Here is a 72,089-nt window from a genome sequence, read left to right on the forward strand (position 1 = left end):
CATCTCCTCCACTGGACAGTCATAATGCTCCTACCCCTTCTTCACATCATATCCTACGTACTGTCCTTGGGTGATTAAAATTGCACACACTTCCTAAGTGTCTCTACACATCCCCCGCCTACCACATAAATTCTTACACATAAAATCACATCACTGTCTGCTGAACTCCACCACATCATTAATGGCAGCAAATGCCAGGTCAAGCCCACTACTCTGCTTCTCCATCCTTCGGATTTTATGCTGACAGACCACCACGCAATTGGACCACGGAGCTCAGGTCACGATCATCTCGATCCCTTAATTTCTGAGTGGTCCCCCAGAAAGCTCTCGGTACGGGCGGTTCTGCCATTTCTTTCTGAGAGTTTACATCTCCAGTCACAGTCTCCGAGATCACGGAAGGCAGCAAGTGTGAGGAAGGGGCAAGAGGGCTATTAACCACCCAGTGAGGCAACCGTGGTGACAGGCGCTGGCACTGGACCGTGCAGGGCTGCCGCAGCACAGAGGACTCCCCGATCTGGGGGGGCAACCCCGCACCGTCCCCGGCCCACCATCCCAGTCTCCGCCGGGACCCGCCGCGCTCTCCCTTACCGAGCTGGCGGCACTCAGGCACCCCGCAGTGCTGCCCCACCTCCAGCTCCGCCATGTCGGCGGCAGACAGGAGGCGGGGCGGAGGCGGGGCCGAGGCGGGGCCGAGGCGGGGCGGAGGCGGGGCCGAGGCGGGGCGGAGGCGGGGCGGAGGCGGGGCCGAGGCGGGGCCGAGGCGGGGCCGAGGCGGGGCCGAGGCGGGGCGGAGGCGGGGCGGAGGCGGGGCCGAGGCGGGGCCGAGGCGGGGCCGAGGCGGGGCCGAGGCGGGGCCGAGGCCGGTAGCGACCCGCGGGGACCCGCCCGCGCCGGGCTGATCCTGAGCCTGGCCCTCCCCGCGAGCTCGGAGCTGCGGGATGCCGGCAGGAGCGGCTGCGTCACCGGGCTCAGAGCAACCTGAGTAGCTCATGTCGGCGCAAGCCTCAGCCTTCAGTGGGCCCAGAGCCGCGGCTGGTGCTCCTCGGGCTGTTCCAGGGGGAAAAAAAGGCATAATTTGTGTCTTATTTGTGTCGCTATTTGTGACGTCCCGTGGGGCAGAGCCTTGTTGCCGGAGGCAGAGCGGAGGTAGCGCGACTTCCCGAAGCACTTCGTGCATTCTGCAGCCTGTTGATGCCACTGAGGTTTCCTTAGCGGCGCACCCACCACTTTTGTAAAAAAATGCATTCCTTCAGAATTCAGTGTTATTTTCCCAGCCCTGACCCGCCTGTGCCCGAGGGTGATGCTCTCCTAAAACGCCTTCTTGCGACATGTCTCCAATTCTGGGTTCCTCAGTAGGAGAGAGACATGGAGCTCCTGGAGAGGATCCAACAGAGAGCTACAACATTTTTCAAGGGACTTGATTATCTCCTTTCGAAGGAAAGACTGAGGGAGTTCAGCCTCTTCAGCCTTAAGAAGCAACTGGGAGGGGACATAACTAAAGCCTATAAACATCTTACGGGAGGGTGACAAGAGGCTGTGGCAGGTTCTTCTCCGTGGTGCCAAGCAATAGGACGAGGCAACAGGCAGAAACTTATGCACAGGAGTTTCCACCTGAATACGAGGAAGAACGTTTTTATTGTGTGGACGACCATGCAATCGAACAGGTTGCCCAGAGATGTGCAATCTCCCTCCCTGGACATACTGAGCCTCCTGGAAGCAATCTTGTGCCGTGTGCTCCAGGATCGCGAGCAGGGAGGATGGACCGGATGACCCGCCGTGCATTCTGCCATTCTGTGACACGGGAAAAAAAGTAGGGGGGAAGCACAAACTCGCAGCCGCCTTCGCAACGCCGGCCCGGCCCGGGACCCTGCGGCTGCCCCGCGGAGCTCTCCGGCTCCTCCCGCCGCCCTGCCCTGAGCTGGCTGAGGGCAGCAGCTGCTCGGCCTCCGCGGAGCCGCCCCCGGGCCCGCCCCGCCGGCAGGTGCGGTGCCGGTGCCGCCGCCGCCCGTGGGCTGAGGAAGTGCTGTCACGGCGTGTGCCGGGCGGGGAGGCTCCCGAGGACTGGGCAGGCCAGACCTTTCCGTCGGCGGGTGCCGAGCTGGGATCGCCACCATGAGCAAGATCTCCAAGTTTTTCAAGGGGGGCGGCTCATCCGGCTCCAAGGGCCGCAGGGGTCCGTCGCCGCAGGAGGCGCTGGCCCGGCTGCGGGAGACGGAGGAGATGCTCAGCAAGAAGCAGGAGTACCTGGAGACGCGGATCGAGCGGGAGCTGGCGATAGCCCGGCAGCACGGCACCAAGAACAAGCGAGGTGAGTGCGGGCCGGGCCCCGAGCGATTAAATCCCGGGGCTGGAGCGCCCTGGCTACGGGGGGCGCTCGGGTCTCGCCGGGGCTGTGCCTGGGCCGGGTCACCTGGCACCGCAGGTGTGCAGTGTGGTTCGGCTGTGGGCTCCGAGCAAGTATCACCACGCGCCAGGCGAGATGGTGGTTTTGGCATTAGTGTTTAATGAACTGTGGATTCATATAGCGGGATGGGAATTTGTTATTCCTCACTGTCAGTGGTTTCCTGTGCGATTCTCCTGTTCGTGCTTTGTACCGCAGTCGATGCAGGTGCTGGTTGGATACACGGAGGGCAAAGTACTGCTGCTCAACAGGGGAGGGAATCGCTGTTTGGGGGCTCAGCACTGGCTGGGCAGGTGGCAGATGAGATGAAGGATGGGCAGATCACCTGTATATTCACGAATCAATGCACATTATCCCCATTGCTGACAACCGAGCGACAAAGTGATGCAATGATTTGTCCAAATAATGTAAGAAGTATATGTGCAACCAAAAAAAGAATGATAGCTTAGAGCATTAGTGACGACTGCTCTGGGACACTGTTAGCTACAAAGGAGAGGATGCTAAGGGGTTAGAAAGCCTGGCTCCTATGTATACTGATGTTGTCACCCCTGGGAAGCACATGATGGTAGTCAGTGTCTTGGGAAATATACAGGCCTCAGAGAAACAAGTTAATTACTTCCTGAAGTCGCATGGAGGCCTATTTGCCTGAGCAGTATTTTAATTTAAATTATTAATAACAGAAGAAGAATATTTTTAATTAAAGATTTGGGATGTAACAAGAAAGTAGGTCTTTTGCCTGCTTGTTCTGTTACTCAGTAATTTAAAAAATAATGCCCTGTAACTTTGAACTTGTGTGGAGCTGTGTGTTAGAGGTGTCCTGGTTAGCCCTCTAATGTATTTGTAATACTTTAGCATTTAATAATTATTAGCAAAAGGCAGTTTAACTAAACTAACTTTTCGTTAAAATGGATTTAAAATTGTGGGTCAGGATGGGACAGATTTGAAGGCACAATCGAGGGAGTAAAGTCAGTTGAGAGCTTGCTGAGACAGCTGCTCAAGAGGATGGGAGCTATCACAATTGTCCCAGTCTCACACTTTCTACTCCCCTGGCTTCAGCTGGAGTGTCTCTTGGTCCTTTGTCCAGGTACTAGCATTTCTGTACTGTCACAGTGGGCTAGTTCAGGAAGGTGATCCAGCTGGAAGCTATGGGACAAAGTGACCAGGTGGCTCCTGGGGCTGAATTCATTGTGCAAAAAGCCTGAGCTGCAGGGCTGGTACAAGCAAACAGGTTGATTCCTATGACTGTAGCAATTCCTGGTTCAATCCAGACATGCTGCTCTGGAATTTCATCCCAAACCTGAAATATAAGCTGGCACATTTGCAGAAAGAATTAGCATTTCCTGCCTTGCTCCTGCCCTTGTGCTGCTCCTTTCCTTTCCCTTAGCAGAGCTCCCTGAAGGGTGTGTTTTAGAAAGCTGGATATTGTAAAAGATTGTGGTTTTCTTTGTCTGGGTTATTCTTTTTACCCAGGATGGTTTAAGTTCCACTTATCCAGTTGACCTGGTAGCTACATGTGTGCTTTTGCACCTAGGAAGGAAAGAGTGGGGTACAGACAGGAATGAGAATTTGTTGGGAAAAGTGGATCTGCTTCATCTTGAACTCAGCTGGTTGATGGTGGTTTCAGGTGTGTGTTGGCCTTTTGCTTCAGGCATGCAGCATTTGATATCTGAAGATTGTTGTTTCAATATGTAATTGCCCTAGTTTTTTATCTATTAAATTGTTCATGGAGTAGTATTACAAACTGCAGTGCTGAGCTGATTGTGGTTAGAAATAACTGCCTTTGATTTTGTCATTTACTCAGGGACCTACAGTTAAGAACAGTAAAGAGGCAAGAGTAGGGCTATAAGTGCAGTAGGGCAGTTTTTCTTCATGCCAAAAATGTTTCTAAAACCAAAATGTGATAATCTAAGTACAGTCAGAGGAGAAACAGTATGAACCATATACTGTTTAAAATATAACCTTGCTGTGTGCCAAAGTGCTTAAATTTAGCAGGATAGTCAGTGAACTTAAATCCCCAATAATATGTCTTCATTTGGTATGTCAATTGCCTTACAGTTTAATTACTGTTGATTTACATTGACATATTAGCTAGTGTGTAGAACTGTATAGCTCAGAGAAAATCTGTGCTGACCACTATCTATTGTAACATTATGTAAACATACATACAAATGAGAGAATCTACATTGCCTTGTTGAAGTGAGTGTTTTTGAGGGACATCACTGGTAATTTTAATGTAGTTTTTTTTCTTCATTGCATCTGTGTAGAAGCCTATGGAACCTAAAATAGGGCTGTCTGCAACTGGAGCAGGATGTATCCAGGGACAGAAAATTAGCAAATTAGCATGATGCCACTTGATTTTTTAGGTGCATGAGTCTGAGTCAGTTGCACCAACACAAGAGAGAGCAGATTCAAGCACCAGCAATTTCTCATGACTTCATATGACTCTTGAATGGGTTTCGTGTGACATCAGTAGGCTTAACTTGATTTAAAAGCTGTAATGCATTAGCTATGCCATAGATGTGAAACATCACTGAAATACTCCTGGCTTTTCCTTTATGAAGTATCTCTGAATCTGAAATTTGCTATACTTTTGATGTGATGCATTTCCAGCATTCTCCATTAATATCTGAGTATAGCTAGACTACTTCAGGGTTTTTTGTTTGCTGAAATTCCTCCTGAAGAGGTTATGTCATAAGAAGCAATAATTTTTTCTGTTAGCACTGAATTCTAATGTCTCTCCATTCCAGGAAGAAACTCTTTTAAAATCTCTTGCTGTGCTTTTTTTTGGGGTTTCTCAATTTCAGCCAATGCATAGCTACCAACTCCATCTACATACTGGCTTTTCTTATCCATTATTTTAAAGGACATAGGAGAAATTTTAAAGAACAGGAAGTGATACTGAATATATGAAAACTTTGTTTAAAAGGAAATGTGTTTTCTGAAGCATGCCTGTAATTGTGAAAACAACATACACATGAATGTGCTGTTTCAGCCCAATGTCCTTCACAGATCCTAAAAATATAAAAAGCTTAATAAAAAGAAAAAAGTTAAGATAACCCATCCAGAATAGGATTAAATCTTAACCATAAAGAACCACATAGTACTACTGAGGACAAAACCTATGAAGAAAGTGGGAGTAACACTTACACAAGTAAGGGAGGGTTTTACAAGTAGATGCTGCTAAATATGCTGTGTGTTAGGATTGGGCAGGGTTTATGTAGCCGTGTAGCATTCCTTTTCAATGAGCTGGGTGTAGCCAGGAGGCTGTGGAAGCCAAACAATGGTGTGGTAGGTGTGTGTTGTGGTGGACAGGGCAGTCACACCTATGGCAGGCTGTGGGACAGGTTGGGAAGGAGGGTTTCTGGCAGGGACTTAAAGGAAATCCCTTGGTGTGTCTTTGTTCTGTGAGTTACAGTGATTGTTCTCTTACTTTCATGATCACGTTTCAAGTGTCTTGCCATGAACTGGAATGCTTATAACTGGTCCAGCTCATTATTATTCTTGATTTAGCTCCTCACTTCTAAGTGCATGTGGCTTCCTCCACAAGGCTTTAAGGACTATGAGTGCTGATAATGAGCCTAATTAGGGTCCTATGATTTTTGTGGCCTCAGCAGCATTGCCTTTGGTTGTCCCTGGAGTGAAGGACATCAGAAGCTGCAGTCCATGAATTCCTTGCAGGACTGAGGTGGAAGTTTGTGAACTGTATCCAAGAGTGAGACCTGATATTTTCACAGTGGTGTTACACCTTCAGAAGAAACACTCTTTTCCTACTTCATGTTTCCTCATGGGAATTATAAGGATTATTAGATAATTGTTTTATTTCTGCTTCAGAAGATGATGAGATTGTTGGTGCTTTCTGTACTGATGGGTGTTGATGGTGTGCTTGACAGGTAAAGGTGGTATTACTGCACTCTTGCTTTTCAGACTGATCTGTCATAAAACCATGAGGAGGGTGCACAACTCTTCCTATGTCGTTACTTCTGTTTTTCCTTTTGAAATCTGGATATTCAGTGTGGCTAGGATTCTTATTGCCCAGCAGGCCACTTCTGCTTCCTTAATAAAGGGTCAGCATTGTAGTGATATTGGAAAAGTGCCCTTCTGTATGTCAATAAAAGGAGTTCATTAATATGCAAACTTAAACTGACATCATAGTCTTCTTCTGTTCCAGACACCTTGACTATAAAATAAAAACTCATATTAAAAACAGTAGTTCCTAATCTATGAGCTGTATCCTGCTTACTGGATTCAGTTCAGGAAATGTGCTAAAGCCCAGCCAAGTGCTGACATTAAAAAAAATTCAGGAGTTGAATTGGCCTTTTTGGAACACAAAAGAATAAGTGTGTGAGTCTGCTTTTGTGTTTTTTTTTTCCCGGAGAAGCCCTCCACCTCTTCCTGAATGAATTGGTGTTAATTACACTTGCTTCCTCAGACTCTACCTCTGCTCAAACTCATCCTCTCCAGGCTGTCTTCCTTCTTTGAGATCTTTGGAATGGAGAACACTATTTTTCAGTGCCAGTCTTAGACCTTCAGTGAAGTGAGTTTGTGTTCTCTGCTCAATTTCATTATACTTTAATAGATACATTCTTCTCCAGTTTGGTAATTAGACTGTGGTAGCATTAAAAAGCAGAAGCATTTCACTTCTGTAAGACTTGCACAAAAATTTAAAAATGCTTGTAATATGCAGGAGAAAAGCACTAAAATTCTAGGTACTTTGTAAATCATAGGAAAATATATTTCAAATAACAAGGAAATTCTCATAAATCAGTGATAGGAGCTACTGTAACAAAATACTCTGCAATAAAGGGCATTCATTTAACACAAATCACGAAAATCATATAGTGTGGTGTAAGAATTTATACTGCTTTGGTTAATGAGGAAGGAGTATGAATTTACTTCCTATGGACTGCTTTATTCTCTAAGTCACTGGTAAAACTAAAGAGAATGAAGATAATATCTTGTGCCACAATAATTAGAAAAAGCTGCTTATGAATAGCTGAAATTGCAGAGAGTTTAGGTTCTCCTGTGTTTTCTTGATTTGGGTGTGGTTTAATTAGATGATCTTTAGGATTTTGAAAACAACTGCTTTGTGTGACTGAGGAAATCCATTTTCTCTGTGAGCAGCCAATAATAACAGCACCATTGCAGAGTCCCATTTCTGGCAAACACTGACTAGAAAGACTGCTCCATGGTACATGCCTGCTCCAGCTGAGTGCTCTTCAGTCCACAGGGCCTCACAGTCCTCTCTGGCCCAGCTGTTTTATGCACAGTTTCAGACTGTTACATGTGTTTGGAACCTCTAGCTTCATGACCTAAGAATCCAGGATCAAATTTGATCCAATGGAAGCTAAGAAAGGAAGTGGAATAGGGAAATAATAAATAGGTAAAGATTGTTTGGGATTAAACAAAATTAAGTATTTTAGAATTGCCAGTGAGAATTGTACAATTCTTCTATTTACCGTGTGCATGACATCATCTGGTGTTTGTGCAATATCTTCAGAATATGCATGATCTTTGAACCATCCCCCAAAACCTGGGCAAATCTTGGATTTGAATGCTGTGATTAATCTCTTGGGATTGTGGTTTGCTGTCCTGAAGCATCTCACTGCAGGTGGTAGAAGGCATCTTAGCCTGTGTGAATGCTTATGATGAGCAGTGTTGATCATGTTGATTCAAACATTTGTAAACAAAGCAATATTTTTTTTAGTGTTCTGTTACACACTATAAATCTTTGTTCCCTCCTTGGGGGAACCCTAATTTCATTTGAAAAGTTGTGTACTCCAGTGTCGAGGTTCAGTGCTATTGCACATGGGCAATTTTTACAGGATCCCAACAGTAGCTGCTGCTGTTTGTTGAGTTTGGGGGGTTGCAGGGCTGCTGGGGCTGGCAGTGCTCTGGATCTGTTTAAAAAACTAAATGTATGAGACAAGGGAAGGAATGGGGGTGCTAATAGCATTGAAAGAAACCAAACAATGGGTTAACTTGGTCTCTTGTTTCATTTGGTGGAATTTTTTAGCCTGGCACATGTGTAGTTTGGAAAGGACTGTCATCAGGAAATGCTTGTGGCAAAGTTGTGTGTGTTCCACACCCTGAGGCCCAGAGAAAGTTCTTTTCTCCTCGTGCTTGTCACGTGTGTTTATTCTGGTAATGATTTACTCTGGTCAGAGTACGCTGCTTATAATTTAGGGAATATAAAACACTAATCTCAACAATTTACAAAGATAATGGTGTGTAGCTGGATTTGACTGTGCCCTGTGTCTGCAAAGTTCTTTGTGTTTTTAAATTCTAAGGTTTAAAGATCACGTTCCTAAGTGATTGTTAATAAATAGAGGAGATAAAAGCTGGAGAAATGCAAATCCTTCTCTGATCTAACCCGTCTGCCTAGCTGGGCCATTTGAGCCCTCCATTGCACTTCACAGTTACTGCTGCTGAGAAAAAGTTTAGAAAGCGCCATTGATGGAGTTGTGGTTATCATGGCAGATCTTCTTACACTGTCTTCCTTAGGTTTTACTTACATTTTGCAGCTCATTCTTTTATTCTCTATTCTGCTTCCTCCCTTCTGACTTCTCTCTGATGTTTTTTTTCCCTTCTCATCTTCCATGCTTTGCTTGTGTGCGCAGGATGGAGCTCAAGATCTCCCACAGTGGAGGAAGAAGCTGCTTTTCCTTGTGGTGCTAGAAGGAGTTAATCTAAAAGAGACTTTCCAGCATGTTCATGCAACAGCCTGTTGGTGATTAACAGGCTGCCGACCTGGTGTGGTCAAAGTTTGTCTCCCTCATAGTAAGGTAGGAGGGTGAGAATTATAAATTCTGCAGGTCAGCTTGGTGCTGAACTACTTGTTCTTGCATTTGCTATGAAAACACACAATGCACTTTGCCTCTTCCCATTCCAGCTGCCTTACAAGCACTGAAGAGAAAAAAGAGGTATGAGAAACAGTTGAATCAAATTGATGGGACACTTTCGACCATTGAGTTCCAGAGAGAGGCATTGGAAAATTCCCACACCAACACAGAAGTGCTCAAGAATATGGGTTATGCTGCACAAGCTATGAAAAAAGTACATGAAAATATGTAAGTGTTTTCTAGTAGCTTCCAAGTTGAATTTACTAACCACTTTCAAATTGTTCCATTACTACAGACTGTTGTATCAAGTTAGATAGTTTTGACTTCATTTTTGGTTCAGGCATTAAATGTCAGGAATGATATTAATGCTACAGTGTTATATTTGGCAGAAAAACATATTTTCCTAACAATAAATCTAGAAGGAAGTTCACTTAACTAGTAAGATCTGTTTTTTTCAGTCTGTCTTGGCAGTGGAGAGTGGCCTCTGCCCTTGGTTTGTCTAGAAGAAAATCTAGTCATAGAAACTACATGGGCACTTTTCCTCAGAATCCATAAGCTGGACTGTGGGATTTAAAGTACTAATTAAATGCACCCCCTTTCCCCACCCCCCCCCAAAAGAAAAGAATTACTTTTTTTTTTCATATGTACTATATTGTTGCAAGGGGTGTTTTTCTGCCTGAATAAACAGAGTTAAATCAGAAGGGTTGTTCTGGGAGAAATAAACAGGAACTGAAACAATAACGAAGGTAACAATAAGGGGAAATCTTTAAGTGGGGTACAATTCTGTTAAGTTCTCCCCAGTTCTGGTGAAAGCTTAACATCAAAAATGATCCATAAAATCATAGAATAGTTTGGGTTCAAAGAGATTATTTAAAGATAATCGTGTCCAAACACCCTGCAGTCAAGAGGAACATCTTCAACTAGATCAGGTTGCTCAGAGTCCATCCATCCTGAGCTTGGATGTTTCTAGTGATGGGGCATCCACCATTTCTGGGCAACCTGTGCTGGTGCTTCCCCCCCTCATAGTAAAAAGCTTCTTCCTTGAATCAAATCTAAATTGACCTTCTTTTGGATTAAAGCTGTTACCGTCTGCCCTTCACAACAAGCCATGTAAAAGTTTATCCCCATCTTTCTTATGAAGGCCCTTTAAGTACCAAAAGGCCTGTAAAGATGCTGACCTGGGGGATCTGCCCATGGGCTGTGACTGGCTGGCAGAGGTATGAGTGGCACAGAGAGGGAGACACGCATTCTGCTGCACTTTGGCTTTTGTTGTAATCCCAGCATGGAAGTAGCTGGACTGGGTGTGGGGGAGGAAAATTATTCCCTGTGAATGCTGCTGTTTATAGAGTCATGGGCATAAAAAGAAAACAGGGTCTGTTCAGGTGAGTGTGTTCTGTAGGATTTGAATGATACATCTTTTAAAAAATGTTTCCATGTTACCTTGCCAGGGATTTGAACAAAATCGATGATTTGATGCAAGATATCACTGAACAGCAAGATGTTGCCCAGGAAATTTCAGATGCTATCTCAAACCGAGCCACCTTTGGTGATGAGTTTGATGAGGTTAGTACTTCAGGCCTGTGAGCTTTAACTCCATAGTTATTCTGCTCCACAGTGCTTTGTGTCTCAAGAAGTGCAGATGTGAAATTCCTTGGTCCTAGCTTACCCTATCTAGGACAATTGTATAATTTTATAATAAATATAAAAATTAAATAAAACCATTATATATAAAACACATAAATAACTAAATAAAAGATCTGTAAATGTAAAAATAGAAAAATATTTTTATTTTTGTATCAATTTTAAGAAAAGCATTTTTAACTGCACTCCTGTAGTTATTATTCCCATTTGAGCCTTGGAAGAAGGTCACTAAAACATGTAATTTGTACTACTCCAAGTGGACACTGAAACATATAATTTTTATTGCTCAAAATAGACATTCATTTGACTTAAGTGCATGACCTATGTCATGGACAGGCTGCTGTTGATAATTCTGAATATTTGGACCATTTTTTTAAGGTAATTTTTAGTGCTTGGAGATTCAGGTCCTTTCTGCCCAGACCACAGAAGTAGCTCTGCTAGGTAGAACTAATACCTGTTGGAGGCAATAACTTTTCATTCTACAGCTCTTTTTTTCTGAAACCCCCACAAGGCATTTAGGACCTTCTCAAAATTTTTTGCAGTAGCTTTCATCCAGTGCCCCCAGATTTGATTTTGTACATCTAAACAGGATATAATTTGGTTCTGATCCAACCATGTTTGAGGACCCAAAGGTCAAGGATATTCAAAATTCTTGTTATCTGTGAAATGCAGAGATGGGTGTCAAGCTCAATATGACAACCACTTTTGGTTTGTTTTTCAGTTTTGTTTCAAAATGGCCAAGCACTAAGAATCATTTGAAGAATGTCCTGAATACTCAAATCATTCACTGTATTCCCAACTAATTTGTTCCTATGTTCTCAAATGGGCAACAAAGAAATATATAAATACTATATCGCACATATTTGCTTGACTGGGAGGAAGAGGAAGGTTCATTCAACAGCTCTAATTTGTTGAAAATAATTATGATTCTTTGTATTTTGTTCCCATTAACTGTTTTCCTGTATTTTCCCTTTGAATGTAAATAGACTTTCCAAGAAATATGTAGGCATTACTGGCACAAGGAATGAGATTTGGCCTGGGCTTCAAACAATTGAAAAACATTGTCCCATCCCAAACAGCTGTGTCTTGCTTTTCAACAGTGCTTAACTTTTTGGAGTCTAGGCTTAGTAAGCATGTTGTAGATTGACCTGGAAGTTTCTAAGGGATACCAGTTGAAGCTGATGTGCATTGTTCCTGTTTGGGAAATAAGCCCCTTTCACTTGGAGCATTGTTGTACCAGCTTTTGCATGGGAGCCAAATTCTTGGCAGTAACTGGGAAACCTGGTTTACAGGCTACTGTGCCTTAATAGTGCTAGAATCAATAACTTAATCACTGGGATATAAGCTGGTTAGTGTTGAAGGATAATATTTAATTTAATTTTTTTAAGGACGTTTTTTCCATGCATTTGGATGTATTTTCTCTTCTTGGGTGTGGTTGTAAGGAGACCATGGAAGCATGTGATTTCTCCTGCTCCAGACAGGCACAGAAGGAACATAAGAGTTCCTTCTCCCTTGGTTGGCACAGTGTATGTTTGCCTTAAATTATAAAACCATGAGAAAGTAAATGCAGGTATAAAGTCCGGTGGTGGCTATGCAACTATCATTTTAACTTCTACATTGGTGATAAACAAAGTATAAATGTATAAATGTAGGCAAAGCCCATTTCAGTACCTAATAGCTCTTACTTTACTACTTTTTTGACACGTACCTCACCCCTCTCCTGTTGTTTTTGCCCATTGCTTCTTTTAAATCATTTTATCAACGTCGCAAAGGTCCATTTCTCCACGTATATGTAGCATTTTGCTTCCTTTCTTTGGGGAACTTCAGCTCAGGAATAAGTTCCTTGCTTTTTAAAAAAGCATACTGGCTTTTTATTTTAAGCATTGTACAAGTGGATTAGATCATCTGTCCAAATCTGCCTCTGCACCTAAAAGCCCACGAGTGCTGCTTGCTTCAAGAGTGAATAACAGGACCCAGGAGGACAGTTTTGATTCCAGGGCTGCTTTGAAATCACTTATAATCCTGGACTTACGTGATAGGGCTTAAGCATAATGTTTAATGACAGTCTGCCTTATAACCAGTGGAAGGTGTTTGCCTTTTAAAATGGGAGAAATGGCACACTAAAGTTAGAATCCATTGAAGAGTACAGGCTCTAGATTTGGAGCAAACCTGAGGACAGCAGAGAGCAGAGGCTTTTTACTCCCGTATTTGCCTCTTTGGCATGTATTGTACTGCTGTTAGTTTTGCTTTTAAGTTTATTCCTTGTCCTGTTTCTAACTTTCATTGTCCTATTTTCAGTGTTCAGTTAAGGTTTACTTAAATGACCATACTTAGTAAAAATTGCACATTTAATATGCTGTTTCTTGATATGTTCTTTCAGGTGTAAACTGTTTTTTCAGTAGTACTTTGCTTCACGATGGTTTAATGTGCCCTTGTGTGTAATCACTGTCAGAATTTGTAAATAATGTTTTCCTTGAATTTAGGATGAATTGATGGCAGAATTAGAAGAGCTGGAGCAAGAAGAACTGAACAAGGGAATGAGAGATGTCAGGTTGCCAAGTGTTCCGTCCACATCGCTGCCTTCTCGCCCTGGTAAAGTGCCTGCTTGCCATTTTATGTTTCGCATGATTAAGACATGATGGGAGAAAGGGGAGAGGAAGAGAGGGTTTAAAATATGCATTCAACTCTGTTACAACTTTTAAAATGTTATAAATTCCTTTTCCAATTTTTGTATCTGCTTAACAGAAAAAGCAGAGTGGGATTCCATTTTGCTCTGTGAAAGCATTTAGAACCAAATTCTCTGTAAATTTGGGGTCACAAACTTGGGGAACTTGACCTTGCAGATATGCTGGTGAATTTCCTACTGAAATGTAGTGAGATCATTAAGGAATGATCTTTTTTGCCTTTTTTTTCTTCTTTTGGCAATTAAATCCTTAGTCTCTTTCTATTACAGTCTGACCTAGATTCCAAATGTTTATGTCATAAAGATCCAGCTTTACAGGGTAGTGGTTTGATATTTTCTACTGGTATTTTAATTAGAAATGAAGGAGGCATTGGGAAGTACATATTTAAAGACATATGTTCATTCCTTTGCTTTCTTTGTACTGAACAAGCTTATTCCTGGTATTAAGCTGTAGTTTTATTTTTCTATAGTTCCTCCCTGTTCATTTTGAATTCAGCCAGAGGCAGTCAACTTTTACTACACTTTGCACTGTCAGTTGAAAGACTTGCTATGTACTGACATAAGTAAAAGAATATAAATACTTGATGGTAATAACAGCACACGTGTGGCACAGGTGGCTTATGGTTTCTGCTACAGAACGGGTTACCTAGAACAGCTCAACTCAGGTACTATGATAGGTGTTTTGGCAGATGACACTTAAATCCTGAGAAGCAGTTTAAAATGGTCAAGCTGAGACTGTGGCCTCATCTACTGAACTCAGTTGCAAAACAGCTAGTAGAAAAAAAAAGGGATTTAGAAAAACAGTGAAAATTCAGTCTGGCCATTTATGATTTGTTCATACATTCTTTTCCAGATTCAGATCCAGCTGTGCCAGTTGACATTTTTATTAAACCCAACTATCTCCATGTGCTTCTCACTATTTTAATATTCTACATCCATCTGTATGGCTGCTTTAGGCAAGATGAGCTGGTTACAATTATATAGTTCAAGGCTGTGAAAAACTGGCTTATGTTTCCTGCTTACTGTTACACAGCAACAGTAGAGTCAGACCAGTTGATGGATTTATAATGTGTCTAATTGGAGATGCATGTTGCCCTCCTGATTTTGAAGATGAGGAAACTGCAATGAAGCAAGGCATAGTGACCTTCCCCAGTCACACAGTGAACCTGTGACACTTGCAGAAGAGGGACTGAAGCTGTGGTACCCCAGTGCTTCTCCCACCCCTAATCACTGAAGGTGGTAGTTGCAGTTTCCCTATAGACAGTAGCTCCTGGCCCCGTGGCTGCCTCAGGTAGGAGCCAGCTGGCTGCTGTAAAGGTGCACACACAGGTGTTGGACCCACACCAGTGTTCCACTGGTGGCTGCAGAGATGCCAGTCCTCATGTGCACAGCCCACAAATAGAGGAGGCAGCCTGAGACTGAACCTTGGCTCTTGGCTCTAGTTTGCAGGTCAGCAAATGAAGACAGTTTGGGTGAGGTTTTAGTTTAGTGAATGCAGATGATGTGGGTAGGAGATTTGGGTACAAAGTGTGTAGGACCTGAAACAGACCTGGGAATTGTTGTTGCAGTGACCACAGCAGTTAACTGATGTCACCTGAACAAAGCAAGTTCAGGAATGTCATTCTCCATTTAATAAATTACCCCACCCATTAAAATGGGGCGAGTTCATCCAGAGACTTGCATGTGCAGAACCTCTCAGCACTATTTGGAAAGGTTGCAGGATGTGCAGCTGACCAGGATAGGTCACTTTTCTCATTCACATGGTGGTGAGAGAACTGACAGCATTCTTGTGGGCCTTTTCTGGCTGTGACAACCTTTAGAAATTAAATATTTTTTCTGTGTGGGTCTTTCAGTAGGAATGACGTCAGACCTATATTGTAAACTTTAGAGTTCTATACAAAATAATGATGGGGCAAAATAGTCACATCTCTTATGAGCTTCATTCCTGCATTACTCATGTTCAGCTTGCTACTCAGTAAGTTGGTCTGAGATCTTAAAACAGAAAAGCAAGTCCTCATGCTAACAGATAGAATGGTTCTGACTGTTACATTAGTTGATGGTTATTGTCTCTTTATCTGCAGCATCGACCAGGAAAAGAGCAGAGGATGAAGATGAAATGAAGAAACTTGCTGCCTGGGCTTCATAAGAGCATGGTCTTTTTATAACACCAAGCATTATAGTAAAGAGCTGTACTGCTGTTTTATAACCACACTGTTTTACTGTGGTTGCATTTCATACAGGCTGGGGTTTTTTATGGCACATCTTGCTGAGACTAGTGTTACTGCCATATTACAAAACTAGCTTAAAAACCAGCAAACAAAAGAATTAAATAGTTGTCTAAACCTTCAGGCATAATTTTTTTTTAGCCTTGTCAATAAATTTGTTTTATTATTAGTATCAGTTTTTAATAGGCATTATCTTACCATATCTGTTGGTTTGTAAAACCTGCGTGCCTCACTTATGCTCAAAGCTGGATTTATTTTTGAAATGAGAAAGTTAAGTAAGTCATCAGGGCCCTATAACTAGAGGATTATTTGGTTCAGACTATTTAAATATTAGCAAAACAGCTTAATACATGTCCTCGCTTGCAAGTTCTTTGAGCCCAAGAACTAAAACCTATTCATTTGAACATGAAGATTCAAGCAGTCTGCCTGGAGCAACTTACGGTGTCCTAGATATAAAGAAGAAGCTCTTCTGTAGGCTTATTGAAGTGGGATGTGTTATTTGTTTTGATTTAACTGGCCAAAATGTCCCATGCACTTCTGCAGGTCAACTGAATTGTATTTTGGACTATGACTGACTAGGTTACAGAATTACAGTGATCGAGGAAAGCAACACTAGCAACATATTTTAGTTACACAATTTCAAAATGCTTATAATTTCTAAGCATTTGGTTCTTTTCTCTTAATCAGTTTGTGAATGGAAATAATACCAGTGTGTTGTATTTGCAGGGCCTTTTTAAACCCTGGTTAAAAGCTGATTCTGGGTTGCTTGTGAAGTTGGTGTGTTTCTGTCCAACTGACAGCGTTTTAGCCTAAGGAAAAAATGCCACTATTGAGTGCTAAACTACTACATATATGGAGAGATGGCTGTTCAAATACAACCCAAAAGTTAAATAGGCTGCTTTATATTAACAAAGTATTAAATTAGTCTTAAACTGTGTGCTTAGAACAGTGTGGAGTTCCTAGGGGTGTAGGAAGCAGAGTCCTTGATCTAGGTTTCTTGTTTTCAAATGAAAACTGGGTGTGTTAATTCTGTCCTAAAATTTGGAGGTACCAAGAAAATTGTCCCTTTTTGTTGAGAGTAGAGGAAGTCTGGAATTATTTAATTTTTGTTTTAAATACAAAATAAAACAAACAAAAAAAAGACACAGCTGCCTTGAATTTAAAAATACATTTTGAACTCTCAAGGAATAGGAAACCAGATACTATCAAAATGCTACTTGGTTTTAATGCTCACTGAAATTCAGCATGAGATGTTATCTGAAAGCAGGAATATTTAGTAAAATAGCAAATATTCAAAGTTATTTGAAATCCATTTACTAACCCTTTTGGCTTGACTCCTGTGTTCAGGGTGTGCAGTTTGTGCAGGTCTCTGAATTGTATACAGAACATATTAGCACACACTGGGATATGACTGTGCAAGGCCGGCAGTGTGCTTGTGGACACTTCTGGCATTTCTAAATACGACGCCATGCCAACACAGTCCCATAGTTAGTTTGGAAATGCTGGCTTCCAGCCTTTGTTCTTGTTTGAATTAGTAGTTTAACAATGCTTAGCTCTTCTGTAGGTAGCACTTGGCATATTTGAAGTGCTCTACAACCTAATGGGTCTACAACCTAAAGCTTCTGTTTTGAAACTAAAGCGATTTTCATTCTGCTTTGGAAAATGTAGGCCTGCTGTTTTTGAATAAGAACTTTCCTTGTGAACACCCCTCACTGAAGACAAAATAATGCTGTAGAGATCTTCTCCTTTGCAAACCAGCATTTGACTGCTGACCTCCAGCAATGTTTTGGCCAAGTGTTGATCCTGAAGAAGCTTCAGGTGTGTTCAGCTTATTAATGTTTCAGACCAAGCACTTTAAAAACAAAACTTTTAAATGGTGAAGAAATGAGACTGAATATTCAGGTGAGCTGCTCTGAAAGCTTATGTATAGTGGCTGGTGATCCTGAAAGACAGACTCATGTACCAGTTCATAGGCCAGGATGTGAGGTTGGTGAAATTATACTCAGAAACACTGTAGTGATGTACAGAAACGAAAATACACCCTGGACCTCCATAACTGTAGTGTTGCTTTTTTTTTTTTTTTTTTTTTTTTTGAACATGAGTTTTCTTTAAGGGAAAAGGGTTGTAGGGATTTAATTCAGCTGAGGGAGTGGCTCTTTCCTGTGTAAATTCAGATAACAGTGGGACAAATGGCTCTTTCTTATTTGAACATATGCCTCTCTTCATGCCAAGATGGTATTTGTTTAGTATGTAAGCAGTTGAGAGTGAATAGTGTCAATGTGTTACTGTAAATGTACCCTATTAACTGGAACATATTTTACAGGAGGACTGTGGCAGCAGATGGTGTACTATAAATTACTTCCTTTCTTGTTGCTTATTTATTCTGAGATTGGTTTTTTCCTCCTCTTAGGCTTAGACATTTTTAAACTGGATAACTTTAAAAAGGGGAAAAGATACTGATAAAAGTAAAACTAACTCATGTATGTATATATATACACACTGTAAATAAATATTTTGGTGTCATGTTTGTGTTACATGATTTTATTAAATTTCTTTTCCTATCAGGCAAAATTGTAAGTAGCCTCCTTATACTGTTATTAGCATATAGTGCTCTTTTAAAGGATGTGAGGATATTTTGAAACATTTTTTTTATGTATTAATCTTTCAGCAGCCAGTTGGAATTCAAGAATTCTTTGAAGTTGATTCAGTTTAAAAAAAAACCAACAAAAAACCCCACCCCACAGTGTAAGCTGTGGTGTTTGGGCTGCATTCCTTCACATTTAACCTTTGTGTTGTAAGAAATTCTTTTAATTTAATATATCCAAAATACGTCCCTCTCCTCCCCTCTGACCTGAAGATCTCATCATTGTTTCAGAAATATCTGTTTTTCACGTTCCAGGCCTTACTTGAAAGGAAGAATGCTCAGGTCTTTTAAAAATGAAAAAAGAAAAAAATATGATAGGCAAGGATGAAGTGAGACAAATACAAAGGGCATTTTTTTCATTCATCTTAGTAGAATCTCTTTAAAGTCTGTGTATAGTGTCTCACCTTTTATGTACACACACATATATTTACATGTATGTTTGAAATGCTGGAGCAGTGATTTAGGACCACCATTCATCATCTGGTGTGGAAAGGTTTCAATTGCTTGGGCAGCTTTTCTTTTCCCCTTTGTAAGTCCTAAGGGCTTTGTCACGAAATGCCAAGGAACTGCTGTGGTATGAGCACTGCTGTTTGTGTCTACACCTATGGAGGGGTGGAAGAACAGGATGAGTGTGCAGGGGGAATATTTAGAAAATCTCACTGTCTTTGATGATGTAGAGCTTATATCATTTTTATTATGTCATTTTTTTAGAAACATAAGGAGATAAAATTAGTCTCAAAATTATTTAGCAGCACATCTTAATAATTACAAGTGGTATAATTTCAGGTAGCTGTCATTTTCTCACATTTGTCCCCATTGCAGAGACCCACCTTCATAGCACTGTTGAGTCAGGTGTATATTGTAGGAAAAGTATAGCTGCTTTATCATAGTATCATAGACCTTGATCATAGTTTAAATGGTTTGTTTTGTTATCAGCATGTGATTACCTGGTCACCACTGAACTCTTAGGATCAATATCTGCAGATCTAACTAGATTATGTAGTTATGAAATGCTAATATGTGCCTAGAAATTTCTGAACAACCTTGTATACCTAGGATGACTGTGTCTGGCAGGGTCACAGAGCCCCTCTGCTGCCCTGCTCCCTCCTCTCCTGCACACTACACTTGTGTTTTCGTGTTTTGCTTGTATGTATGCTAGCTGACTTTTCCCCTTGCAGCTAGAAGTCTTCTGATAATTCCCTGGTTGCTGTTTACTACGGTTGACTGTCAAATTCCTCTTTACCAAGATAAACTTTGGGTAAATGCCATCTTGGGGACTTTGGGCTTGACACTTACACAGCCCCTTACAGTCTGTGCTGTCTCAGCTGCCACTGCTACCCAGGCTGTTTTTAGGGCAGCAGGGCAGTGTAGGTATCCCTCAGCTGGCTTTCTCAAAGGGCAGGCATCCAACTCTCCTAGGATTGAAAGGCAAGTTGAGGATCTGTGATTTGAGCTAAATTTAATCAAATAGGTGGTGGGCCAGTTGTCTGAGCTGGTGGTCTGCTCCCATGGAGGGGAAAAGTGTCAGTGCCTCCCATTCCCATTGCTGTGACATCAGCTTTCACCGTGTAAGTCTTATGGAGCAAGGAGTGTTTTGTGAGTTCAAACAGGATTTATATGGACACCCCAACTCTACTTCGCACCCTTTCCTCAAAAAATTAAACTTGCACTTTAGGAGTAAAGGGAGTGTTCAGATACATTTAATTTATAAATATATCCAGGTATCTTAGCTTTACTTTTGTACTCAGCTTACTAAAGGGACCTTGGTGCAGCTGCTGAACAAACTAAAGTCAGCTGAGACTCCAGATGTATAGGCATGTGTAGGGTTGTTGTGTTACCCCATGTCTACCTATTGTCTGTACCCTGTGTATTTATGGGGTGTTGGAGTGCCTGGTGTGGCTGCTTTGCTGCCCAGCAGCAGTGGTGAGTCCATCAGCGCCAAGGATGGAACTCTGTGGGCCTCCAGGAGGAGCTCTGGGTTCAGCATACAGCAAGAAACTCCAGCAGGCTGGAAAGCTGCAGTTTTCTCACAGGACATGATTTCAGTCTTACTGCTCATGCTGGAGGAAAAAGCCTGCCTGGAAGTGAAACCCTCCCACTCTTCTCACTCCTCTCACAAATCCCTACTTGTTCAGAGCTAAAATGCTCTTTTAAATACTAATCCACCTTCTTGGCTGCTTCTCTGGCTTCTTTTTTCTTCTCTTCCCCTGTCTATGGCCACGTTGGCGCCCAGCTTTGTTCTCTGCTCTGCACTAATGCAAGAGCTCAGAAGCAGATTGTCATGCAGCAGTTTACCAGCTCCCTCTCTACACACTCAGGCCAGGGAAAAGAGCTAAGACCAACCTCAAAGGTTTACATCTCTTAAAAATACTCATTTTGAAGAAGTTAAATACTGGCTCAGTGATTTGTGCCTTGCAGTAATCAGCTGCAAGCTGGATGTCATTGGAACACACTGAAAACACTGAACTGCAAGAGATTTCTTGGTCAAGTCTGTCTCTCAGACCCTGTGAGGGTTCAGAGCACATCAGTCATTGTGAGGTAATGTCAGTACTACTTTGGGTTGGGTGAGAGCAGGTAGGACATGCCTACAGGGAGGTATTGAAGCTGCTGGTTTTGAGGCTGTTGATGTTCATGTGTAAAAATAATCACTTTGATTTATTGAGGATTTGGATCTTAAAAGGTAGCTTTACCAAGGAGAGAGTTTATTTAGCACAGGAAAATCCATCTGAACTGACACCTTCTTACAGCTGTAATGCAGTTTCAGAAGTTCATAGATAAACATAGGTTGGAGATACCACCTTACACTTTTCAAATTAAAACATTCAGCTCCCAATGCTTTGCAAGCAGTTGGCAAAATATTTTAGTCAATTCAGTTCACTGAGCTAGAGAAAAAAAATCCCCTTGTGTGAACCAAGTAGTTCTGGAAAAGGTTTGTAACAGCACTAACCTGAGAACAGATCGTATCTGTATTGTGGCAGACACTTGTGGTTGGACACAAAGGATTTAATTTTATAAAGAAGACAATAGGAGAGAAAAAATGATGAGGGAAAATGATAACAAGTTGAGACACTAATTTATGTAGCCTGAGAATCTGTTTAGAGCCCATATTGTGTCTGAATAAACTGAAATCTGAGTCAACAGCTGCTTCACCAGAGCAGAGCATAGAAGCCTCTTTGTTGAGAGAAGAGATCTCGTCCTGTGACCTTTGGATAATCATGAGTCTTGTGTAACTCATGTCATTTGAAAAGTGAAATGAGTTGAGATGTTCTTTCTGCGGTTTTCTAGACTCAGATGTGAAACTGGTCTCACAGAGGATGCCAGTAGTGAACTACAGCATGTTGACAGCAAAAATAGATAAATGTAATTATTTGCACATTCTGTTTCTCATGTTAACTCTCAGCAAAGTTGAGCTGAATTTTTGATTGTTTAATGCTCTTTCATCATCCTTTACTTTGCACATTAATTTTGCAGCATTCTTAAATTATTCTTAATTGCCCATTTAGGTAGGAATAACTAAGATATGACTGGTCGTTCTCTGCAGTTATCTCTACAAGAAACTTATTTTTTGGGCTGCTTTTGTACACCTAAGCAGGAGCAATGTCTCCTTAGGCACACAAACATCTCACTGAATCTAAGTCATTCTTTTTGCAAAAGATTACACAGAGTGAGACAGTTTTCTCATCTGTTTTTTTCCAATGCAAATTATTCTCTCCTTACCAAATTAAAATCTAAGAGGAAGCTGCTGATGTTTTTGTTAGGTTTACAATTATCCTACAAGCTGTGCTGCAAGATTTCTAAATTCATACACATCCACACACAAAAAATAAACTTCTCAGGGCAAGACTTCTAAATGCACACAGCAGCTGCCATAATAGGGTAGAGCTCTTGCCTATTTCCTCTGCTTGTCCCTGTAACAGGTGTATTTATCATCCTGCAGAATGAGGGGGAAATGGAGACTCCATCACAATACAAACAATCCACCCCATAACCTGGTCACCAGAAATGCCTAGAAATACAGGAAATCTGGGAGGAGAAATCCTGTAGTTTTGCCACATGTTGCAGCTGTTTCCTATCTATCTAATATATCTATCTATTGATTTTTCAGAAAATGAAAAGCAATTTTGAAATCTTGAAAGGTCAATATGCAACCTTCTCCCAGTAGGTGCTTGCCAGATGAACAATGCTTGGCAAACCCACGTTAACTACCAAACAACAAACCAAGAAGTGTTTCATAGTCATCTTCAACGTTTCCATAAAACAGCTGTGGCAGCTGTGGTTTCTTCTTGATGAAAGGCATTAATCCACATAGGATTGAGAAAACAGAGGCCTGTTCCTCCACCACATGAAAGCATCCTAATGTGTTCAGTTTGAAAATGGAATGCGTTCAATTGTTCTACCAAAAAGAAAGGAATATTACAAATCTAGAAACAGCAATTAATTTATAAGCAAGGATATTTAAACCTACTTCAAATCCAGTTGAGATATGCCAAGACAAAATTCCTGTATTGTACAGGTAAAAGTCTCACTGCATCAGCAAATCATCTAATTTTAGCCTGCTGACAAGTCAAAGAGGTCAGCAGTAACCCTAGGACTGCACCAACTGACTTATTGTGCAATTAGGGTGAATCATGTAGTTGCTTTCTTCCTCAGGTTCCTTGTTTGCACAGCAGAGGGAAATACAATACCTATCTCTCAGATACAAAGTGGGGACAAACTTCGTTTGGGAAGTACTCTGGTGATCCTCAAGTCAAAAAAGTGCAGAGTATGAATCAGCAAGCCTTTAGGGTCGCTGTGAAGAGCTTGAAAGGGCTAAAAAGGGGAAAGGTTTCCATGAAGATTGTGCTGAAAACCAGGAAAACATAGGTTGGAGCACTGCTTTTGATGGCTTAGCAAAGGGTTAAGGTGCAGAACCTTTTAACTTCCCTAAAAATAGATGAGACTTGGCCACTGCTGAGACTTGATCCCAGAATCCCATTTATTAGGCCAGTGCTTTGATCAGCCTCTGCTAGAAGGAAGACCCATGCTGAGGGTTTCTGCACTGCGGGGAGTGATCTCTTCCTGACAGGTGATGCATGTGACAGGTGAGGTCCCTGTCTCCCAAAGCCAAAGGGTTCAGCTCTAGCTAGCAGGGACCTCTAAGGACTGAAATTATTACTCCAAGTTCAGCACTGCCACATCCATGCCTCCTCTTTCTCCAGAGCCATGCTGCCCTGCTTTGCATTTTGCAATATTTGCAAGCCATACCAAAATTCCAGCCTGGGCTGCATGCTCTGATGTGCTTAATGAGATAGAAAAGGCACAAGTCATACAAACAGGGACAGGAAAACAGTGAAGATCTGGGTTATACACAAGAGAAATGCACTGAAGACCATTTTTCTCAATGTCAGGAGGAGGTTAAGGGTATAAAAGGACAAAGAGAAGCTTTGCCAGTTGAATTAGAACATCACTACCTTTCCTGAATTTTAATTTCAGTGTCAAGCACTATTCTGTTGCAAAAAGGCTTCATGTAAAAAATTCTCATTTTCTTAAGTAAGAATAGCATACACATCAGGCTGATTTATCCAGCTAAGCAGAATTACATTTGAGAACTCAGCCAATTACAGAGCTCCTTCAGCCTTCCTGTTACATGACAGTGAAAAATGCTTGTCTTGGAAACATCCTGCTTGTGCACATCCTGTGCTCTGGGCAGCATCAGTGTAACTCTGCCTGACGCTTGTTAAACAGGATTCTTCAATCTGAATAGGATTCTTCAATCCTAATATCACTTTGTTTTGATGGTGGATAAACCTGCAGTTTGGGGCTTTTAAATATATCCACCAGAAGAAAAAAGATGCTTTGTATGTGACACAGAGTTATGCTTAGACATGTCTCATGACAACCTTTTCCTGACTCCAGAACAACCATCAGAACAGTTCTGAACTCATCAACCCAAGGAGAAATTGCAAGAGAAACATTTTGTATTCCAGTGTAACAGTCAAGATACCCAGCTGGAGAATAAGCTGTAAACTGACCAACAGTCACTATTACTCTGAGGATGACATGTTTGTCATTTATATCTACTACAAAATAAGGATATCTATAGATGCATTATTATTTTATTGTTTAGCAGAAAGCATGTTTATGCTAAGTGTTGAGCATTTTCCTTATTTTTCCACTCCTCTGAATCCACATAGTTGCATCAGAAACAAAAGGTAAATAAAATCTTGACAGATCAAAAAGACTGAACAGAAGCCCTGGGCTCAGTGTTTTCTTTGCAATGCACAACCTGAGGACTGAACACAAAAGGTTGTCCTCTGAAACAAGACTGGGATAAAGGCTAGCACAGTGAGGCTGTAAAGAAATGGCAGTGCTGTGGGAGAAGGTGATCCTGAATGGTTTAAAATTAACACACAGCCTAAACCACTCACAACACAGAAGCTAACAATTAGTAGAGAAGCAGCTCTGGTCAACAAATGAGTGAACAAATTTTTAATTTCCAAGGGGAAAAATGCTCAGGTGTAAACTATGGACAAGTTTCTTTTGTTCTCTTTCCTTTCTGTCTTTTCCATTCTCTCTCATCTTTCCTCTAGGAGGTTAAGATCTTATACATTAACAATGTGTTGAAGATCATAATAGTGTAGAACCACCAACTGCACTGGTCAGTACAAACTCTTAAGAGAGACATCTTTTGCAGTTGGATGCATTATCAGTTCCTAGATTCCTTATTAGATTCAAACAAAGGTGGATGTGAGGATACAGTTCAGTTGCCCAAGCATCCCTTAAAGGAAGTTCTGTATGTTGTAGGAAAAATATGTGTCTGGTTTGGAGTGTTGGAACTGCCTAGTAATCGGAATGTTCTGATCTCTTGCATGAAGACTTAATTGAAATATAGGAAGGAATGGTAGGAAGAAAGATCCCTAAGACCTGGCATTCTCTAGAGTATTTCCTATAGGATTCTTCCCTTCCTTTGTGATTTGTCACCTTGATCTATTGATTTGTGTTATCTGACATTTCTAAAAAAAAACCTGATTGTAGCAGCAACTTCAGGATGTAACTTTTTTGAATTCCACCCCACTCACCCAGCATGTATCAGAGCCTGCCACAGCTAGGATAGGAAAAACCCCTCTACAAACAAACCACATGAAATTTCCTACAGAACGTCCTACTCAAAATCAATTTATTTTCTAGTAGAATAAATGCTGTTCCTTCGTAGCTGCATTTCAAAAAAGGAATAGAAAGTGAAGAGAAAAAAAAATCAAATTGCTTAGTGTTCTAATGAGCTGCAGAGAGCAAAAGCCATCTGGGGCAGATACACCATCTGGACCAGGAGCTTTCCTGGCCCCTTTTTACTTCAACTGTAAGACTGTAAACTCTTGTGTTGTATGTTCTCCACCCAACTAATGGTTGTAAGTGGGAAAGATATGGAGTGGGAGTTTATAGGGACTCATTCTTGATTCAATACAAGTCAGCATTTTAATTGATTTAGCAGTACACAAATCAAAAGCAGAGAACTGGTGTGGGCAAACTGCATGGGCTTTGGAGGATGAAAAATCCTGCAGGATTAAAAGATGCAGTATTACAGAAAAGCAAGGCCCCAGTAAGATTAAATTATGCACTATGTAATAAAATCTAAAACTAAAGGGAAAACCCTGTTGTACATCAGTGGCTGAGCTATTAAGGCAATCACCTACAACAGAATAGAACAACCTGTTACTGGTTGTTATTCTTGTAACTAGCTCACTCTGCTACAATTCCAGTTTGAATATTTATCGGCACTTTCAGCAGGGCACAGAACTCCACTGTCAATTCTTTCAAATGAAATATTGGAAACTTGGCTTCTTCTGTACTGAAATTGCAGCAGTGAGTGAAAAAAGAAGGAAACACATGGAAAATAGTGCCAGAATGGATGCAAGTAGTGCAGCAGAAAAAAATTCACTATGGGATTGACTTGGAATAAACCTTGATCAAGATGTTCAAGGCCACAATGGGCTGTCCACCTCAAATTCTGCATGTCCTTTAGGGAAGATAACCATTCATTAACCAGTAACAGAGCTGAAGTGACACCACACTGCCGTTGAACAAATTCACTTTTTCCAGCTCAGTTTAGTTACAACGAAGTCCCCCTAAACCAAAATGTCTATTCATAGGATACTAAATACCTTGGGTTAGCAAAGTATCTTTTAAATCTTGAAGTTTTCATTCCTTTGCACTCTCATGACTAAACTGCAAATTATATTAATGCTTTCTTTAATGTCTAGATTTTCAGATTTACCTGCTGTACTTTAGAAATCCCAGGCATGTATGATCCAAGCACCTTTTCAATATTTTTATAATCTTTATAATTGTAAACCTAACAATATTTTAATAGACAAAGTTTGATCTTCCCAAATATTTAAGTGACATCTGACACAAGATTTAATGTATTTTCAATAATGGGCCAAAACTTAATATTGAGTTTGCTCAACATCTATGAGGAGTGATGTAGGGTATTAAAAAAAAAATACTTTTTTTACTTTTTTTTTTTACTTTTACCTTCAACAGAAGTACAGTAAGGTTTCTGGTGTCACAGCATTCTCATTCATTTTCATGCAGTTTTTGGTAAAAATAGGATTCAGACCAAGGCTGAGTAAGTGCAGGAAATCTCAGAGATAAGAAATATCTCATTCTAGCAGTATTTTATCCTTCTACTTGACAAGGCATTAAATCTTTGTTTTTTTCTACAATGCAAAAAAGAAGACAGGTGTTTTGTCCATAGATTTATTTCACCAGGAAGGTTTATACAGTTCTGCATAAAGGCCATTGTATGCATAGCCTGAAGTACAAAGCTCCCTTTGAAAACTCCAGCACAAAGACACTGCATATTGACAACATTAAACAACAATGTGGGTGGTACAGGGCAAAAAAAAAAAATTAAAACAAAACAATATTCTTTCGATTGGAAAAGCATAATAAAACAAGGCACTTTCAGTAAATAAGTGAAGAACAGAAAAATGCTGTATCAAAGATTCCATAGAACTGAGGCAGAGCACTGTAACAAAATTCTGCAGTAATGAACAAGTAAAATACAAAAAGGCACTACATAATCCTCTCCCTGCAACTCCCATTTCTCAACCAATTAGCCAACTGAACTTGGCACAATGGAGTCTTAATTATAAAGTGCATCTCCTGTCTTAATACATTTTGAAAAATAGGCTATACAACATAGGTACCAACATCCCCATGTGTACAATATATTGAAACAAAAATACACTGCGACTAGATTCAATCTAGTTATGAACTGTGCAGGAAAAAAATATGGCTTCTTTACAAGTCTTTCAACAGCCTCCATATAATCTGGAATATTTTTAAACAAACATAAATGCATTAGCAAGGTGGTAAGAGGTAGTGTTCTGAGTAAAAGGCAAATTTACAGATTTTGTTGCTACGTGTTACATGTATATACCAAAGGTATCCCAGATTTTTAAAGCAGCATTACTGAACAAAAAGTATTACAGCATGCTATCTTGGGATGAAAATACACAGTGTTTTGGGGGTCTCAGATCAGTTCTTTCAGCAAAAATGACCATTTTACAATGTCCAACTATGATCCCATTGTGTAATTACTTTGCTCTTGGCACTGGAAGTTTTCCTATTGCATTGCATAAAACTTCCAGAGAAACTTTCTTCAACTTTAGAATTTAAAACCAGCACATTCTCCATTCCTATACACAAATGAGTCCATTTTTACTTCAGCAAGCATTATTTTATGGCTATAAGAAAACACAAATACCAAACAGATGAACACATCAAATGTGCCACAACAGTGGTAATATATGACATATGAATGAGATGTGTTCCGTGATTTAATGTGAAACTTTTTTCATTCTGCTAGGAAAGTCAGCCAAATTGTGTATATACACTATCTAAACTTTAGCTGATTTTAGCCCTTATTAGACTTCAATATATTAAATATATAAAGGCTAGATAAAAACTGAAATCAAAGCAGCACTGGATATATTTCTTACATTAATAATTTGTAAGGATTTATGTAAACATTTGATATGTGCATTCTTGCTCTTTGCTGTGAATTCTTCACAGCTCCTCTATGATCCTACCCACAGATACACCCTTAACTGAACCTTTCCCAGGTAACAGCTGCTGCTGCTCAGCTATTCTTCATCCGTGGTATAGGCTACTTCAGCAACTTCAATTTCTGGGACAGAATTTCCAGCCAAAGAGCCACTCCAGCATGGCTCATGGTTCTCTTTGTCTGAGCTGCAAAGACAGATCAATAAATGGAAACTGGTATGATTTTCTACAGCCATTTTAGGGAGACAGTCCACAAAACATTGACAAAGCTTTTTTAACTTATTGCTTATTCCAGATCTAAAATTATCTATCCTGAGGGCCTTTATGCAGCAGAGAGGTGCAGTAAAATGCTGAATTTCTCAGCTGTGTACAATTAATACAAGACTAAACATTTCAAAACACATACTTTCAGAGTAACTAAAATACAAGTAAAATAATAGTATTTACCAGCTGTCCTCACCCAGGGTACCCTGGTCTGCTTCTACTGCAGAAGACTCCACCTCACCACTGCACTCACTTTCTTCTCCTGACATTTGACGAGTCATTTTTCCTAAAGATAAATCCCTACAACAGATAAGAACAGAGTACCACCAATCCATACAGCAAACATTTGTCACTGAAGAACTGTTTGTTTCATTTTAACCCTGGCAGATTCTGAAAAAAAGATTGGAAGTAACCTTTCAATCTCACTTCTGCATGCCCCATTTCTTTGACTAGTGCAGAGATGGGAGGGCTTGCACTGGATAGCTAGTTAAACTGTTTATTTACTCCAGCTGCTTATTCCTAAACTAAATTCCGTCCTCTAAATTTCTGAGCCACCAAGATGATTAGAGGGATGGAGCACCTTTCCTGTGAGGAAAGGCTCAGAGAATTTGCACTGTTCAGCCTGGAAAAGAGAAGGCTTTAGGGTGACCTAATTGCAGCCTTCCAGTACCTGAAGGGAACCTAAAAGAAAGATGCAGAGAGACTTTTTACAAGAGCCAGTAGTGACAGGATTGTTCCCCAGGAGAGCATGGCTCCAAACTGAAAGAAGGTAGGTTTAGATTGGATATTAGGCAAAAGAATCTTTATTGTGATGGTGCTGAGGCACTGGAATGGGTTGCCCAGAGAAGTTGTGGATGCCCCATCCCTTGAAGTGCTCAAGGCCAGGCTGGATGGAGCTCTGAGCAACCAGGTCTAGTGGAAGGTGTCCTTGGTCATGGCAGGGGGTTGGATATTAGATGATCTTTCAGGTCCCTTCCAACCCAGGCCATTTCATCATTCTCTGGTTTCATGACAATTTAGTAACTTCACAAAACTCAAGTCCCAGAGAAATGTGTATGACTTAAGGTAAAAAATTACATTACGACTAAGCCACACACATCTTGCCTAAACAGCAGAAGGATTATAACCCCAAAATATAGTACAAAAAAAAGACAGAAGGATGACAAGAAGATTTCTTCAACAGTTCTCCAATTTCTCACTGTAACTTTACAAAACCACACACTAAGTTTTAAAGCAATACATTTTTCCATTAGTGATAAAGACAATTTTTTTCTTAATGGCAACACAAGATAATGGTCCAGCTAGCTTAGTTACAAATGGGAATATGGTCACGTAGATTAACCAAAGAAATCCTTTTTTCCAAACCACTTCTCTATGTGGAAAACATACATCAATTAAGCACTGAATTGGAAACAAAAGCTTGTGATCCACTTTGTGTTTAAAGTGATCCTACTGTATTTCTTTCCCTTTTAAAATTGCTCCAACTACTGTTGTTATTTTTTTATTTTAATGCATGCATTTTACGTAAAGCCTTAACAGCATTCTGTAACATGACTACCAGCCTATGTTTGAGCCAAATCCAGCAATAATATAATAATAATAATCCTGCAGGTCTCAGGACTTGTCCACCTGTCCCCTTCTGCCTCACATCCATTGTAGGTACCTGGCCTTTAGAGCATGTAGGCATAGGATGCTAAATTCTTGCTGGGCCATCAAATAAAAATTCTACTTCAACAAGGCCAAAGACAGACACATTTCTTTTGGGTTCAATTACTATCAGAAAAGCTGAAGTTCTTTACTGAAAAAAACTTGTGATCTTGTTTATTTTTCCAGCCAGAAGCCACAGAAGTTATTTTTCCTCAAGATTTCAGACACTATGTGGCTGACTTTCACTAATTTTATATGTCTGGGAAACTAGCAGTGTGTTTGAGTATTTAAAAAAATGTAATCTATCTTCAGGGAAAACACTAAAATATCAAGTCCCTTTTTGCTATTCATGCCTTTTTATTCTCTGTCACACAGAATTTCCTATCATGTTTCAGCCAAATTCAAGTTACTTAACTTTTCCTGACTATTTCACTATTTAAGGCAGCAGCATGTCATAACTTTCTTATCAAACAGGGAAAGTATCTTCCAAATGTAATTACTTGTCTTCAGGAGTAAGCAACAAAGTGAATATGGTATTCTGATCAGAATTTTCAGTCAGCCACAATAATTGCATTTAAAGTCTTTTCCAAAGGTAATTCACTAGAACATTTTAAGGTGTGATTTATTAGTCAACCTGGTTATGCTGGACTCAGCAACCCATTCAGTATTAAAAGAAAAGTTATTTTAATTTTTTTTTTTTTTTAATTTCTTCATTGCCTCTGGTCTGACACACATGCAGAGGGAATGTTTTTTCATCTGATCTCATATTAGAGAGAGATTCTTTACTGTGAGGGTGGGAGGCACTGGAACAGGTTGCCCAGAGAAGTGACTGCTCTGTCCCTGAAAGTGTTAAAGGCTAGGCTGGGTGGAGCCTTGAACTACCTGGTCTAGAAAAAACTGGATGATCCTTAAGGTTCCTAAATAATTCTATGATTCTATGAAGTTCTAATGGGACCATAGGAATTCACTCTTTTTCTATGGAAATGCTGCAATACTGACTCAGCAGCTCTAATGGGACACGGGATAGCACAACATCAGTTCCTCAGCTCCTGCTACAGAATTTAGCAGACAGGTATTGTTTTTCCTTGGTTTTAAGTGGACAACCTCCCATGCTATTTAAATGGTACCTGCACCATCTCATTCCAAGCAATTCAGAACAAAATTAAACTATTACAGATATATAACTGCTTGATCACTATGCTCTGTCAAAGCTTTGAGTACAGACAGAATTTTATAAATCAAAGCAATTTTCCCACTCATCTCTAGCAGGGCATTTCAAATTTCCAACACTTCAAAAGCAGAACAAAATCTTGCTCTATCTTTACAGGACTTAAAGGATTAGGAAATAATCACAGTTACTTTAGAGGGAAAAGATAGGACAAGCTTCTCAGACATTTGCACTAAATAGCTTTTAACCAGCATATGAGAAAAAGCTTACTGAAAATATTGCTTTGTATGTGGTTATGTAGGAAAACGGTTTACAAGATACAGCTAAAGCTGGTGCTTGTGAGTAGACAGAGAAAATGCTTTCATGGAGATAACGTTCTAAAACCCTTAAAATTTCTACATACCTAATTCTTCTTTCAACAGCATCTATGTGAAGTTGCTTTTCAGTTAGTAATTTCTTCAGTGATTCAACCTCCCTTTGTTTTTCAAGCAGCTCTTTTTGTAGGCGATAATTTGTTTCCTCCAGAGTTTCACAGAAAGCCTAAAAGACAAATTGAAGTACATCTTCAATTTAACTTCACTGGACTGTCTTTATTGACTTTTCTCTTAGAAATATCAACCTGTAACAGTATTATAGCTGCTTGTCTTCAGATTGATTACCTTAAAAAGCTAAGTAAATAAAAAAAAATTCTTATCTTAACAATGCTGCTGTGCTTTGAATGATGAATTTATTATGCTAAACTGCAATGCAAATACTTTAATCATATCATGTGGGAGAATGGATTGTTAGAGAATGGAGATGGTGCTGTGGGAAACCTTTCCCTGATGAGCTGCAGCTGTACTAATTACCAAAGAGTGGAAGCAGCCTTGCCCTTAATAGGTGGCAGCTGTGTCCAATAGAGATGTGTGTTATAAAAGAGCGGGTTGGCTGGCTATGGAGAGAGGAAGGAGTTAGTGTTGCTCTCTGTGGGAATTCACAGAGAAAAGGTATGAGTTTTACTGTAGGGTAAAAAAGTGCTGATGCTTGCCTCCATTTTTGGTGTCAGTCGTGTGACCACCATCAATATTGTTTGTTTGTCTCACAACAAGAGAGACCTCAGAAGAGTAGTTCCTGATTTTAAACCTTTTTTGCCTATATGGAACATAAACTGAACTCCCTGCTTCCTTTTCTCATCATAGGTTTTGTTTCCACATGACTTGGAAATCAGTTTCAAAGTATCTATATATTCCCATGATGTGAGGAATATTTGGATTAAGTACTTATTCTTTCCTTACCCAGGATAAAGACAAAGCTGTACAGTTCTGTACCAAACCCCTGCTACAAATATGAAATCATGACAATCAGAAGACCAGTTAAAAAAAATTTTGGAAAAGAGTAATAGGATGCTGTGAACACTAACTACTCAGGCATGACAAATATGCTGGGCTCCTCTGCTGAGCATGGCATGCCTGTATCACACACCCTGATGGATCTGTCAGTGAGCAATCACAAAACCCAACATGCAGAGCCCGTGCCCAATGCAACATCCTCGGAATGCAGGAAGTGACAGAAGAGCTGGCACAGAGCCTCCTCATCTATTACTGGAAAGCACAACTCTTTCAATAGTAATGTGCAATTCTGATTTAATAATTTAGATGTGCTCTATAAATAAGAGCCCCACGTGGGAGGCTTTCTTGGCTTGATATTACCTGCAACTAACCACCAACTCAGAGTCTGCTGAATATAAACATTTTATACAAGTTTAGTTAAGAACAATGCTGTTAAGATACTGTTTGTCCTGAAGTTTTAAAACAGACTACAAACATCAAGAATATACTGTCCTTTGCTTTAACTGAAGCAGACTCATGATCTCTAAAATGTTAAGTTTTCCTGTAATTATACAATACAAACAAATGAGGAGTTTTCAATTCAATAACCCTGTTTTTTCCATGGAATTTTAGTTTATTTTATTGACTCAGATTGTAAATTTATCTTTGTTGACAGGCACTTGACGACCAGTCATGAATTAAGTAATAGCTTTATTCATGTCTACTAGAGCCAAGAGCATGTGTCATGCAACTCACTCTTGACACAGCATTTACAGTGATTGCTTTAGCTATCACTGAGGTTAAGCAGTCATCCCATTTCAGCCAAGCCAATTAACTAAATTTTTCTGCTCTTGGTAAAAATATTCAAGGTTGCTGATACCCTAACTGAAAATTTGACATTTCCTTAAGAATATAATTAAGTTTATTATTTCAACCTTTAGATGTATGCACATGGAAATTTTCCTATACACAAAACAGATAAAAATATTGCACAAGTGTTGAAAACTGTTCCATTGTTCTGAGAACAGAATAAAGCCTTTGTGAAAATTCATCTCTATCTGCAATCTGGGTATGAGCTTCCCAAGCAAACACAGGCACTGTTTGAACCTGGGTAAGAAAACATCAATATATTCTGAAGGATGCTGCAACAGCAGAAAAGTGAACCAAAGCTGAGAAAGGGAACAGTGTGTAATGAGCTGTCTTGCTCTTTAGAGAGCTGGACACCTGGAGTCTGGGACAGTTTTAATACCCAGGTTGGACTAATTTTTCCTGAATTTCTGAAAGGACAACCAGGAGACAGCTTTGCTTCCTTCTTCAGATCATGAAACAGAGATGGCTGGGAAAAGAACTGTGGAAACAACTACCAAGGATACAACAAAAACCAAAAAAAAGATTTAGTGAATATTTTGCCTACTCTCTGCCATTACATTTCTTGGCCTAATCATCTTCTAATGGAGCAGGTACCTGTATCTCTGTCCTGGAAAAGATAAATGTGTTTTGGCAAGTCCTTGGGATAACAGAATAGACATAAACCAAACAGAAGATATCCATATTTTCTATTATCAGGAAAACAGAAGATTTTTTTCTGCAATGCTTTGGATGGTAATAAAAAGGCAAAATAGAAGCAAGCCTTGATTTATCTGTAAAAATGAACTCCAGGAATAAGTACATGAACCTCAGTGCTTTTCCTGTATAAGGCAGTTCAGGGAAAGAAAAAAAAAAAAAAATCAACGAACGGTAAGGGATGGATATAGATGTTTTTAGTATGCAGAAGTTTAGGATTTCTCTTAACAATCAGAAGCAAGACTAAAAGCAAGAGCACAAGCATGGATTTCAGGCTGAGCAGACTTCAAATCTCTTCAGAAAGCTGCTTGGAAGAAAGAATTCATGGGAAAACACCGTGGAGGAAAGAGCAGTCCAGGAGAGCTAGTTGATATTTAAGGATCACCACCTGCAGGGTCAGTAAGTACAGCTTAACAAGCTAAGATTGCAGGTGGCCTGTGTAGATGAGCAAGAGTCTCCTGAGCTGAAACATAAAAAGCAGTTCTACTAAGGGTGAAAGCATGGAGAGATGACACAGGAGGAATGTAAGGCTGCTGTCTAATTTTACAGGGATAGGATTATGAAAGTGAAGAACAACCTGGAGCTGAATCTGGCAAGGCATGTGAAAAGAAACAAAAAAAAAAGGATTCTACAAGTACATCATCAACAAAATAAAGATGGGAAACCATGGACTTGTTGTGTTGATTGGAAAAAACAGCCTTGAGTAATTCCTTCCCTGCAGCCAGAAGGAAGGCCAAGACAAACTCACCTGCAGCAGGGGAAGACCGGATCAGGGAGCACTTAAACAAACTGGATATACTAATGTCCACAAGACCTGAGAGGCTGCACCTTTTTGCTGTGCTGGTGGTCAGCTACTGGAGCAGGATGGACAGAAAGGCTGTGAAGTCTCCTCTGCAGAACATTAAAAACCTGACTGGACGTGGACCTGAGCAACCTGCAGTAGCTGACCTTACCTGAGCCAGGAAGACTGGAATAGATGATCTCAAGAAGCCCCTTCCAACCTCAGGCACTCTATAAATAAGGTGTGGTATCTCTTGGAGAATGTTATGACAGCTATCTCAAGAACTTCACAGAAATGGGTAATAGCTAAAACTACAGCAGCACAGCTGTTTTAATGGTTTGATTAAATTCCAGTGGAAGAATAACACAGCAGAATAACCACAGCATGCATGACTGAAATTTCAATGAAGAAGGCACTTAAATTTTTTAAATTATTTGATCAAATAATTATGGTAATTAAAAAAAATCATCAGCTTAAATATCAGTGATTAAAAGGGATTGTATGGAAATCAAATATGAGCTTTTGACACAAAAAACCATACCAAATCTTTCACATGCACATAATAATGTAACAAGAACCAAGGCAATCCTACTTACATGCAAAACCAACTGACAAATACAAATTTATTCGAATGAGCATCATTTAACATTCATAATTTCTGCAAGACTAACAATATATGTACAATTTGAAAACAGTTGTTCTATAAAGTAAGAAAACTAAGATACTCTGCTCTAGACAACCTTGATACTGCTCTGAGTGTCAGTAAAATTTATTTCTAAGAAAAAAGACAAACACACAGTAAGTATTTGTTCAGTGTGCTCATATGCATGTTGAAAGGCTGCTGGTTTACAACACTACTTGACACTTCTTAGTTTTCTGCAAGAACACTATTTTTGGTTGTGAGAATTAATCCTTTAACTGCATTCATTACAAGAGAAGGCATCCCTTCCCATGACAGGGGTGTTGGAAGTAGGTGATCTTTAAGGTTCCTTCCAACCCAAACTATTCCATGATTCTATGATTCTGTGATTTTATAGCAAGAAACATTTCTCTGCAAGACCTGAGCTCTAAGCACTATAACAATGTGCTGAATATAAACTTATAAAATCTCTCCTTATATTTAGTAGGTGCCTTATATAAGTAATTACTTTAAAAAACAAACTTCATCCATGGCTCAGAAAAGGCAAAAAAGAAGATATATTTTTTGGGACAGGGATGAAGTAGAGCAGTCAAAGATGATCTGTGTGCACCATTTATCATTTATCAGACTTTGCCCATTCTAGAAACACATCATTTTGTGAAAGAACAGAAGCAGAAGCGTTTCATTCTGCATCATTACACAGATTTTACAATCTAACAACAATTGCCTTTTGCATTATGTTTCTATCCTACTACTTAGCACTTACCCTGCTTTCTTCTAGACTGTCAAAAGGACCCGGAGGATCATCCAGACAAAGAAATTCTCTCACTGCAAGGCTTTACCAAATAAAATAGAGTGAATTACTGGAAGTACAAAACCAACAACAACACTTAAAAATGATCACAAAATGGAGGTATTTATTTAAGTGACACAAAATTTACATCCTCAAATATACTCCCAAGTATTCACAACAATTAACAAATCAATGGTTAACAAACTATTAAGTCTCACTTGTATGTATTGACCAGGGACAGTATTTAGAATGTAACTTATGAGGATGAATAAGCAGTTTTAGAACATGATTTTTCAAGATTTTTAAAAACTTTCATTGGATTTGTTGCTACATGACAATTGGCAAGTTTATCACTTTGGTACTGAAGAGGTTTGAAAAATTCTCCTGGAGAAAAATAAGTATTATAAGATTAGTATTATGTAATGCACGACAAGTATGCTGTTAAAATCCATATGCAGATCCCTTCAGGCAGTATCAGGGGATTTAAACTTGAACACTGAAACATGTTCACCTGTCTCCATTTTGCTAAGAACATAATCCATTGACACATACACATTATATAATTTATATATATATATAAATATATATATATAAAAGTGTGTATTTTTATATAAATAAGTTATAAAATAATAGAAGACAATGCATGGATCTACTACATAGCCATCTCTAAATACACATTTCAAACTAAAGCATTCCATTTGGACTTGTGTATCAATTGCCATCCCCCTCTGTGTGTTGTTTTGCAAAGGCCAGAAGAAAGAAGTAGGTGTAATCCTGTGGGTTACTACAGAGTATTTTAAGCATCTGTCTCATTCTGTCTTCCAAATTTAGATTACTTTTCACTGAACTCCTGATCATCTCCAAACATGTTCCCTTCAGCTACCTTTTTAAGACTGTCCTGCTCAGCTGAATTCATTCTTCAAAGAATCTCAAACCAGAACACTATTCATGATTAATTAGCAAGTAGTAACTTAGGAGCAATGCTGTGCTTGCTTTCACTACTATAAATCTTTAAATCATCTCCTACAATGAGTGCACAAAAATGAAAAATGGGAATATAAACTTAATTTCCAGTCTCTTCTTCCCACCTGGGCCTCATGGAAAAAGTGAGGACAAAAGACAGTAATTTTCTGTTTTCCACTCATTCTCTGCATTTGAGGTTTTCACAAAGCACAAACACAAGGAAGGAAACTTTCATCCAGCTACCATCCTAATCAACCAGCTTCAGGTGTGGCAAGCAAAATAAGGAGAAATTTCTTCAAACACTACTCATTCATTATGCTATCACTTTCAGTTTTAAAAATACTCTAAAGAACACTGGTCTAAAATACACTGAACATTTACTTTGTTGTTTCTTTACCTAAAATAGGCACCTGATGGCATGAACATTTATTCCCAGCCTAGCTTTGCTCTGAGGGTCTGCTCTGACCCTGCTCTCCTCTCCAGGTGTTACACCTCTTCCTTTCACTTAATTAATGGAAGATTGTGCCTTTAAAGTACCACAGGGATCTCTTCTGTCCTGTGACAGAGCTTGCTGTACACACGTGCTGGCTGGGATCCCTCTCTAAGGAGGAGCAGTGCCAGCACCAGGGGCACTGCAGCACATGGGATCCCTGACTCCAAGCTGACCAAGTTCCTCCCTTCCAGGCTTCTTACACAGTGTGGAGACAGGACAGCTCTGTCATCTATATAAAGCCAGATTCTGTTTAGCAGGTTAAACTTCTTTCACCCTCTTCAACAGATGTATGAAATTTTCCTGACCACGATTTAACTCTGTGGGTGGATTTCAATTTGATCTTTCACTGAATCTTCAATACAACATAAAACAAGAGAAGAAGTCTACAAAACAAAATCCAAAAAATTTAGCCACCAGCATATATTATCCTCCATTTTATCTTTAAAATAGTTTGTGAATCTAGTTTTATTAAAAATAGGTATACCAAATGAGGTCTCCTATCCCTGAAGGGCAAATTTCTCACTGCCAATACAGTACATAAAGAGAAATAAAACAGACTTCTCTACAAAGAAAAAAGGCTTTTTTGGTTAAGGTCTGACTCAAGCAGTTTGACTTAACCTGCAAAACAGGAGAAGTAAATGGTGAGTTTTAAAGGAGAAAACAGGATGAAATTCTCACCACTGCTCATGTGAGGTACAAGTATTAATTCCCATTAATAGTAAATTTATTCTCTGGTAGGTGGGTAAATACATTAGATGGTCAAATCTGTCCCTCATTCTAATCACTTCTTAAGGAATTCAGACCTTCCACAGATCCAAACATTAGAACCATATCAATAGGTTACAAAATTTATTTAAAAATTTTGTCTTCATGCAGAGCCCTACACAGATAAAAGTTCTCAAAGTCATATTTCAGTTGACCATCTCTTCATTAGCCAAAAGTCAAACTGATTTCACAAACATTTTAATTCCTTTTTGTATGTGATAACCAACAGAGTCTAAAAGTTTGAGTTTGGAATTTTTTGCCTTAAACTATGACAAACACTGTTTTGTCCAATATGGTCCATCACTGAGATACAAATAAGCCAGCTGAAATGCTGAACTAGCTGCAACAATATGAAGCATAAAGACTTCAGTTCTATTTAAGCAAGTCCATTCCATTCACTAGTGTGTCTCCAGCAGCATAACAAAAGTTACATTTAGGGAGGAGATTGATTCTTTTTAGCACACCTATTATTATGTAATTTAATTATTAGGAAATTTTTAAACTTCTCAGCTGCATACCTCACCCATATAATCATATTTAATAGCTACTTACACAGAAACTCATTAAGTTGAGCCCCATTTCTTTTTAAAACCATTTAAGCTTTGTCTCTGACATCTCACAACAAAGCTTTGCTACTCAGCATGACATGCTCCAGGATGACTATGAATCATCAAAATACTAAAAATCCTTACTCATCTTCCCTCTCCCCTTTGATGATTTCACACACCCTGTTTGCTCACCTAACGCAACAGACTAAAGAGAAATCTTCTTGCAGGGAAGTTTTTCTGCAGCTTCATCTGTTCTTGCTTGCTTTCTCTGTATGTCTACCTCCTTTGAGATGGAATGCTGTGTTTTAGCACTGAACTGTGTGAAAGTATAGTTCAGATTTCCAGAGCAATAGCTTCTTTTTCCCCTTTTAAGTTCCTCTAATGATTTCAATGAAACTTTTTGACTATTGCTGAGTACTGAACTGATTCAGAAATCTAGTGGTATCATTACCAATAGTTATTTTCCAAGTTGCAAAACCAGCTGAGTTCACAAATCTGTATGCGTGTACTTACTGTCACTTTCTACTTCAAGACACAAAAATTGATATAAGTCACTCAGTACCTCAGGATCCTTCTACAATAGTTTGTGATCTCATTGTTCATTCCATTCTCCAGATAATTTCAACATGTCCTGAACGTCAGGGTCCACAACTGTGATCTAACATTCCACTGATACCACTCCTAAATTACCATCAATCCTTTCCCCCTTGTCTTTTAACTATTTTATACAAGCCCTGTCATAACTACTTGTTTGTCTCTACAGAAGACATTAAGACATTATACCATTTTTATTTATCTGTTTACCACTTTGGTGTTTTTGTTTTTGGTTTTTTTTTTTTTTTTTTTTTACTACAAGCAGTACCAAAGTCAGACTGATGTACAAATCCGTATTTTCCAGACTCAGCAGTTGATTACCTTATAAAAACATGTCAACTGTATTAACACCCCTTCTACTAAAAAGCAAAGTAGCTATGAGCACTATATGGTCTCACAGTCCCACACCATAGCTTGGCAATTTTAAAATTTTGTTCCTTTAAAAGTCTTGAGGGAATTAGGTTTGCTTTAGAACATTTTTTACTCCTTGTTTTGAATGAAGTTTCAGATGATGACAGGTTCTCACACTCATTCCTCAAAGAATCTCTAGTACAGCAGCCTTAACACCTTTTTTAATTCTGACGCTGGCAAAGGTTTTAAAACTAACTGCTTTGCCTCTAGCAAGTTGCTTACTTAAATTCTCTTCTGGTTCGTAATAAAATTATTGTACAGTTCATTTGTGAGAATTACATTCTATTAATTTTCTTGCTTTGGAAGAATCTCCCACTTTGTACAAAAAAAAGATACTGTTGAAAGAAATCTTGGCCCTTGGCTGGTTTAAACACATTATGTTTTTTAAACTATTAAGACTTTCTTGATTTGTGGTTTACATTTAATTATGCACAGGAATCTGCAAATTCCTTTCACATCATGTTAATAAGAGAAACTGCAGTTTAATACACATTTTAAGAACTAATTGCCTAATAGTGTAGATACTCTCCATTATGAAAGCATAACACACCTAGTTTAAATAAACAATATTATCAATTCTGCGTTAAACACAGAAATTAATGTTTTAGGAATAAACATGGGATTATTCTAACATTTTAAATATTACAGTTTTTAGTTATCCCTGTACAAAAGACTGCAGTTCCACTTTTTTAATGCTAAGATGGGACTAAATTAAAAGGAGACTGAATAATTCACATAATGACCAAATGCACAGCATGGATGTTACTAAAATCCCTTATCACACTGCCTGAAGGTACACTGCTGGAGTCTAAGAGTTTTATAAGAGGAATATGGACATAAAAAAAGCCACAAATGAACAAGCAAAGGTTCATCACCTACCAGTTAGCAATATCTTTGTGAGCTACTAGGTTCTGGAGGAATGCCTGCAACCCCAGCTGTCGATCTTCCAAGAAGTCAGGATTGTAATTATCCTTGAACCAGCGCTTTGGTGGAAGGGCCAACCGAAAGCCTGGAAACATATCTTTTAGCTGAAAGTGAAATTAAAGACAGAAAAATTAAAAATCTGAGAAAAATACTAATTTTGCACAGGCACTAACATTACTCAGATTTTTAAGACATTTCTGATTTCTGTTAAAGTTCAAGCACAAGATAAGTCTCAACTATAAGGAAAATCCAAATTACAAGTTAAATTGCAGACAAAGTTCTGTCTCTTGCTGTCTTATGCAAGAGAGTGCTTTGTATTTTTCCTCAAATTTAACACATAAAAATAGAAATGAAAACTTTGCTTTGTTATTTAATGTCTGAGTCTGCTATTTAAAGCCCTTGAGTCTGTAAACTTAAGAAAACTGAAAACAAAAAGTATCAAAAGAATAATAATTTCCGTGGTATCTCTTCTAAAGTACTCAGGGATAATAACTACTACATATACATATATATATATAGAATAAAACCCCATTACAGTCTGCAACTTGTCTTTCTTGGGGGGGCTAGAAGAATAAATTACAATTTCAACACACGCATGAGATATTTCTTGTAAAGAGTAGCTCTTTGTACATCCAAAATAACAAAATTTCAATATGCAAGTATGGCTCAACCATGCAAAACTGCATTTCTGAGTTACTTAAACAGCAGGGATAGTTGACATCAGAAATACCCAGATTTTTTCTTTGAGTTCAGAAATAAAATGCACAAGTGAATGAAAGCATAAAATTATACAGCAATGAACCTCTCCAAGAGGGCCAATTATTCTTCTGATATGCCTGATAATAAAAAAAACTTTGAAAAATTGTTTTTTGTGAAAGTGTTAAAGTTATGCTTGACAAAGAAAAATCCGGGAGAGGATTTACAACCAACGTGAAAAAGCAAATAGGTTTTATAAAATTTGATATCTCAGATGCCACAAGAATTGTTTCATCATTTTTTTCCGAATACAGGATCTAGCCAGCTTCTGTCAGAGATGTTCTGTGTACACTGATTATATTAATATGAATGTTGCAGTGCTAGAAAATTCTAACGGACAGCTCTTTCACCAGATGAAGTTTTAGAAAATTTAGAACAGATACTGCACTTCAAATAGAATCTCTCTACACACTCTGAAGGAAGAACCATATTAACGGATCACCTTTGGTTATGTAACTATTGTTTCACAGCATGAGATGCTTTTTAAACATCACAAATATTGTTTATTCAAATAGTCCATGATAAATCCTGGTTCCTTATTTACAGAATGGTTTATTGTCAAAGCCTTGCTCTTTATTTCGGAATTTAATTATTTAACTATGTTTTCCTGTCACTGAATTTCATCTTGATATTAGACCCTTCTTTATATCTTTGATATTTGGTTCTCCAAAATTCCTTCATCTCTTACCAAGTTATCATTAATACCATATATAAAAGAATGTATCTGAATAGGACAGAACTCAGAGAACATAACAAAATGAGTTCCTGTTAGGTGTACAGAAGACTGCAGATCACCATTGCTGGGAAATGGTTCAACCACACAGATTTCTGCTTAATGGTACTTTTACTTGTCTGGTCACATGGATCATGGAATTTAATTCTAAGGACAGAATACACCTACCCAAAGGTTACTCCTTTCGTGGATGAAGAAGGTAATACCCAACTGCTGTCAGTAGATTAATTTTTAACAGCACAGTCCTGGGGCATTCTTTCTTGAGCACTCCTCAGACACAGCAGGAAAGCCCATGGGTCAGACAACTTATTCTGGCCATGACTGCTTGCTTGGATCTAGCACCCTTCCTGTTCCTTCCTACATCACCATGTGACACATTACATGTCACATGAGTCACAGTCTTGGGGAGAAATTGTGAACTTCTTGGTTCTTCATTATGTATTTTCAAGCTATTATTATGTTACTATTTTTAATTCTTGAATATTTCCTGAATGGTGGTATGTTTAACCTCCTAGGGCCAACACTTCTGTATTATAAGAAGTATAATGTCTTACAGACCAAAGACTAGATGCATACTGAAAGGTGAAAAAGCTTCAGACAGCGACACAAATTTGAATTAACTAGAGGTTTTTCCTTTAAACAAAAATACTAATACCTAGAAATAATGGTAAAAGGCAAATATTTTTGCCAAACATTTGATGGCAAAGACTAAGGGCTCCATGTGTAAAATTTAAATATTTATTATAACAGATATTTTAGCATTTTGATTTTTCAAACCACTGACAACCACATTAAATCAATGGAAGTAAGCCAGTTCTTGACCTATACCTGACATAGCTGTTCAAAATGCAAATTGATTTAGGACTTGACTTCCAAAATCTGAGTTGAAATACCACGATCATTGTATCAAAAGAAGTCAGGCTTTAGCCAATATCAAAACATTCCTTAATGTAAGATAGACTATATTAAGACAGGAATTTTTTCATAAAGAAATCTCTGAACTAATTCACATTTAGCAATTTAGTTTTAGACACTGCTGGTGTTTCAAAGGTAGCCTAGGAGATATTCAAATAGGACAAACCAAGACCACAGAAATTTTTAAGTTCAAGTCAATTTTCAAAATTTCAGCTGAATTTAGCTATTAGTTGATTAGGCACACTAATCCAAAGTGATAACCTGTACAAAAAAACCCTCACAATGGGTAAAGAAATAAGGTTCATGTTGAAACATGAATAAACATTTTAGCAGAAAGCATGTTAAACTGGCAATGAAAAGTGCAATTGTTTCTCTACTTTTGATAGCTGAACACTATTTACCAATCATAAAAACCTGCACTTTTCAGACAAACATTTTTTCCTTTCAAGTATTCTAAAAGTATTACGCTGTTGACCCAGAATTCCTATTCATCTGGTGTTTCCTCCATCTTTAAGTATCTGATATAGTGTTTCAGTATTAACTTTGAATACACTGAAAACAACTGAAGACTGACCAACATACAAAAAACATATTTATGTTCATGACACTTCAGTTTTATGATGAACAAATCCAGAGCTTGTTACAGAGAAATGAACTAAATAAATACTAGACCATTCCTGCAAGAGAATACAAGCCTCTAATTCCATGCAGGGGATAAACAGGAATAAGTATAAAGTTTGAAGCACATTAACAGCTTCAGATTTAAGTCAGCTGTTTGATGTATCTTTGAAAAAATGAGGAATCATATATTTACAGGCATTAATACAGTATGTGTTTTATATCCATTAAAATCAGAAAAAAATACAAGATGTGACAAAAATATAAGACATGAAAGAAGTGAAGTAAGATAGCTGAGAATTTACCAGTTTGTAATTCCCACCTTGTCATTAAGCCTGGAGAAATCTGTGTACCGTCTGAAAACTACCCAGCTTTCCTCTGGACTTCTTTTCACCAGTATTTTGTATACCTGTGTAGAAAGACAGAAATATCAGAAAAACGTGCAAAACTTCACACTGCATTGTCTGGAAGGCTGAAATGATCCTCTATTTCTTAATGAAACAAAACCCATAAATAGAAAAAAATCTTAATTAGAGTAAAAGAAATATAAATAACAATAACAATACCAGTACAAAGAGTTTAAATTAATTTCAGAATTTAAGGAATGAGTTCCTGTAATTCCTAAATACATATAACTATTTCTGTCTGTAAGAATGAATGTATTGCCCAGCAGACAAAAAAGGCTTGGCTATCAAAAAAGTAAGGAAGTGTGTTACTGTGATCTGCTTTACCCTTTGCTAAATTACAGTTTTACTCATCGATCCTGGAGGCCTCTCTGTTGTTAAGATGACTGTTAATCATCAGGTACTGTGTGTGATATGGTTTCAAAATGTCTCATCTGACTTGTTTCACAAGGAGAAACGATGCAAAATAAAATTACATCCTCCATTGCATTTGTCTTAGACATTAGGTTTTGTCTTCCCAGGCAAATATGATTTCACTAGAAAACTGCACCAGAATGAGGATACCATCACTGAATGACTGAAGTAATGGATACTTTGAATCAGATTTAGCAAGACAACAGCACAGCAGTACCATACTCCTATTTAAAAGCAAACAGATAAAGAAACAAAGCAATGATGATAATGATGATGATAATAATACTACAGTTACTTTTCAAGAGGATTAATATTCCAATGCCTGAACACAATGACTCTAACAACACAAGTTTAACTTGACAACATTAAACAGTGTCTAATGTCGTAACCTTACTCTCTCCAATGTAGGGAAAGACAGGTTCTGCAATTGTACTGGGTTATTTTTCCCAGTCTGTATGTAAAAAATATAACAAAAAAAAAGAAAAAGATAATTTTAGAGTCATTATGATAAACAATCCCTCATTGAACCAAAGTCTATTTAAAACACAGCAGGTTGTCTCAGGTGACAAGTTTGTTTTTCTTACTGCAGTCCCAACATGTGATAACCCCAGTGCTAGCCAACTTCTGTACAGGTCTGAGACGGTTTCTAGCAATTTTGTATTCCATAATATATTAAGTTCCAGATAATTACAGAAACTACTGATAACTATGGTGAAAATCAAAAGCAATTTTTCAGCAAGTACTTCTCTTATCTATGTTTTAAACACAATTTCACTTTCAAGACACATCATCTGTGGAAGTCATGGATCATGACAGAGGAAAAAGCTATTAGCTTTTAAAATTCAAGCTGCAGGACATGCTTACAAAACCAGCATTAAAATATAATTTCTCTGCCTTATCCAAAATGCTTATCCAAATATTTTATAACTTTACTGTCATACCAAAAGCATAAGCAGTTTTCATAAATAAAATTAATAAATAAATGTAAAATTATGAAGACTCTGCTAGTACACAGTAAAACACAGAACAAGAAACTTTGGAATATGCACACAAATTTACTTGCTAATCAGTATTCTATTCTTGTATTCTACTCTCAGTTCTGCAAAAGAATTGTTTTAACATGTAACAAGAAAAAAAGGAATAATTGCCAAGTGAACATTAGATAACTTAAAAAAAAAAAAAGTTCACCTATTACAGTGAACTTAACTGTAGCAGGGAGTGCAATCAACTTGTGATTAATGGCCTCAAAATTATGGGCAACCTGAAACAAACATGTTTGGTTTTCCTATCAAAGTTAAAAAAAAAGTGGTTGGGTATTTTTTGGCTTTTCTTTAAGGTTTGCAATTAATGACTAAGAACTAGAATATTACAAAAAAACCTCTCAGTTTCTTCATACAAGATCTTGGGTAAAAATCACAAATTAATTCAGCAAATTCATTTTATTCCACTCAATCATGAATTGCTTTATTCTATAAAGAAAAAATCATCAATGAAAATACACCCATACATTGCCACATTCTCTGGCTGACTCAGCATCTCAATATCATTTATACTTGGCTAAAAAAAAAAAAAAAAGAAAAAGAAAAAAAGTGCTAACTGAACATTCCAGGACTTTGAATTCACTTAAGACTAAATGTTTACAAGGAGATATTTTTCAGCCTAGGTCTTCTCTCCCATAAGCTGCAGCAACCGTGTTCTCTAACATGCACTAACATTTAACTCTAACATGCACTAACATTTAACTTAACTCCTGAAGCCTGGACCAACAGTAAAAAAAGAATTCAGCAAGTGAGTCTCCTCTCTTTTACAAGTGATTTAATTTGCTTTTCACTGTCATCAGCAGTCTTCTAAATGTCACTGATTTAGCACTGCAAAAGCAACTCAAATTCTTAGGACTAATTACTTGCTGACTTTAATGCATAAGAGCAAACTGCATGCAGAACATGCAACTGAAAACAGTTAATTGTGTGGTCTCAGAAACCAACTCAACAATAGAAGTGAAATCAGGAAGAGCAAAAATGCATCCAAGCATTTTACAATGGAAGAATGTTTCACTTGTACCGTGTCCTGGCCTTCCACATACAATAATGAGAAAAAGTTGTCATTGTTAATACAGAAGAACACCTTACAGGCACACTGGATTATGTCTTGGCAATGTCTTCAAGAAAGACAAGAAAGGCAACAAGCTGGGGAAAGGTCTAGAGGCTAAGTCATGTGAGGAGTGTCTGAGGGAGCTGGGTACATTTATCCTGGAGAAAAGGAGGCTCCCTACAACCACCTGAAAGGAGTCTGTAGCCAGGTGGGGGTCAGTCTCTTTTCCCAGACAACCAGTGACAGGACAAAAGGAAATGGCTTCAAGCTGCACCAGGGGAGCTTCAGGTTGAACATCAGGAAGAATTCCTTCTTGGAAAAGGTGGTTAAACATTGCAATGAGCAGCCCAGGGAGGTGGTGGAGTCACCGTCCCCGGAGGTGCTCAAGAAATGAGTGGATGTGGCACTTTGTGCCATCATCTGGTTGTCAAGGTGATGGTCAAAGGATGGACTCCATCTTAGAGGTCTTTCCCAACCTAAATGATTCTCTGATATTTGCAGACTAATCCTTGTACATATAACAATATCAACTGTTGTTGTAGTTTTGAAGGTTATTATTTGAAACAATTTTTCTAATCTACCTATTAAAAAAAATTCTGCTCTTCTCTTATGCTAACATGCACAAAGATGTTAAAAGCTGAAAATCTCAGGAAAAGACAGGGTATCATTCTCAAATAATTAAAAAGCATCATTACTTGACTTTTTGTAAAAAGATCTTGATTTCATTAGTATTTTAACTGTTATAAAGATTCTGAACTTCTCTAATCTAAAAGAAAACAGAAGGAAAAAAAAATGCTGTTCTGTTTCCTTCTCATTACCTATTTTTGATTATCACCATTCATCTTAAGTAATACAATTAATAATTAGTAACAAACAGCCATCAGTCCCACAAGCACTGCTGTATTATCTCAAAGAAATATTTCAACAACATGCACAAAAACAAATGTGGAAGTACATCAATATATTTATAGCATGCAAAAAAAAAAAAAAAAGAACTGCCAGCTACAGTGCACTTTGAGAAAAATCAATACAAACCAGTTAGGCTGCTGTTCTGGCACAAGATATGGCATAAGCGACTTCTCAGTCTGTTTGCAGAACAGATTTCCCCTTACTAGACACTGAACTGGGCAAAAAAGTGAAACCAACATGTTTGCACTTTAGCAGAAATGTTGTCAGTTACTCATAAGTACAAAGGGTTAACATCAAGGTTTCTTATCATTCATGTCAAATAGAAGACTGAATTTTCCTTAAGAAGTTTAACTACACAGAACTTACACAAGTTCAATATCACAAGGAATTGTAGCTGCAAAGAATTCCTGACTTTTCCAGCAGAAATTGATACATGAAACAGAATTAATTCCTTCTATTCCACATACACAATGACAGGAAAGACTGCTTTCTAGTCCCAGTTTTCCCACCTGTATAACAAGAATGGTATTTTCCTGTCAGGAAGTACTTTGAAGCTAAAATGGTAACATCCCTGAACTGCAGGATTAATTCCTGAAAGACAATGCAAAGCACATTCAGTTGCTATCTTGTCATTACAGGATCAACTATACTATGCCCAAAACTTACAGTGAATTTTGCCCTTTCCTCCATCACCTCATAGCCCAGAATAGTAGGTGTGGATGGTCGATCTTCCCAGGTCCTGGAATCTTCATTCTGCTCAATTTCTTCTACAGGCTGAGTACTGTATTCTATGGATGTATCCAGACCTGAAAATTTAGTCCTAACAAGGGGACTGCTACATGCAGATGATGTGGAACCAATCTGGTCAGGCACGCTCATCTTTTTAAAACTATCAACTGTAGAGTCCTCCAGCTGTCCTTTTGAGGAGCTTGAACTCGTTGAAATGCTCCCGAAGGAAGAACTTCTTTGGTTTCTGTTTGTAAAGCTGGATGATGAACTTCCAATAGGAATAGGAACAGGAACATATGGTGTTGCCATCCTTCATGAAAACAAGCCCTCAGTTTTTGGTCAAGGAATTTAAGCTTCATTTGCTGAATAAACCATGTTTGCTCTTGTTTTCAGGAACAGTACCTGCAGTTAATGACAGAAAATATTGCTGTCAATTTTAAGTCAAAGCAACAGAGCTTTGGGAAAAAATCTGTATTAGGTCTGAGATGGTACATCACAGTATTGATGGTAAAACATTTTCAGAAAGAATCTGGCTCATATAAAATGGTGCTTTTAGGTTATATCTCAACCATTTGACAGACAGCTTTACAAGAGTTCTGTCTTCCACAGCTATTAAAATTAAAATGGCAAAGCGGTAAAGCAAGATTACAAAGGAGAAAAATCCTTTCGTCCTTTAAGAATTAAGTGTTATTTGGTTTTACCCAAAGAGTCAGCCATTTTTCTGGTATATAAGAAGTAGTTTCAGTGACTGTTTCATCTAAACAGTACAGAAGGTTTTCTCAGAATTGGTTCTGTAAGACATCCACTGCAGACTATGCGAGCCAAACACACAGGCAGCAATATACATGACATGAATCAAAAGAAATGACAGTAAACAACTTAGGTGAAAACATATTCACATATTACACATTCACTGAAGTATAATGGATCTTTTTTCAATGCAAAATATTTTTTCCAAACAACTCTGTTGTATATATTGCTGCAGACATTTGTCACAATGTAAAATGTGCACATTTTCTGGAGTCTGAATTGAAGCAATTAAGTTTTACAAGCATGCACATCAAAAGAAGGGTTGTTACAGCAGGTAGTTTTCCATTTCAGAAGATTAAAATGGAAAAAAAAAAGTGTGGAGGAAAAAAAGAAATAAAAAATTTAGTATTTTTTCTTCAACAAAAGCATTTCAAATGCTTTTTCAAAATGCTTTTTCTTTTCTGTGCATGTGTATACATTTCTGGAAAAAAAGGCAAAATAAAATTAAGACAGCACTATCAAACTGCCAAAAAAGCACCATCTCCTCATTTTAACAAAGCACCCAAAGAAGAGCTCTTACAAGATGCAAATTAAATGCCACCTCTTTGGATTAACAGGATTTGAGCCATGATCCATTTACCCAGGAATAAACTAATCAACCAGGAGGCTGCAGGAAGCTGTGAAATGGGAAACCGCCAACCTGATTCACATCAGACAATCAATCATCTACTGCAGTAAAACCAAATGAGATTCCTAATTGTAAGTATGAAGTGATGCTTTCCCTGTCTTGCTCTAAATTAATCCTAGAGCACAGGAATAAAGACATAAGTTTTAAATTAATCAGCATGAGGAAGACTGAAAAATTCTCTGGAACAAATTCCTTGAGTAAAGGAAAAAACAAACTTAGTCATTCTTTCAGATACATCAGGAAGTCTTCACACACTGTCTGTCAGAAAACTCAGTTAACTTGACCAGGAGAACAATTTCAAACTGGCAGTCATTTCTTGGGAATATCTCTGCTGCACTGTGGAAGGAGGCTGGACACTCAGCAGCACCTGAGGGAGTTGAGCTCAGTATCATAAACCCCTGCTGACTCACTCAGCTGGTCAGGGATGGGATTTGAAGTATCCAGCAGCTTCTGTTGCAGCACCATCCCGTGCTTGGCTGTGGGAGTGAAGCCACGTGTCAGACATCTGACCTGCTTCAGCCTCACTCTGTGTGAGAGAAGCAAGTCACACCTGTCTGCGAGACACGCTGTTCTCCTGGAGCTACACCAGATCTAAATCCCTTTTTTCACCCACATCTCAGTAAGAAAATCTAATTTCTGCCTTGAACAATAAGCTCTGAAATAATTTTTCTTTTTTGCAAAGTGTGAAGCATTGTCTGATAAATTTTCTCTAGCAATATTCTCTGAACAATATCTAAATGAAACACTAAAAAAGGTAACTACTTTTCACTTGCCACGTCAGTGACTCTTCCATACTACCAACACAAGGAACTGAGAGCATGCCTTTAAATGATGTCCCACCCAGCTATGTTATTGGGAGGTATCAGATTAAATTCCTGTTAAAGGAAGAACCTAAGTGAATCTAGACTGAAAAAAAAACCAAAAAAAAAAAACCCAACAATCTATATGTAAAAAGTGATTATCCTCTGTTGCATGACTGTGAACCTGGAGTGGAAAATAAACTCACATTTCAGAGGCTATCTATTGAAGCTAACCTAGGAATTCATAAAATTTTAAGATGCAAACAAACCTTGTGCTGTTCATCACTTCATGAAAAGAACGAAATCAAACCTAAAACCCCACAATGACATTTTCACCAGTTACAATAGTTGTGAACAGTCTTTCCTAGAAGAACTTCTTCCTTTAAAGTGAAATGCCAGTCAAGAACTTACTATCTTGAGCTTGTTTACTTACTACACATTACTCTTAACAGCACACGATTTCTGAGCAGCTGCACCAATTTGGCAAGCAAGAGAGCTCCACAGAGAACACCCTGAGGACAAAGCCCTTGGTGTTGAGGGGCCAACACCTGCACTGCTTCAGCAGCTTCCATTTCAGACCAGCTCTAACTCGGTACCACTGCCTGGATACTTATTAGCAGCTGTTCTACACTAAGCCTGCTCTCAGGGTACATTTTCTGGTTTAGTCTCCTTTGTACTCTGCAAGGCCACCCCAAATTGCGAGTCGATGAGTATAAAGGTGATTATGATCCTGTTTTCTTCTGAAGGCCATTCTTGACTCAATCTGACACATTAAACATGCCCACAGACAAATAAAAGGGGCTGATGCTACCTGTGTCACAAAGATTCCTCTAACTTTAAAAAGTAACAGGGAAGTATTATCTGAGTAACAGAAATGTCAGGTCAAGTGAGCAAATAGCACACGGCTTCACTTAACTTGAATTTTTTTTGTAAAAAAAGTTGAAAGAAATATACAAAAATATGACCAGAATCAAAAACACATATTTTCTTAAATACATATATCCACCTTCAACTGTAGAAGTATCACAGTTCCCTAGTATGTAAAGCATTTACAACAGGATTCAAAATCAAATCGATCTGCACTTTATGAAGGCTACTAAATATTAGAAAAAAATACAATGCTCAAACAAGGGTCACAACCCTAGGAATCCAGCCTTATCTACTAATATAGTTTACTGCCAATTCACGCAAGAGAAGAAACTGAGAATAATTTCATTAGGAAAAAAAAAATCCTTTTAGACAAACCACGTCACTCCCTACTTACCTAGACGCAGCAAGGAGCGTTTGTGTGCTCAGTTTACTCCCACCCAGCTGCACAGAACCGGCAAAATCATTGCAGCACACCAACTTTAAGAACAAACTGCTCATGATACCTATGAGATACCCCAGACACTGCACCTTCTTGTCTAGCTATTTACTTGACTTTCTGCAAGAAATTTGCTTCCTGTTCAGGACCTGTATGTTGTTTAGTTTGATTCCCAGGTGTGAGTTAAGAACGAAAAGAGAAGGAAGAGAATATTTGCTGGAAGCGCTGAACTGCAAGATCTGAAACAGGATAGGACAGTCCCGGGAATCCGGCCGTCACATGCTTCAAGAGCAGCATGACACCAACTTATCCTGGTGTTTACAGCAGCCAACTCCCTTTCTGCGGGAGAGGCAAATAGGCTGTAATAAAACCACTTAAAAAGGGTTTGCCTGCAGCTTGCAGCTATCGCAGTTCCAAACCTTTTTAAACTAATGGCTTGTATATTCAGTGAGAAAGATGTAAGCCACACGATTCCAGGATAATAGATTAGAAACAAAACAATCCATACTTGACAGTTGTAATTGGATTTAGAAGACTTTTAGCTATGAAATACTATTTGTGATCTGGTTACATATATTCTATCTCTGTTTGGGCAACGCACACAAGCTGATCTCTGATATTTAGGGTTTAAGCGCTACTGAGAAAAGTCAGCTAGAGAACAAGTGGAATATATAAAGAAACAACTCTCAAACCTAGGTTTCATGATTTTTTTAAATAATCATTTTGTACCGACCTCAGCCAAGTTACCTAACAACATTTTTACCTGCTTATGGACTCAAAATTGGGGGGGGGGGTGGGTGGCTGGCTATTTTCCACCCTCACGCACAGAGGAGTAATTGCTGCCCCAAAGAGTCTGTTATGGGACCGGAAACAGCTGCGGGTACCTCGCACGCCAAACGCGCGTCAGGGAGCGCCGCTTCCGACGGTTCTGAACCCGAGCAGACCCAAACCAGACCGGCCGCCACCGCCGGGGCAGCGCCCGGCCCAGCCGCCGAGGGGCCGCGCTCAGGGAGCGCCGCCGCTTTACGTAACTCCAGGGGCGGCCCCGAGCCCGTGACACCGGCAAGGCCCGGGGAACCCTCCCAGTACCTCCGCACGGCTGCGGGGACCGGCCGAAGAAACACCTGGAGGCGCGGCGAGGCCCCGCCCCGAGGAACGGGGGGTTCCGCACCCGCCGAACCGCCCGAGCGGGACCGGACCCCGCGGTGCCACCGCCGGCCGCCGCCTCCCCACAGGTGCGCGGGAGCTGCGACAGCTGCGCGGAGGCCGTTCTCGTCCGGCGCGGGACGGGCAGCGGCGAGGTTCCACTCTCCCAGCCTTCCCCGCACGGGCTGCCCACTACCTCCGTCTCTCCCTGCTCGCTCCCCTAACTCCCGGCGCTGGCGCTCCCGCCGCGCACACGGCGGCCCCGCTCACCTGCTCCCGCCGGGCGCCCCGCTCCGCCGCGCCACCGCCGGGCCCGCCCCGCGCGGGGGGCGGAGCAGGGGGCGCGGCCTGCTTTGAGCGGCTGGAGGGGCGGGGCCGCGCAGGGACTACAAAGACCGGCGTGCCCCGCCAGCTAACGCGAGTTTCGCTTTCCGGTTTGTGGGCGCGGGGCATTGTGGGGCTTTTAGTTCTGTGTGCCGCGGTGTGGCCCTGCGGGGTGCGGCCGCCCCCTGAGGGTGGCTGCTCCGCTGCGCAGGGAGGGAAGGCGCGCCCGGGCTGGGTGTTTCCGCATTCCCGGGTCCTGGGCGTAGGAAAGCCCCCGGCCTCTACCAAAGGCCACAGGAAAGGCAAAGCTTCTGCGGGCTCTTAATGTAGTTTCACCTAGCTCTGCCATAAAGCCCCGCTGAACCGCGAGTTGTGTGCGCAGGGCAGCGCTACAGGAGTGGTTGTGGAGCGCCATGAGAAATTTCACCGATCAAAGGGATCTGGGAATTTCCTGGGCGATGGGAGGTGGAAAGCACCGTTTGTAAATAGTGGTGGGAATAAATCAGTACCTCGCTATCTCACAGTGACTTAGGGTACGTTAGCAGCAGTGTGATGCTGTGGAGAAGACGAACACAGCACAATTTTTGTTAAAAAGTACTCTTCGTACGTTTTACATTCTCTATACATAATTTAAGAATGCAATATCTGCTCCCCGAGATCTCTCCCGTGTTCATGGCTCTGGAAAAAACTGCACCTCTGGTTTGTGCTGCACAACTCCTCTGCTTGTTTATCATAAACTCGGCACCCTTTGCATGGCAGGGGCTCACAAATGGGAGTAGAGCAGAAAGGGGATCCGGGCCGTGCCTGCAAGCACGGCAGGCCTGGGGCATTGCCCGTGTCAGCAAATACTGCCCTGGGGGCTCATGTTACCATCAGAGCGTGATTCTTTCGTTGGGATTGTATTCTTAGCATATTCGGGATTTTTTTTTTTTCCTGTGCTTAGTGGTGGTTTCTATTTATTTATTTTTTTTCCTTTTTTTTTTTTTTTCCTGTTCTGTCATGTTATTTCAGCACCACATTGGGCTGTCTGGAATTAATTTTGAACTTACTGTTTTTTCTGGATGCTAGTTGTTCTGGAAATAGTCTCAGATTTGGCTGGGTAGTTCATATTCATAATGAGTAGAATTAATACGTTCAAAAAGCATTTGTGAATGACTAGTTCAGAAGCCATGCAATGGGGAACTTTTTTGGATCCAATTCTCTTTTAAATATGTAGTACTCGGAAGAGTCAATGCACTAGGTTTTAAAATGACATATTAAATCTGAGGAAATTGATTAAGTTACATTTTGAAAATTGCACTGCCAAACCAAATATGCCAAGTATATAATAGCTTTAAACTTTGTTTTACTCAGGATGAAAATATTCCTTAACACAGAGCAGTAGAAAAGGAAAAAAAAAAAATAAGCAAGATAAGTCTAATCATATTTGATCATTACAATTATTTAGTTGCATATTCATGTTTGAATTTATTTAACTGTAAATAGCTACTTATAAAGTTTCCTACCTATATGAAACTCCTTTTTCAAAAAAATGAGGGTTTTTTCGCATCTAGGATTATTTGATGGTTAAAAGTGCACGTTTTTCAGCTTGCCAGTCTGCTTTCTTAACAGTTCATGACATTGTTTTATTGTAGAGGTTAACACAAAATTTTTACCAGCCCGAGGTGATAGTGAGGTCAGGTTTCATAATGGCACTAAGGAGCGAGACGGAGTCCTGTCCCATGCCCTTTGAAGAGAACAGGATCTGTTTAGTCACAGTGAGCAGGTATAGGAACAAGGCGTGAGGCTGAATTGTTTTGGCCATTCCCAGGAAGTCAGTGGGATTTTTGGCAGCTGAGGAATGTGGGCTCATTGCCTTCGTGTCACAGGGTTCTATCCGCCCGCAAAATCATCAGGAATGATTGCTGGCTCACTGGCGGGAGAGAAGCTGTGCGGGGTTAAGGTGAAATAAAATTGGGTCCGTTCTCTTCCTGGTTCTCCCGGTAGTTGTTTTCCTGTGTGCTCGGTCTGTGGCCATCCGGCTTGGAGAAAGAGCGGCTTTGCGCCGCCTGCTTGTGTGAGCAGATCGGGCTGAGACTCGCATCGCAGGCGCGATGAGCCACCCTGTGGCAATACCCCGCAATTCGCCTTTATGGGGGCGAAAGAACGACAAAACTAGTTCTTGAATGAGTAAAACAGTGGAAAGTATTTGCTGCCCCTTTTTCCCCCCTGTATTGGTTCCAGATGTCATTTGAGTTCTGCCTCCATTTGCTAGTTATTTTGTTTTCCAAAGGATTGGTGGATATATATTTATTATAGGCCTGATCAAAATCTGTGCATGATTTTTGCTCATGCTGGCTGGCTCACTAGCTTAATTTAACATTGTTTAGGGGCTAGGGTTTGCAGAATCAGGAAAGCTTATTAATGTAAGTGAACTTTATGCAAGCCCTGTGAACTTCCCTGCACTTTCTCTGCTGGGAAGGAGAATGCAGGATCTGCTTATTGTGTAACACTGTAATAGTTCAGCAATGCCACCTTCTGTTGTAAAAGAGTACAACCCAAGAAAATAATCCTATAGGTGAGAAGGGTAAAAGAATCTTATTGAATTAAATGCAGCTTCTCTTGTTCTAGTTGAGTCATAATGTGATATGTTTTCAAAGTCCCACCTGCCCCCATGATCCTGTGAAACACTAAAGGTAGCCTTTCAATCAGGTTATGGGATTTAGGTACTCAAATCTAATTGCATTTCAATTGGATGTAGGTACTTAAATTCCATTATAGTTTAGGATGCATGCATTCAATCCCATTATATTCCAATGGGATTTAGACCTTTCTCCGTAAGGATGCTGTGAAATCTGTGACTTGGAGGATATTTGTTTTATGACAAAACAGCCAATTTTCTTTCTCAGCTGTAGAGCCTTCAGTGTTAGAAGTGATGGAGCTTCTTCTAAAGACAATTCTTTAATTCCTTCCAAATTCTAAAAACTGCACAATTTTAGAAATGTACAGCTGGATATTTTGAAAGTAGATTTAAGCATTGAAACTGGGAATTTTGTACTAGCAGGAATTTCATGTGGGCATCTAGACCCTAAGTTGTGATCCTTGTAATTACTTTCAGCAGTTTCCCTGTCATTCTAATGTCTCCACTTCAGGGGGGGTGTATCAGTGTGCGTGGATGTTGTATTAAAATACTTCCTGTGCCTTTGTGATGTCAGCACATGTTCAGAAGTACCTTGGTTTTTGAAAAGCTAAAAAAACATGACCTTTTTCACACATCCTTTGACAGCTCCTGTCCTTAGGAGGTTGTAGTACTCCATTTCAGATATCCAGAAAGGAGTTGGGGCGAGATAAGAGGTAGGATTTGGATTCCATTGTGGGCTGGTTCTTTGCAGGTTTGGTTTGACTCTCTGTGATTCACTGCTGTGTGGCTGACTGTGTTCAAGTTTCTTTTGAAATCACTGTGGGGCACCTTGCCTGTACAGTGTAGGGTCCTGGAAGCCTGCAGTCCTTGTTCAGAGTTTAAAGTAGCATGTTGAGGACTAGGCTTTCCCAAAGTCCGTTTTTTATTAGCTGTAGATCTTTATGGTTTCTAGGTCAGGTTTGGAATTACAGACTTGACCCCTGACCATGACTTCAGGTGTGGGAGACTGATTACCTCTATGACACCTAAGTGATTACTCCCAGCCTGGTAACACCTGTATAGTATCTTCTGATGCTTGTCATTAACCTTACTCATAATATCCTGGTACACCTAAATTGGTTCCAATGTGGTATAATGATGATGGTCCATTTATGGAATAAAGGTAGACTTGACAGGCTTTTTGTGGAATAACAGGTTCACATGTGGGGTTCAGCTGTTGTGTATTATTCTGGGCAATTCACTGAGTTATGAATGGGACTTAACAGTTTTCTGTTCAAGTATGCTTGCTGTGCTTCTCTCTTAGATGGGAATCCTTAAGTAAGAAAGCAGAAGCCTCTAAGGAGTTAAAAAAATTATGTCCGCCAGAGGCGAGTTCTACTTTGAATTATAAGGAATATTTCTCTCAGGGATTGCATCTGGGTAGAGAAACTCATGGATGTTATGGCCAGAATTTTCAGACGAATGAACTATAAATGTGAACTTTAAAATAATTTGAGTTATAGCATTTGCTTCTGGCCAGTAGCAGATATTATAATGCCTGGAAAACTGTGTCCTTCTGTCTTCTTTTCTTCTCATCCTCACCATTAGCATTTTTGGCCCCTGTCCTGGCTGGGTATATCTTGCTTCAGCTTTAAAATACACAAGTAGTTATGATCACTGACGACTAATAATGACATGTCATTAATAAATAGAATCATTGAGCCATCAATTTTAGGATCAACTAGTCCTACCATCCACCTAATACTAAACTGGATCACGCAGCACCATATCCAGATACTTCTTGAAAACCTCCAGGGACAGTGACTCCTTCTCCCCCTCCCTTGAGCAACCTACTCCAGTGCCTGGCTACCTTAACAGTGGAAGAAATTTTTGTAGTATCTAATCTGAATCTCCCATCTCAGTTTAAGACTGTTCCCTCTGTTCTCAGAATAGAGGGAACTTCTCCAAGGCATGGTAGAGGAGACTGGCCCCCACCTCACCACAACTTCCTTTCAGGGAGTCATAGAGAGGGATGAGGTGCCCCTTGAGCTTTCTTGAGACTGAACAAACCCAGCTCCCTTAGCTGCTTCTCATAATACTGATTTCCTAGATCCTTCATGAGATTTGCTGCCCTTTGCTGGACACCCTCCAGCGCTTCAATGTCTTTTTTGAAGTGAGGGGCCTAGAACTGGACACAGAACTTGAGGTGCAGCCTCACCAATGCCAAGCAGACACTCATCTGCAAATGGAAAGCTGGAATTGTTCAACCTGGAGAAAAGCAGGTTCAAGGATGCCTTGCCCATGTGCAGAAATACCTGATGGGATTGTGCAAAGTTGGAGCCAGGCTTTTCTCAGTGGCTCCCAGTGACAGGAAAAGAGTCAGAGGGCACAAACAGAAATAGAGAAAATTCAATCTGAACATGAGAAAGCACATTTTTATTGAGAGGGTGATCAAACACTGGAATAGATTGTCCAGAGAAGCAGTTACTTGATATTTAAAACCTGACTGGACACAGCCTTGAGCTCCTTGCTCTAGCTGACCCTTCTTTTAAGCAGGGGCTGGACTAGATGATTTTGAGAGGTTCCTTTCATCAGCAACCCTTCTGTGATTTTGTGAGCTTAGAGACCCTCCATCCTGCTGTTGCTGCAGAACAAAAAGATACCAGCACCATTTCTATTTCTGTTTTCTTAAAAGCATCTACTCTTCAAAGAATATGGGAGAAAAAAATTGTTCTCATTTGCTGTTGTGTGATGAAATAAAATTCAACTTGTGGCAAGTTGACAAGTAATCTTTAAATGTACTTTCTGATACTTTTTGTTTTCTGAATAAAGTACTTTTTTCTTGCCATCTTTTTTTTTCCTTCCCTGTAATCTTTGTGAAAAGAGCATTGTAACAAAAACCCAGGGGAGCAGAGAATAAGGAATTGTTGTTAATTTAGTAGCCTACATGTTTTCTTTCAATCTAAATAAAAGTATTGTGCCATGGATTACAGGCATTTAGACTGAGGAGTCATATTCATATACAATAATGAGTTCTTTACATGGCTGTGAAGCTTCAGGTTTAAAAATAGTTGGTTTGCTCTTAGCTAAAAGTAGTGATTTTAAATTGTCTTGGTTTTACAGCATTGAACCATTTCTTGCTTTCACTGCAGGGAAGATGAGGTTCTTTCCCAGTAATACCCTTTTGGATGCAATAATGAGACCCTGGGTTTTAAGGGTGATGTGACAAAGCTTCTGGTCCTTTGATACAGCTTTTCTTGAAGGTTTTGGCTTTCCTTCCAAATGCTCTACAGCTTACTGTTTTATATAGTACAGTGTATTTTAGTATTGATTTGTGATAGTCTGAAAAGTATTTCTTTCTCTGTGCGATAAAGAGAAGAAACTTGGTCTTGTTAAAACATGAGGGGACACACAAGTGGGACAGACTGTTAATTGTTTCCCGTGTTTCTCTGTGACCTTGGACAAATCGCTTAAATTTCACTTTATTGTGGATTCCCAGGTTTTGCTATAGGCTCATTCAGCAAACTAACAAAGTTGCAGTGAATATAATCTTCTAAATCTGAAAGGCATCACTATTACTTGTACAACTCTGTGTTCTGAATTTAAAGTGATGCTTGCCTTTTCTGCACAGCACAGCTCTGTTACAACGTGTTCTTTTTGCCCAAAATCGCTAATACATCCCTACAACGGACAGCGTTCTTTAACTGTATCCTGTGCACAAAGGATATAAGTTTCATTGTTTTTTAACAATAACACAGAAACCTTTCCATTTATTTCCAAAGTTCAAATAGCTGCAGTGGTGTGAAACAGCTTTGTCTAGGAGAAACATGTGTGGCATTGATATGGAAATGAGCACACCCTGTGCTTCACTAAGTGCCAGGGTGGCAATGTTCAGTACTGCCACACTTAAGTAAGCTTCTGCATTGTACTCAGACTCTGTGCAGCCAGCCAAAATTCTAGCAGCTTTACCTTCTGTGTTAGAATTTGAAATAATACTGCTATACCTGATATCCATGCATGTAAAGTTGAATAGAATCATACTCTTTCTTGTGGAGCAGCAATATGGAGTTAGTTTTAGATGAATATTATACAATAGTGTACTTAATTTATTGTAAAAAAGCTGGAGATAATTGGGACTTCTGGCTTTGAAGAAGAACAAAATCTCTTATTCAGAAGAATTTGCTTTCCATTGTTTTCTGTTTATTTAGCCTTTTGGTCTCTTTCTATTTCTACTTGTCTTTGTGAATTGCAATTAAAGGATATGTGGCACACCGACATGTTAATTAAGCATTAACATTTGCAGGCTATTCTAGGGCTGGAGGCTACTGTTTAGTGGTTATTGTTCTTGCTATCTTGCAGAGCACACAGGTGTGCTAAACATTTGCAGAGACATTGAAGAACATGATTAGTTTCTGGATGGATTTGTAACTTTATATTGAGCAGGAAGAAACAAGTGATGATAAAAACCATTTCAGACAAGCTGATAAGAGAGAGCAAGGGTTATCACAGGAAGATCAATCACTTACTTACCTGAGGCCTTGACATAGAATTTATCATCAGACAGTATTTATTTGTGATGGATGATTACATGGAGCAGACTTTTCTTAGGAGTAATGGTAGGAAACCTCCAATCACAGAAACTGTGAGGCAGGGCTGCCTCACCGTGTTTTCTGCACTATTTGTCTTGCTGTCATCTGGACATACCTTCCTTCTGAACTGCCCACATGCCTAATTTCCCAGGGAGTGTAAGAGCATGGGAGGGAAGCAGAAGTTGGGATGGTTCCAGTTTGATACAGCCATGTCTCACATCAGCACTGGGGAGAAGAGCCATGGGTACCACAGTTGAGAGGCAGTAGTTGTAGTTTCACCTAGGAGCAAAGACACTACTGGCATAGTGCAGCATTCCCCAAAACTCAATAATTTTAAGTGAAGGGAGAAAATTAGACAATTGTATAAGTGAATAATATCCTTTATGTGCTCATGAGGAAGGCAGTCATTAGGATGCCTTTTGAATGAAAACATTGCTGTGGCTGGATGTAATGGGAACGGCTGGTGTTGCAAGTGTAGGGTGAGGTGGCAAAAAACAAGGGTGGATGTAAGAAAGGTAAGTGATGTTAGATGGAGAGTTGCTGTCAGAACTGTAATGGGCATTTCAAAGGAGACGTGATGGAACAAAGCCAGTATTAGAATGGGCAGGTTTTAATCAGAAATCAGAATTGTCTTTCACAACTATAGGCATTAATACCCACATCCCCACAAATGCATACTACTGACATAATTGAAAAAAATCTCTTCTTTTTGATGGTGTTACTTTGGTAAGTGTTCCTAAATGGTCTCATTTTATTCTCACTCACTGTATGATAGTGAAGCTTCAGCTTGAAGACCTTGGCTTATTACGTCCACAACTGGCACTGCAGATTGTTTTGATCTTTTAATAAAGATATGGAAAAAAAGAAGAAAAGTAGTTGGAAAATTTGAGTGGGGTTTTTAAAGATAAATTTTAAAATAAAATCTATAAAAATATGTAATACAATAAAAAGTAAGAAGTTTTCATTTAATTGGCATCCCCTAATTGTTTTCCTTTATATATAAAAAGGTTTTAGAAGGGAGTTCTTCTAGTTAAACTGTAATATAGTTAGAATTGTAGACTTTATCAAATGCTTTTTTCGAAAAAAAGAAATGTACTTGGAATGGATTAAAGCTATTGTTTGCCCTAAGTTTATGCTCTGATATCATTTTGCTGGGAACCAAACAAGACAAATAGACATAAAAGGGATAAGAACAACAAAAGCTGATGTTGCACTTTTTATTGTTGTTGCTGATTTTTGTCTTTCAGCTTCATGAATTAGACTGACAGGTACATTATACCATTGCTGCATGCAGCCCAAAACCCAGGCAAACCTGCATCAACCACCTTTCAGGGCATGGGTTGACAATGAAATAAGAAGAAGTTCTGTCTTGGTTGGCTAAAACAGATTTCCACAAAAAAGAAAAAGTGAAATAGAAAAACAAAAATAAACCAGAGCAAAAAAAAAAAAAAGTTACCTATAGGACCCAAATGCTGTGTTCTGGATGGTGTTGCAGGTTAATCTAAAGAGCATTGAACAATTTGGGACAAAGGGAGCTGGCCTTTTCTTACTCTGTACAATGTAGAATCCAGGATTTTACATTTTACACCACAAGTCTCCTTGCCTGGTATTAAATGGAGCTTCTTTGGAGTGAAATGAATTTTGTGCTGTAATTTGAATGTAGCAATCTGACTATTGTGCCAGAGAGATGGTTGAGAGGAAGCATAAATAATAACCTTACTATTTCTTTCTGACATGTAGATTGTGCTGCACATTAGATGATGAAGATCTTTCTGTCCTTTGATATCCTGTGCTCTCACAACAAATTATTGTACATCAAAGAAATGAGCTCTGAGTCAAAATGATAGTAAAAGTGATGAGCTAGAAAATAATGTAAAGAGGTAGTACCTATGAAATTACGCAAATATCTGAAGAAATGGGGTAAAGGAAATTGCTCCCAAAGTTGTTCAAATAACTTAAGCTGCTGTCTGAAAAATAAATAATCTGGGAGATGACTATTAAAAATGAAATGTGATTAGAAGCTGAAATTTTTGGTGCACTGTATCTGATACTGCATTACAAGCCATCTTTCCTTAACCTCCTTCTCTGATGAAAGTTTTACAAAGATTGTAGCGGGGGCAAGTAGAGGGCAAAAGGATTGCCAATATCATAAAGCATCCTTCTTATTCTAAATCATTAGTCCTTTCCCAGCCATATCAATAGTGGTTTGAAGTTGTCTTCTCCAGGACATTATTCAGTGGTCTATTTGGTATGAATTGATTGTTTTGTTCTCATTCCTGTTAGATATTTATATTTAAAAAAAAAAAAAGGATTGCTTGGAGTGATAGCACCCAACTGATACCAAGGAAGAAGCAGTGGTTGAGGTTTCATTGCCCAGAGAAAATTGTAGTTAACATGACAGAGAGTCCTTTTAGGAAAAAGTTAAGTGAGTGATGTAGAGTGGTGGGAAAACTTGTCCTTTTTGCTGGGTGGTTTCTTGTGCCATCTGGTCTACTGTTACATCTTTCCTACCCACTCAGGAACAAGGCTTCTTCTTGCCTTTGTTTAGCCATCTAAACAAAGTTATGCTCAAAGTGGATATCCCTGATAGCCTGTACTAAACAAAAGCATTTTCAGAGGACTTCAGTCTTTCTGAGATAACCTTTCTTTGAAATTCTTTTTGGATCATTTTGCATAGGTTTCCATGTACATAAATGTTGAACTCCAATTCATCCATGGCTGGCTCTGAGTTTTGATTGTATGGCCAGAGAGGAAATGCATGCAAGAACTCTCAAGGAAAATGATATATGGGTTAAAGTTTTCCATGAGAGCTACAAGATTAAGAGCAGAGATGAACAGAAGATGTATTATGTATTCTTCCTGTTAAAAAAAGAAAGCAAAAGAGAAGAATGTGACCTTTTAGTGAATGTTAAATATTCATGCTGAAAATGTTAGTGATGAAACTTACTCTGAAGGCAGAAAGCAGTGTTTCCTGTTACTTAAGAGCATGGACTTTCCATGACTTCCTGCACTGAAAGCTTGTCTGTAATAACTTTTCTTTCAGGGGCCTCAAATTAGTTGTTGAGCTGTCTGTTTCAGTTCTGGAGTCAAGAAAATGGGAAAGGCAGTACTTTCTATCTCCCTCAGAAAATGTTACTTAAGAATTCAGTGTTGAATTTCAGGTCAACAGTGCTGTATGTGTTCAAAGGCCCGGACTAGCACCAAAATCTCTTGAAGTGGGTGTTACAGACCTAGATACCTAACTATCACATTTCTATCAGCCAAGATAGAAATTTTTCAGCTGCTGCTTTTGACCCTTCCCCTGTGCTTTCTTTTTTGCCTTAATTTTCCTTTCTTTCTTTTTCTTTTTTTTTTTTTCATTTTCAGAGGGAAAATGCAGAGGAGAAGGGTTACTCTGAGCTGTGCTCTTGGTTATATATTTGGATGTTATGGGAAATTGAAAAACAAATTATTGCCATGTTTTGTTAAAGATCCATGTGTCTGGACCAGATGTTTGTTCTAGAGCCAGTGCTGCTAATGGGGAAAGAGGTAACTAACCATAACATGATTGATTTCTGGGTGAAGGTCCATCTTTGCCTCTTCCCCTAGCAGCTGTATGTATTTTCTGTATTGCAGAGAAATCACATTTTTTCACATTGAAAAGAATATTATATAGCTTGTCCACTACCAGGACTTAGGGAAGAAAATTTGCTGGTGAAGACCAGCAGATCAGCACTCTTTCTTTAGGACCACATCCATCCTTTTTTATTAAATGTACCTAGACAAGTGAGTTTCTTTGATTATACTTATTTTACTGCTTCTATTGCCTTGAAGTCTGAATTGTGATTGCTAAGATAAATGCACTGAAACACTCTCTGTTCCCACTTTGGCTTCCTGAAATAGCTCATTATGTTTTTCAGTGAGATACTGTTTAGCAATTTGCAGCATCAGTCTCAATTGTGTGATTCTCTACAGATATCTCAGCAACCTCTTCAGGAGCACTGGGTATGGGTGCCATTTCCTTTTGCTTTCCAACAGTGAAAGAATAATGCTCTCACAAAGCTGTGTGAAATTAGAGGACTATCTTTTTCTGTGCTAACTTCCTATTGTCATGTGTGATTTTAAGTCAGCTTTCTGGGTGGTCTGAAAAAATCTGTTATCTCCCCTCAGGTTTTTCCACAAACATACTTGAGCTTTCCTTTAAGTCTCGTATCTGAATTTGAGAATCCCCATAGAGAAAAGGAAGATTCAAGAAGTCTCTGAATGCAAATTTCAAAAGCTGGAAATAGGACTAATGGAATCTCTGTGGGTGTCCCTAAAAGATAATGTAGTGGTAGGTGCTGAATAGATCATGCTGTGTGATTTGCTGATGAATGCTGTGTTACTTACTTAGATGTAGGATCAACCACATTGAGAGCAGATCAATAATTCAAGCACTTCTCCTGGGTGACAAAACTGCTGTCTTCCTGTAGCTGAGTCAGTGCTGAAAGGTGCAACAAGCTACCTTGTATATTTTCAACAGGATTTTAAAAATAAAAGACAATAAATTTATTATCTATTTGATAAAGTCATAAAAAGGAACAGGGTGTAATAAATTGTCCATCATTTATTTTCAAAAAGAGTTTCCAATGAAAGATTAGCACTAACTGAATTTAATTACACTGGGGGAAAAAAAATGGACAATTTTCTAAAACTTTTAGATCTTGTTCATCGTTATTTAACAATCTAGATTTCTATATCACCTGCAGTGTCTCCCCTTTTTTTTTAAATTACTTTTCCTAGAGACCAGAAACAACTTCCATTATGAACGGTGTTTATAGGCAAAATTTTGAATCTTGACTAACTAGTCCCACTTACAGAACAAACTTTTCCTTTTTGCTAGAAAAAATGTGTGGTCATATTAACTGTTAGCAATGTATATTGCTCTCTTTAATCTTTTTCTTCATATTGGCCTATCTTAGCATTTTCCTGTTCAGCAGAAAATGTTTTGAGATTTTGGAGTTTAGGGTGGTTTTTTTTTGCTTCTAGTCTCATTCTAAATTCATCCCCATTTAATTGCATATGCTGTCTGCTATCTTAGTTTAAAACTCTTCTGTTCTTGACTGCATTTTCTATGATCGTTGGCTGTGTTTTCAGTTAAGTATAGTCTGAAATATTTGCCATTTCTATTTTTCCTGCTTTCTTTTCTAACCCTTAAACTTAAGCAAACAAAACTTACCTGATGTTTAGTTAGGATAACATCCCAAAAAGGAAAAAGACATTGTTAAATAAATGCATTCATATTGGTTCTGAGAAAACTGTCTTCTGTTTCTACTTAATTTGCCTCAATATGTTTGAGTCCATTAAATTATTTCCGTTGGAAAAAAACCCAAAACTTTGTTTATTGCAGAGTAAATACACTGACACATGTAAGTATGCATTTGGTACAATTATATATCCTTTACTTTTTTATCCTCCATGCAGAGGATGCTTTCAAGGACAGTGACAGTAAAAACTTGACACCAGTCAAGTACATGAAATTGACTGGTTTACTTTTAAAAGTCTTTAAAGATTTCTTTAGACACTTCTGTTCATGTTTCTGCAGACTGAAAAGACTTCTATTCTCAGAAACTCTCTGTAATGGACTGAGATATGAGGGCTTTTTAGCACTGATAAAATAATACCCTGTCAAACACTTGATGATGGAGGGAAGGTAAGTTGATCACTCAGGTGACTGACAAAATCACAGTCTTAAGATTTCAGGCTAGAGGGAAAATGTTGCTTTTGTTAATGCTTTCTCTCACCTTAAGGTGCCAAGAAGTCAGGTGATGTGAAACAAATCTTTTTAGGAGATAGTTTTTTGCTCAAAGCCACTTTTACATTTCTGCCTTTTACTTAGTTCATGCTTAACTCTTTTAACCTAATCTTTGGTAGAACACGAACTAATTTGCTTCAGAGTGAGTTTCTCAGTTGGTGCTTGTCACCGACATGTTTTATGAAAAATCCTTTCCTTAGGATTTTTCCCCTCCTGAGAAGCTGAGAGGCCTCAGGAACAAACTGTAAACAATTCTTATCTGCTGCTGTGGAATGCAACAGGGGGAATTTGTGATTGGCCTCGTCAGGCTGTTTCCAATTAAGAGCCAATCACAGTTGACCTGTCCGGCCGGTCTCGGTCTGGGAGAAGACCTTTGTTATTCATTCCTTTTCTATTTTAGCTTAGCCTTGTAGTGAAATACTTTCCTCTATTCTTTTAGTGTAGTTTTAATATATTATCTATCTTATAATAATAAATCAAGCCTTCTGAAACATGGAGTCAACTTTCTCCTCTCTTCCCTCATCCTGGGACCCTTGTGAACAAGACCACAGGTGCTTACTTTTTTCAATGACAGCTTTCTCATGCTGAGTTTTGAGCCATGCTCCTTTGGGCCCCAGTCATATCTCAATGCTTATGATAGACTTATAAAGTTTGTAATAGAAAGCATTAGGAAAGCTCCTGTGGTCTCAGTGACTCCCACTGGTGGTCTGAGAGTTGCAGTTGCTGCTGTTGGAGGGCATTTTTGTTCCCCTCTTTCTCGGCAAGGATCTACATCTGGACATTTGAACCTCTGATAAAGGGGTGGAGCACTGACTGTTGGGTTCCTTTTATTCCTGTTATTTAGCCTTGCCAGCCCACCAGTCACCTGTGGTCTGTCTGCTGTGCACAGGAGCATCACCTGTGCCCATCGTTCCCACTCTGTGCCTTGCTAGTGACTGTGCAGTATACATGCACAGCGCCGTTTTTGATCCAACATTTGCTTTTGCACCCATTTCAAGGTCCTTTTATACTGCCAGAGCAGTGCAACAGGCAGTGGTGGCATGGATTCTACAGGTTAAGCCCCCTCTAAATAGGAAGGGTTCAGTTCTGTCACCTGACTCATTTCAGGTAAAAGTGTTTGTAGGTTTACATGACAAAGTGCTGTTTATGTGAGAAAGGGTGACAAAATTGGGTTGCGTGTGCTTGAGCCCAGTGTTAGGATAATAACTCACTCTGCTATGGAAGAAGAGCTGTCATAAAAGAAATATTTGATTCTGGGAGAGAAGGAACAAGTCAGTAGGATAACGCACCTGGAGGAACACAAGCAGGAATTATACTTCACTACTTGTCATTATTCCCCTTCTCTAATATAGAGCTGTGTTGGCAAAATTGTTGCAGAGCTCGGGATTAGCTCTAGTGGGTTGCTGGCATCCAGGTAAACTGGATGACCTAACTAATGTGAACTGAGTGTGATTGGTAGCAGGCAAACAGGAGGCAATTTGGCTAAAATGCCTTCTATTGTATTTTCAAGGATGTTCCCCACAGAAGAAAACATTGCTTTGAAATGTATTTGTTGAGAAGAAGTTGCATCCATAGGGCTCATATTACCTCTGAAAACTCGAGACTAAAAATTTGAGAGGAATGTCTGTGCATAAGAGACTCTACACTTATGAGCTACATTTTCCCAGCCTGCATAATTCTAAATATTGAGTGATGGAAATTACTAAGGGCATTTGAAGAGTGAGACATTGAAGAGTGTTGTCATATTATATTAGTTATGGGCAATAGCTGCTGACTTTGGAACAGTGATATGAAAATTAGACCACTTCAGAAGCTCAATTTGGAAGCTTGGAGAGTCATGCAAGGTGACAGATCTGTACCAATGTAGGAAATGTCTTGGAGGCAGATAACTGCTGTTTCATGCATAAGTAGTCAGAGTCCCAATATTTTTTCTATGCAAATCAATGTCAAAATTCAGGTTAACCTGATTGGGATCATCTCCTTGCAGGAAAGGATTTTTTGCTGCTACATCACAAATAAGAATTGTAATTGCATTTTAGATGGAGAAAAGTTATGAATTCCATAATTTACATAATATGTTGAATCTAGTGGCCCTAGGAAAGTTCTTAATGTCAGTTATTGTCTGTATAGAACAATTCTTGTACAGAGGAACAAATGAGGAAGGTGCTCTTCTGTGAATTTAGGAAGGCAATTTGAATTGGTATGCATGGTGTGCATTTGTGCTGATCCTGCATTATGCATTTCTCATAGATATATCACTAACTCTCCTTACATTTGGTGAGGATACTTTGAGCATTCCAGCAAACTGCTTGCTCATCTTTGGTAGTTTGCTTAAAACAGTGTGATCTCCATAGCTAATGATGCTTAAGGTTTTTTTGTTGCAGCTCATCCCTCATCTGCATGGGGTCACCTTTGCCATTTTTGAAGAAAGACTCCCACAAAAGAAGGGTGTTCAGGAGACATTGACTGAGACCTGCAATATGTCTTGGGGAGGAAGGAAGAGACTCTCTAATCTGTGCTATAAGTAATAAAATGTGGCCAGGCAAATAATTTTTCTTCTCTGGAAAAGTTCAAATAAACCATAAGGGAGATATTATGAACTCATCCAGCATATAAAAACCCTCATGTTCTTGTTCATTCACGAGGCAACAATAAAGAATTTATTTTGTGTCTTGCATATTTATCATTTTTGGATGTCAGAAGTATTGCTTTCTGTTATCATTTTAAATGATATTCTGGTAACCCCCACACGTCTTCCAAGGAAGATATGTATTATACCAGGAAAAGAATTCTTTTGCTATCATAATATAATCTGTATTTTAGAATGGAATTAACTGTATTCACAAAAAACTATTTCTAACATCTGGTTATCTAGATTAGGAGTGTTGCCAATGTACACATAATTTTCAAATGGGAAAATTTTATAGATATGGAATTACCATGGACTACATAGTGTCTTCCTGAACACGATAAAGTGTGAGTGTGTCAGTGCTAAGATTTGCACAAGCTGTGTCTAGTTTGGAAGAAGTATGTGCTGCAGTGAGGCTGCTTGAGCAGGTTGTTTTGCTCAATACAGAACACTCAATGGTCTTGGCAAATACATAATTTCAAAGTTACTTCCCCTGATTTTTCTCAGTCTTTTACCTCATTCACCTTTCCAAACAGTGAGACTCCTATTACAAGAATAGATCTGGTGTTATTACCAAAATTAGTCCTTAGCTGATAAATCCAAACATTAATGCAATTTTTGACCAGTGAAAATTATAGAAATACTTTTCTGGATGTGCTCTTTCAAAGTAATTTCTTTGCTTCTTTGTTCCATTCCTACTTTTTGCTTTAGTAAAACCTGATTTTCTTTAAGTGGTGTGACAGAAAAATACATGGGCTGCTCTTTAGATTATTGCTCATATTATTTTAGGATTAAAATGGAAATGCTGTGTTTTACTGTGCTATCAAGTATTTACAGGGATATGCATCCTTGACTTTTAGCCTTTTTTAAGAATGTAAAAGGAAGCAAAAGTAGAAAAATGAACAAACTTTGAATACATGAATTCCTATTGTTATATCTTGTATATAGCTCCATTCTCTAAGTAGTAAGGGTCATGCTGATTATAAGTACACAAGAACTATGCAATTTTGAGTACTTAAAGTAAGGTTTGATTTTGTGTCTTTAGACAGCTCTAGCCCTTATTTATTTATATTTCAAGCAAAGTATAATATACCTTAAACTCAAAAATAAAAATGGAGCATATTATGCACTGAAGCTTTATCCATTATATGGTGGTAGGTGTTGGTTATGACAAGATTGATTTTATTATTACCTGGCCTACTTTTTGTGTAATTTATGTATTCATTTTCATAAACGTTCCCTTTCTAAGTATTTGTCTAATAGGGGCTTTAGAGATGAAATAGTGGGGAGAATTTTTTCTTTTCAAAGCAAACAGTTGGCTTTTCTCCTACAAAGTGCTGCTGGTCTATTCACATTCCTCTTTTGATAACTCTGGGGTAGATGGGTTAAACTTCAGCAAATCTTTAGTGTATACTGTTTTGCATATTTAATTATGTCTGTTCCCTGATAGACAAGAAGAACCTTAACATTACCAGTTCTGCAGTCTGAAGTTATTTATTGCATTTTTTTTTTTCATAAGTGAATGCAATGATAGTACAATGAAGCTTCTTTTCTGGAATATGGTTGTTGATTTTTGCCACCATTTGAGAAACTTGAAAACAATAGGAAACTCTTGAATTTGGTGCATTTGCATGTACTTGGAGAAAGTACTATTAAATAGGACAGCACTGTATCATTTTAAAGCACTGAAGAGGAAGTAATACAAAATCAACCAAGAAGATAATCTCTGACATTTACAAATATTTATAATGGCATTAGTTCCAAGTAAGTTAGCCGAGGCAATTTGAACCTGTAGACCTGAACAAATAAATAAACATGGCTTGCCATAAGCTTTTTCAGAAATGTACCCATATTGCTATGGAGCTTTGTGCATCTAAATAAGTAAGAAGGTCCAACAGATTTCTCTTCAGAAGGGGCTCTCTTCAGTCAAGACACTGTCTGCTTTATTAGGAAGCATTTCACAGGTAAAAATGTTATGTCACAAAATTTCTGGGCTTTCAGGAATTTGTGCTGCAGTGTTTTAGAGCTGGTCTAAAACTAGTGGGTTTACTAAAGACTTGGAGACAGGGCTTAGAAATTAGTTTTAATTAAATGTCCCACACTGGCTGGTCTGGCAATTGTTTCCTTGCTTGCCCATGAAATGACTTTGTTCTTTATGCAACTCAGTGCAATGGTTAGAATGTGCTGCCAGTGTGGGCCAGACCTTGCACTTGATCCCAAACTGGCTTTGCCAAATTCACTGAGCCCAAGCCAGTGCTGGAGCAGTTTCCCACAAGCCCTGAGGAGTGCAGGAGAATACTAACTGAGCTGTGTAAATTTTTAGCGTGAGCCGAGTGTTCACTTAGGAAGGAGAGCTAAGCATGGATGTGCCTGCTTTTGCTTTGCATTTATCCCCTGCCAGAAGGCCAATGTCATCCTGGGCTGTATTGGGAATAGTGTGGCCAGCAGGACCAGGGAAGTGATTCTTCCACTATACTCAGCACTGGTGAGGCCACACATTGAGTTCTGTGTCCAGTTCTGGGCCCCTAAATTTAGGGAGAATATTGAGGTTTTGTATTGTGTCCAGAGAAGGATG

General features: G+C 39.2%; 3 protein-coding genes across 9 annotated transcripts in view; 1 reads left to right on the forward strand and 2 right to left on the reverse strand.

Annotated features, from left to right (window-relative positions):
• ZFAND1 (zinc finger AN1-type containing 1) overlaps positions 1–693 on the reverse strand; it is a 6,353-nt gene extending 5,660 nt beyond the window's left edge. Inside the window, exon 1 of the mRNA XM_030237536.2 lies at positions 589–693. Coding sequence (XP_030093396.1) covers positions 589–643 — 55 coding nt within the window. The 5' untranslated portion in view covers positions 644–693. The remainder of the gene's footprint in view (positions 1–588) is intronic.
• A 1,288-nt stretch (positions 694–1,981) lies between these two features.
• Positions 1,982–18,323, forward strand: CHMP4C (charged multivesicular body protein 4C). The gene is made up of 5 exons (XM_009086413.4): positions 1,982–2,308; positions 9,291–9,468; positions 10,689–10,803; positions 13,365–13,473; positions 15,646–18,323. Exons 1-5 carry the CDS (start codon positions 2,113–2,115, stop codon positions 15,708–15,710), a joined length of 663 nt encoding a protein of 220 aa, XP_009084661.2. The 5' UTR covers positions 1,982–2,112; the 3' UTR covers positions 15,711–18,323.
• Positions 18,324–27,153: 8,830 nt separating this feature from the next.
• SNX16 (sorting nexin 16) lies at positions 27,154–53,939 on the reverse strand. Of its 7 annotated transcripts, none has more exons than XM_050971076.1 (8): positions 53,871–53,939; positions 48,848–49,312; positions 44,686–44,772; positions 41,297–41,445; positions 36,617–36,686; positions 31,963–32,099; positions 28,928–29,044; positions 27,154–28,666 (listed from the first exon to the last, which is right to left on the reverse strand). In XM_050971076.1, the coding sequence occupies exons 2-8, from the start codon at positions 49,217–49,219 to the stop codon at positions 28,561–28,563; spliced, it is 1,038 nt and encodes a 345-aa protein (XP_050827033.1). In that variant the 5' UTR covers positions 49,220–49,312; positions 53,871–53,939; the 3' UTR covers positions 27,154–28,560. The 7 variants fall into 7 exon arrangements, with proteins under 7 accessions (XP_050827033.1, XP_030089413.2, XP_018766982.2 ...); XM_030233553.2 differs by having other exon boundaries at positions 53,797–53,880; XM_018911437.3 differs by lacking the exon at positions 53,871–53,939 and adding an exon at positions 53,339–53,777.
• Between the last annotated feature and the right edge of the window lie 18,150 nt (positions 53,940–72,089).

Source organism: Serinus canaria, chromosome 2 (assembly GCF_022539315.1).
Source record: "Serinus canaria isolate serCan28SL12 chromosome 2, serCan2020, whole genome shotgun sequence".
NCBI classification, from domain to species: Eukaryota; Metazoa; Chordata; class Aves; order Passeriformes; family Fringillidae; genus Serinus; species Serinus canaria.

Excerpts from the sequence above, each read along its gene's own strand:
- CHMP4C (XM_009086413.4), top strand. The coding sequence starts at position 2,113 with ATGAGCAAGATCTCCAAGTTTTTCAAGGGGGGCGGCTCATCCGGCTCC. Across the intron at positions 2,309-9,290 it reads CGGCACCAAGAACAAGCGAG|CTGCCTTACAAGCACTGAAG; the intron begins GTGAGTGCGGGC and ends TTCCCATTCCAG. Across the intron at positions 9,469-10,688 it reads AAAAAAGTACATGAAAATAT|GGATTTGAACAAAATCGATG; the intron begins GTAAGTGTTTTC and ends TTACCTTGCCAG.
- SNX16 (XM_050971076.1), bottom strand. The coding sequence starts at position 49,219 with ATGGCAACACCATATGTTCCTGTTCCTATTCCTATTGGAAGTTCATCA. Across the intron at positions 41,446-44,685 it reads TCTCCAGGCTTAATGACAAG|CTAAAAGATATGTTTCCAGG; the intron begins GTGGGAATTACA and ends TTTCACTTTCAG. Across the intron at positions 32,100-36,616 it reads ACAGTCTAGAAGAAAGCAGG|GCTTTCTGTGAAACTCTGGA; the intron begins GTAAGTGCTAAG and ends TTTGTCTTTTAG.